Source organism: Porites lutea, chromosome 2 (genome assembly GCF_958299795.1).
Source record: "Porites lutea chromosome 2, jaPorLute2.1, whole genome shotgun sequence".
NCBI lineage: Eukaryota > Metazoa > Cnidaria > Anthozoa > Scleractinia > Poritidae > Porites > Porites lutea.
In genome coordinates, this window is record NC_133202.1 from 18,799,318 (window position 1) to 18,870,821 (window position 71,504).

At 39.8% G+C, this 71,504-nt stretch overlaps 6 protein-coding genes and 1 long non-coding RNA gene across 8 annotated transcripts in view; 2 read left to right on the forward strand and 5 right to left on the reverse strand.

The window, feature by feature from the left end:
• The window catches only part of LOC140927956 (craniofacial development protein 1-like), an 11,208-nt gene extending 11,103 nt beyond the window's left edge, over positions 1-105 (reverse strand). The window contains exon 1 of the mRNA XM_073377662.1: positions 1-105. This exon is cut by the window's left edge and continues 15 nt beyond it. Within this exon, the coding sequence (XP_073233763.1) occupies positions 1-34 (34 nt within the window). The 5' untranslated portion in view covers positions 35-105.
• Positions 106-3,006: 2,901 nt separating this feature from the next.
• On the forward strand, positions 3,007-14,037 carry LOC140927958 (uncharacterized). Its single transcript, XR_012164596.1, has 3 exons — positions 3,007-3,379; positions 12,351-12,466; positions 13,874-14,037. It is a non-coding gene; the product is annotated as an uncharacterized lncRNA (long non-coding RNA).
• A 3,889-nt stretch (positions 14,038-17,926) lies between these two features.
• On the forward strand, positions 17,927-39,805 carry LOC140927957 (cytochrome P450 4C1-like). 2 transcript variants are annotated; one of them, XM_073377663.1, is made up of 10 exons: positions 17,935-18,294; positions 20,481-20,550; positions 23,696-23,765; positions 24,962-25,088; positions 26,093-26,287; positions 26,596-26,698; positions 29,146-29,213; positions 36,184-36,250; positions 36,486-36,665; positions 39,181-39,805. In XM_073377663.1, exons 2-10 carry the CDS (start codon positions 20,511-20,513, stop codon positions 39,354-39,356), a joined length of 1,026 nt encoding a protein of 341 aa, XP_073233764.1. In that variant the 5' UTR covers positions 17,935-18,294; positions 20,481-20,510; the 3' UTR covers positions 39,357-39,805. The 2 variants fall into 2 exon arrangements, with proteins under 2 accessions (XP_073233765.1, XP_073233764.1); XM_073377664.1 differs by lacking the exon at positions 36,486-36,665 and having other exon boundaries at positions 17,927-18,294.
• A 4,752-nt stretch (positions 39,806-44,557) lies between these two features.
• LOC140925758 (uncharacterized) lies at positions 44,558-45,814 on the reverse strand. The gene has a single exon (XM_073375639.1). The coding sequence runs from the start codon at positions 45,812-45,814 to the stop codon at positions 44,558-44,560; it is 1,257 nt and encodes a 418-aa protein (XP_073231740.1).
• Positions 45,815-46,798: 984 nt separating this feature from the next.
• On the reverse strand, positions 46,799-47,544 carry LOC140925759 (uncharacterized). Its single transcript, XM_073375640.1, has 2 exons — positions 46,854-47,544; positions 46,799-46,806 (listed from the first exon to the last, which is right to left on the reverse strand). The coding sequence occupies exons 1-2, from the start codon at positions 47,542-47,544 to the stop codon at positions 46,799-46,801; spliced, it is 699 nt and encodes a 232-aa protein (XP_073231741.1).
• A 141-nt stretch (positions 47,545-47,685) lies between these two features.
• On the reverse strand, positions 47,686-50,148 carry LOC140925760 (uncharacterized). The gene has a single exon (XM_073375641.1). The coding sequence runs from the start codon at positions 50,146-50,148 to the stop codon at positions 47,686-47,688; it is 2,463 nt and encodes an 820-aa protein (XP_073231742.1).
• A 15,136-nt stretch (positions 50,149-65,284) lies between these two features.
• LOC140927959 (RNA cytosine-C(5)-methyltransferase NSUN2-like) overlaps positions 65,285-71,504 on the reverse strand; it is a 67,519-nt gene continuing 61,299 nt past the window's right edge. The window contains exons 21-22 of the mRNA XM_073377665.1: positions 69,004-69,140; positions 65,285-66,470 (exon numbers count right to left, since the gene is read on the reverse strand). Of these exons, the coding sequence (XP_073233766.1) occupies positions 66,298-66,470; positions 69,004-69,140 (310 nt within the window). The 3' untranslated portion in view covers positions 65,285-66,297. The remainder of the gene's footprint in view (positions 66,471-69,003; positions 69,141-71,504) is intronic.

The following is a 71,504-nucleotide window of genomic DNA, read 5'->3' on the forward strand; positions in this document are numbered from 1 at the left end:
CGTCATCTTCACTACTGTATTCTGATTCTGACATGTTAAAACGAGAATTATTACACTTTCCACCGAAAAAATCCTTGGTCCTGGCCTAGGCGGAACGTATACACGTACGTCGTGTAAACTCAATTGATGTGTCCTCTCTGAATCTTGTGCTAGGTGTCCTCTAATGATACGTCACTGCAAAGTTTTCTTCGTTTTTAGGCTGAGAAAATTTTCCAGAGGTACGCACAATTTTCCACATAATCCTAACACGTCTCTCAAATCGTTTCTATGCCGTGGTGACGTGGGAAGATTTTCAATCTTTCCTTTTTCTTGTCAGTTAGGCGACTGATCATCTCTTTGCTGGTTTTTTATACATGACGTCATCAAAAAATGAAACTAAATAAATTATTGATCTTCCCGAAATTTTACAATTTTAGAGCCGCTAAAAACTAATATTTATACAAGCTTTAAGCTTTTGCGTGAAAGGAAATCTTTGTGATGACCCGGCAGAGAGAGCTTTCTTTAGCTTTTTCAGAAAGTAGAGAAGTCGTGCTGTAAAATAAAGCATTTATTTTAACTTGAAATGATATACCAAAGAAAATTCCCTTGCCGCCGTGCACACGCTCTACTTCACGAGTTCACTCACTTCATGATCTAGGGTCTAGGTTCTGTAATTGGTAGCTACCCGTTACTCCTTTTTATCATTTATTAAATACACTAAAATTGCGTGCTGTCTTTCGGGGTATTTTTCGCTTGCAGTTCCTCATGATCAGTAAGACATACTGAGCCGCGCGGAAGTTAAAGTGAGGTTTTCTTGAATTGTTCTCCTAGCCTCCTCCTATATCTTTGACCTCAGTTCAGCTTTCGCGTTGCTACATACGTATCTACTCTATGAACTACAAACGAAAAACACACTAATTTTTCCTAATATCTCGTTCTGCTGCCAAAATTTCCCCTGAATTCACAAAAGTGAGCCTACTCGCAGGCTAAATATCCCGCGTATTAAAAGTTGCCCATGGAAAATTGCACTAACCTAAATGTTGGAGAGCGCCTTGACAGTAAAAACCAGGGGTGCTTATCATTTTTCGAGGCTCGAAGGAACTGCATAATTCTTCTTTAACTCAGTTACTGATTTCCCAGTAGTTTTTACGTCACTAACTTAACACTCAATCTACTAAAATGTTCGTGAGCAGAAATTTCTTCAAAGTACTAAATTTGTCTATAAACCTACTAGCTTCTGTTCAATACCTATCTTGTTCCGCACGTAGATCGGAACAAAGAATAAAAAGTAACAAGTCCCTAAGTTTTACTAGATTTAGGTATAAAAAGTGTGAACAATTTCTCCGCCTCAGGTAGACCATGTAAAAAGCATGAATGTTAAAATATAAAGAAACTGCAAATCCATGCGGATGAAACTCGACAAAATTATATTGCTTCATACAGTGGAACCTTGCCCCACCCCCACCCCCGGGCTACTGTGGGGCATTGCATTCGTCCGCCCCCACCCGTGGGTGGGGCATTTGCAAGTTTGCGCTGCCCAGGGGCCAGGCATCTGCTAACCCCGGGGCTATTCCCGAGCTTTTGACACGCACGCGATTTCCTATCAGAATGTAACTACACAGAGGATATTTATACTGGGAAAAAAGCAGATTGGCTCATCTGTCAGGGACAGGGGGTTGTAAAGGCATGTTCTCGATTAGACTACGAGCAGTCTCTCTTTTTTCTTGGTCCGTCGAGCAAAACGCCCGAGACACGCAAATGACCACGCGCCTGACTGAAGGCGCGGGACGGGAGAGTCAACGCTCGCGCGTGCGTGCACCCCCTTACTAAATCTGAAGAAAAAGAGAGACTGCTCGCAGTCTAGTTCTCGATTTTATGCACACATTTCTTCACTGCTTATCGAGCCATAATAACATAGCGAAACTCCGGAACTGTCGACATGAATCAACGTTTTTTGATCAGTGAATCAAATTTCTGTTGATATTATTTGAAGAACATCCTTTCATATTTATAACCTATTCCTAACATTTAACTTTACAGCGCTCTATTAATTTTAATGTCAATAATTTTTCTAAAACCATAAACTGGTGCATGTCGTCGCGGCGTGAAGTCTTAATTAGAATCCTAGCGCTATTACGAAGGAAGACGTTACTTGAAACAAAAAATCGCACATTAAAATGCTTAAAAACGCACTATTCGACTGTGCAATCAATGAAAAATGTTGCAGTGTTGACGGAGGACGAGGCATTTGCCCTCTTTTTTCGTCCTCACCTCAAGGGATTTGACAGCTCAAGAGTCTCCACCCCCGGGAATTTGCCATCCTAGGGAAAATAAATGCTAATGCCCGGGAGTTAGGCCGGGGAGGCTGCGCAGCTGGAATTGACTGATGCATGAACGTGAGAGAGCACAGGTCGCCCACGCTCGAAATATGGGCATCGGCGAGCATCGGCATTGTTGCGTAACATTCAAAATGTAAGAATTTTTTTGGGAGAAAAAACCTATCGTTTCTGTAACCAACGAAAATGAAAGGATTTCAATAGAAAACAGTTTGCATTAAAAAAAGCTTAAACCTTTACATATAGAGAAAACCGTTTACATAAAAACCCATAAAACGGCCATAAATCGGCCCGTGGACCACACAGGAGAGACGTAGGTTACAGAAACGATAGGTTTTTTTCCCATACAAATCCTTATATTTTGAATGTTATGCAACAATGCCGATGCTCGCCGATGCTCATATTTCGAGCTTGGGCTACCTGTGGAGAGAGTAAAACATTTATGTGTAAATAGCGTGAGCTGAGCCCGAGCTGAGTGACATTTGAATTGTAAATTGAGTGGGGCTCAATTGACAAACAAAAATATTGTAACACTCCGTGGATTCAGCGAATAAAACGTACTGTGATAATGACAAGTGTCCACTGTTTTTATGCAGACCGCTTCACTCTTTACACACTCGTCCGATCCGTTCTCACGCTATCCACAAGCCCAAATATGGCAGCCAGCATGCAGCACCCCACTACACTACGTTACGCAATGACCCGTTACAATATAAAGCATAATTGTCAGTTATTTGGATTCGCAACCATCAAATCGGTAGCCTTACGAGCCCAATCTTCTTGGTTCAAAACCAAGAACACGACCAAAAATAGGTCAAAATAGGTAACGTGGATTTTATCTCAGCAGCTCGAGTGAGGCGGGACAGCGAATTTGGAAGCTCTTTCGTGAAGCGAGATGATTGCAATTGTTGTCGTTTTGTTGATATTTTTGTCACTCTTCGTCTTTGCATTGGTTTCGTTCATTTCTAAACATTCATCTGTAGCTGTCTTAAGGTTACTACCAGTGGGACGCAAACCGAGCATTTTATTTGGAAACGCTCTGCACTTGAGAGGAGAAGCTGACGGTATGTACGATACATGTTGAATCAATCAACAATGTAAATAATTTAGACCTATGAAGTAAAAAGTGGGGACCAAAATGCGTTTCGTAGGCATCGATCAAAGAATGAACAAGTGATTTTCGGGTAGGAAGTAACTGCAGAATACCCTGCCACTTCGAAGCTGTATCCCTGAAAGAGCTGGATACGGTATATACATGCAAACTCTCCCGGATACGACAACAATCTCCCGGTCTGCCGTACGGGTCACCAAATCTCCCGGATAAAATCGAGTTATGAGCTTTTCTGTGCTTTAATTTGAAATTTATCCCATATTCTCCCAAAATTCGAATTTTTTTTTTATTCAAAGTTCGGTTTCTGGGGTAGTTTCGCACGTATTTCATCACTGACAAAGATCAGTTTCGCCATTACAATCGTAAAAGCTAATTGTGATGGTCTGTAACTCATGTAAGACTTCATATAATGTACTAAGCCGATTAGGGACTAGATCAAATTGTGCTTATTGGGGGGGTCGGGTACAGGGGGGTTGATGGTTGGTATTCGGGGGGGGGGGGGTAATGCAAAAGAAAGAGTCTCCAGATTTTCCAGAGGTTGGCATTCCTGGATACGTGGATACGCAGTTACCTCTTTTATGCGCTTTTCTACCTTCAGTGGCTTTAAAACCAACGCATAGACATATTGTATTCTTTTTATGCTGTCTGTGTATATTGAAGCGGATACGCGTATTTACCAAGTGGATACGCGGATACGTACTGGCATTAAGTGGATACGCGGATACGCGGATACGTAGTGACCCAGGGTAGTGACTGAGTATCTGCGTATCAGCGTATCCACCTTTTTTTGAGTGTTGCTTTAGGGTATTCTAAATTTTTAGCTGTTGAACGAATACCCTGCGAACAGAGTCTTCTTCGATCGTCCTAGATACAAGTCGGGAAGAGGAAGGAACCTCTGCCAACATCCTTCACAATTCATATTGAGCTAGCCTGTTCCAGGCGTTCGGATAGTGGAGTGTGGGGCGCAGGAAGAGAGCGAGAAAAACATAAGGAGGAAAAGAGGGAGAGGGAGATAGGAGAGAACGTTAAAAAGTCTTACAAACGTTCCCTCGCTCTCAGCCCTACCCCACCCCCTCGTTGTGTTTTTTTGTGCTCACATCTCTCACATCGCTGTCCCCACGTCCTGAATGCCTGGCTAATATTGAGCATGCTCCAAATTCAAAATTATGCAATTGTGCCTCTCAACCTCCCTTTCAAATAAACGACCACGCGACTTCTCGAAGTTTTTTTTCAGAAAAACTAAGGTGCAAATAAGCAGTAAAATTCTTTAATTTTTTATTTTTTATTTTAAAGCTAGACAACCACTAAAACATATTTGAATATATTAAAATCTCAAATAGTGCCAGAAGAAGTGACAGTCTCTGTTTCCCATGTAGTTTGATGTGGTGCATTTGGACATCTTGGTGACGATGGACAGTCTTTTGAGTTTTTATCTATTTTTCTTGTTTTATTTACCAGGCAACCATTTTTCAAAGGAAAAGGCCAGAACATTATACGTGTTTCCTTTTCATTCGTTTGCGTTGATGTTATTATTTATTTTATTGTTGTGTTTCCAAATTTCTCCTTAATTATAAATTGCTGCTGTTCTCGAACTGTTTTATGATGAATTTAAAATTACAAAATGCTGCACAAAGAGCACATCTTTGTTGACTTAAGGGACTGTACGTTATGTATGGCTAAGGGGGTGGTATTTAGAGAAAGGGGGCTAAAGTTTTCAATATTAGTGGAAATGGGGGGTCTGTTTTTCAAATGCAGTAGAATTTGAGGGGGTAGACTTTAAGATTGTTGTTTCAACCTTTGTGTTGCCATTTTGCACAGATGTATTTAAAAAATTGAACTAAGTTTTGAAATCTCTATTCTCTCCAAGTGCCAAACTGGTGCGGCAGTTAGCCTGTTTATAGACCCTCTATTTTTCTTAAGGATCTTGGAGCACCCTTATGCGGAAATAAAACCGCGTGGGATTTATTGATTGACGCTTTCACGCGTGAGCAAACACTGTTGAATTGAGAAAAAAGATCAAAAATTCTGTGGATAGGCCTAGGTCTTAGTTCGAAAGTGGAAAAACGCGTGAGGTGATGTGGCGTTATTTAAAATTTGTAATATGTGACCTATTAAATCCCGTTAACCGATGCAGTAGAAACCAGCACGGCCAGTTGCTCGCGTGAGGTCTCGGATTATACAATAGAGAATAAATCTAGTTAATTCTCTTTTGGTTTCTGTGTTTAAAAATTGTAGTGCGTGCGCATTTTGCCTTCAGAAAAAAGTTTCATTGTTGAGTGTATTCAATATACTGAGGATATTGCTGTATTCTATTTGAAAATAACCTTGATACTATTAGCTTTAGAACATTACATTATTTCTTTTTGATACCATTGGTCCTTTGAATCAATCGGGCTTTCGCTCTTTACACTCAACTGTAACTGCTCTCCTTGAAGATACTGATAACTGGGCCTTTAATATCGATCGTGTTGATGTTAATGTTGTGGTTTTTCTTGATTAAAAAAAGGCATTTGATACTGTTGATCATGATACCCGTTTATCTAAAATGAACCTTTACGGAATACAAGGAATTGCTCTCGATTGGTTTAGATCGTATTTGACAAATCGTGCACAACGATGTCTTGTTAATGGTTCCCTTTCTAGAATCTGTTCACTTAAATGCGGGGTACTTCGGGGAACAATTCTTGGTCCCCTTTTATTTCTTATTTACATCAACGATTTGCCAAACTGCCTAACTTCATGCCAGCCTAGGATGTATGCTGATGACACAAACATCAGTTATGCAGATGTTGATGTAAATTCAATACAGTTAAATTTGAATCACGGTTTAGGTAATCTAAACAAATGGCTTATTTCCAACAAACTTAGTTTGAACACTGCTAAAACTGAATTTATGCTAATTGGATCAAGACAAAAATTGAGTACTTTCTCCAGCCAACCCGAGCTCTCGATTGATAATGTTCCGATAGAAAAAGTTATCTCTGCAAACTCGCTTGGAGAATTTTTTTTGATGAAAATCTACGGTGGCAAACGCACATCGATAAATTATCTAAAAAGATCGCTTCCGGGATAGGAGCAATTAAAAGAATTAGAGATTTTGTTCCAACGCCTATTCTCCACTGTATATACAACGCTCTCATTTAATCTCAATTCGATTATTGCAATATTTTCTGGGTTAACTGTGGAAAAACTTTGTTTGACAGGCTACAGAAGCTTCAGAACCGGACTGCTCGTGTTCTAACCTTTTCTAGATATGATGCTGATGCCAACCGCTTATTTAGACAACTTAATTGGAACGACTTGAGCACTCAGTTTCAAATGCAAACGCCCTAATGCTTTACAAGTCTTTAAATGATCCTGTTCCAGGATATTTATCCTCTAAATTTGTTAAACGATTTGAAACGAGCTACTCCCTAAGGCACTCTGTTAACAAAGTAATTGTCCTGTTTCCTCGAACTGACTTCATGAAGAACGGCTTCAGTTATAGCGGAGCAGTTCTCTGGAACAGTCTGCCCTGTGATATGAGAGAGGCTAAATCTTTAAGTCAATTCAAACGATTGGTTCATCTAAATTTCTGATTTTTAAAGTACTGTGTATACGTCATTCATGAGAAATAGGTCTTAGTTAGGTTAGTTGTTTACAGTTATGCATATTGTTTAGGGTAGTTAGGTTTATTTAATTTTTTTAATACTCCTGTTGAATTTTACCGACTTTAAATAAAGAATAATGAATCATTCTATCTGAAAAATGTTATTTCCTTTTTTTATAACGTTTCTTTTCTTTCTCTCCTTAGTGTGTGTGTGTGGGGGGGGGGGGGGGGGGGAGGGGGTACATTTATTTTTTGGGCCATAAACAGGGGTTAAGTTTTGGATGTAGACGCTTTGTGGGGGGCACATTTCTTATATGCCTGAGTTGGTTAAAAATACCACCACTCCCCCCCCCCCACCCCCGCCATAAATAAGGCACAGTCACTTAACCTAATTTTACCCCAACATCAAACAAGAACATTTGCCTAATTTCATACTAAACATAATTGACTCCTTACCCATGCCTTGCACATCTTTAATCAGCATAAGAGACATGTTATGCTCTTTTTGAAGCCTGGCTGGGGTAAAAAAAAAAGAGTAGAAAACTCTTTTTTCACCTCTTTTATTGTTATTCCCCACCAGTAACCACATATAGTCTTAAAGGACTTCTATTTTTGTAAGAGTTATTGATATCTTGTAAGTCTGGGTCATGAAAGTGGACAAGACTGTATGACGGTGTTTAACATTATACAAAATTATGGCAAAGCATTTTCAACGTTTTAAAACAACACAGGGATACTTGTCGGCTAGCAAGAAGAAGGTTGTTTTTTGCCTAGAAACAAAGAAGTTTCTTCCTATAACTGGGGATAAATCTCGCAAAAGTGATTGGAATTGACGCGTTTGGCTACGGACGAGAGTTTGAGCAATTTTGTCCACTCTTGCTCAGATGTCGAGAGCCAAAGGAGATGTTAGCACTTGACAAATGCTTTTGGAATCGACTGAGCCATTATGATGACGATGCAACCATTTCTCACAATAATGAAAACCTAACAGCCTATGAGCAAGATCTCCACGCGCGAGTGGCACGCGAAAGGAGACGCGCGAGCAAGGTGCGGGGAAAGAACATGAGAGCTCTTTGTTTCCTACGCCCCTCACGGGTTCGCCGATCACTCGCGCGTTCGCTTGCCGCTCGAAATGGAAAGGTTGCTCCCAGTCCATAATATTTCTTGGTAATCGTGCGCGTTCGCTATTCGGTGAGCCAGTCTACGTTAGGAATTCTGGAGAAAAGTTCGTGCTATTTACATACTTAAAAAACGTCCACTTTGGCTCCACGTCTCCTCTTGCACCCATTTAAACCAACCCTTAACAATTAATAACATTGCGGCACTCACACTTGCTTGACACAAAAAGTATCTCATACGCGTAACACCACGACGCCCAAGTGTACGCGCCGATAGCGTTTTGTTTACCTTACTTCCGGCTATTTCAGCTTCGAGCTCCCGATCACTCGAACTTTTTTCGATTTCCCTTGCAGAGGGACGGAAGCAGACTAGCAGGACTGCTTCTCTCACCTAAATACCCTTCATCCCACTATTAAATTTATATTCTGCTACTCATGCATATTTTTCTTTTTTCTCGACGTCAAGGTGTCCCTCAATGATGGTATCATTGAGACCTGCTTTTTATACTAAAGCCATAGACAAACATCAGAACCATTTATCATATTACCGCTTACATAACCGACCTTTCCATTCAGCCTTGCCCTCTGTCCAACGAGCATTCTTCTCTCGCGGCGAGGGAATGGTAAATGCTGACTTCGTGTTAAATCCAGTCACCGGTAAGGAATCGAACACCCGGATACTGAACTGGATATACCCGAAAATTTTAATAACCACTTACAGTAGCCTTGGTTTTTTTTTTTTTTTTTGCAAAAACCTCTGAGTTATACACTCTACCAACTGCGCCTGCTACATTTTCTGCCGTGTATCCAAGGGCTTTACTTTCGTCTGGCTTGCGCCACCTTCATAATTAGCATTTGCTGTGCGACAGTGTGTGTGTTACGACTCTTTGGTCTCAACCAAACTGAGAAGATTGGAGTCTGTTATTCCATATTTGAAGTACCTGGTGACATAAGAACGACTGAATCAACGGACTGCACTTCACTGAATAACAAGAACATTTATTAGCGTTTGGTAAAAGAAAAACATATTGTCATACTGAGAATATTGAAACAATAGGGAATCTCGTATATGCATGCTAGCAAGGATAACGGGAAAAAAAGGGAGTATCGTAAAAAATCCGCGAAATGGGTCTTCCGTCGGTGCTCGCTACTCTATACACTGTTTTTGCAGCGACCGTGTTGGAGGATTAAAATAATTAAACAATTATTAGACGAGGTTGAGCAAAATATCGCGATTTGTTAGCGGCGAGGAGATCAATTATTTGCCGAAGGCGAAGGCTGAGCCAAATAATTGATCTGCGAGACACTGACAAATCATGATATTTTGCGATAACCGAGTTCAATGATTGTTTTGTCATTCAATTTTAATGAATATCTTCGGAGAGCGAAGCGATCTGCCATTTTTCACGCAACAGAAGAAAGGCGTGATTTCGTCTACGCATGAGCAGAATACTGTTTGCTTCCAAACCACAAAAGCCAAACACAGTTGGACGACATTAGCATGAGCAGGCCATTATTTGTACTAGGCAGTTATTTGCAAGTCACGTAGTGGACTTTCGGCCGATGAAAAGGAAAAACAAATTACATCGATTGATAATAAAAAATATTGCCAAAAAAATGACTTTTGCCATAAATTATTCAACGTCAAAAAAAAATTTAAAATACTCTAACAATCGACATGTGGTGGGTCATCACCATTAGCAAGTCAACAAAATGCCAGCGATTATTATTTCTCAGAGAGTGACTACTTCAGCAAGCACATTTTAACCTCTATTAATCGTATAAAAACAACAGCAACAAAGAATCTTAACAAAAATTATTCGTAAAAGCAGATATGATTAAACTTCACGCGAATAATGGAGTCTACCTCCGTTTGCGTTATGTCATGTTGTGCTGCTAAATCAACAGAAATCGTAGCTCATAAAGCCACGACACTTGTTTAAGGTCCGATTGAGGTCTAAAACGTTGTGGACAAGGTGTATTCGTTACTTAGCTCTCATAACCGGCAAGCTTTTTCTCTTCTTCTGTTTTCAAAATTAAAAACTTACTGTCTAAAAACGGCTTCCGGTCCAGGGCAGTCGGACCAAGTACGTGTTCGTTCGACAGCGTTTTATTTAGTCGCAAGATGGACCTTTTAATTTCTTTAAATTGACTGAATAGACAAATACAGAAAGCTGAAGCTGAGCTCGTCAATTTTTCATTACTCGCAACTCCACGACTCGCATTCTACGCACACCCAGGCGCCCTTTAACAAATAATGAAGCCTTGACTGTACTCTGTTTTAGCAATAGAAAACGTGTTCCTTGTTTTCATAGCCTGATATAAACACGAGAAGAGTTGGGAGAATTCGAGAAGGTTATGCAAACCAGATACGAAGTCGAGCGTTTGCATAACTGTCGAGAAAAGAAGAAAACATCGTTGAATTCCTCAAAGGACGAATTCGTAACCAAAAGCTTTCCTCAGTCCACGAAAAGAAACTGAGCATTCATTTGAACTTTCCCTTTCCATTTATATCTTTTAACGGTGTATTTTTAACCCTGAAATGCGAAAATTTGGTTTTGAAAACCACCACATGGTGTGATTCACAGTTGGCGTGACAGCTTTAGCTCCGTGTTTTATACTTTCATTAAACATGCTTTTTCAACCAATCAGATTGCACGTTATATCTGAACTTTATTATAAATTAAAACAGTTATTCACCATAGTGTCGCTTCCTGGTGGTGGATTTTTATCTCGCCGCTTCGCGGCTCGCTAAATACACCTCTGTCACCACTTCAAATCACTAGCCACCTCCACTTCAGTGACCTTCACTGACTTTCCGATGGTAGTCCCAGTGACGTCATCGATTGTGACGTTGAGGTGCTTGGTCCGTTGTTTTCAAAGTTTTTGCGGCCGTTTTGTCGATCAAGAAATTTTTGCTGCAGAAGTATTTTTCAGAAAACTTTGAAGCAATTTGAACCAGCAGTTTCAGAATTATTTGAAGAACATTTGCTTGTGCGTCTCACTTCTAGCCGCACCAGACGAGTTTGTTTAGGTCACGCGATATGTCTGTCGGAAGTGCGTCTCAGTTCGCGGCTTTTTACCGTTAAAACCTTGGTTTTTTTTCCCTGAAATCGAATTTGGAGTTCATTTCACACCATGGAAAACCTACATTAAGCTTGGCGTTTTCCTCGCCGATGGATCGAAGTTTCGGCTCCATACTTCGGTCGCAAGTTCAGCTTACTCGAACTGCCGTGTTTGGAGCGGAAACCTCCATTGCCATAGAAACTGGAAACCTACCGATGTGAGAAAATTTGTTTATAACTACAGCGTACGCCTGTCTGACGCTCATCCGCCTGCTCGTACAGACTGGCAGGGAGTAACTACAATCAGCAACAAAATTAGTTGAGACACTTCGCCCTAAAGGGGCTTTCTGACGTTTTACCTACTTCAAAAGGGGAAAATTAAGTTCTCCCTCACCCATCCCCTCCATGCAATGTTGTGCCGCTGTTCAAGCTACCTGTAGAAAACAACAAACACCCCAACTTTGAATCGACGAGACGGGGGAGGGTTGTGGATTCTTTTGTTCTCTGATGTTACCCTTTTGTGGTACAATGTCTCAACAATTTTGTTACCAATTGAAAAAAGACATGAATTCCTTCCCTCCTCCCCTGGAGAGTTTTTTGTCCCTGTGGTTTCAAAAGGCTTTAAAAATGAAAGGCTTGATCGAACTTGATGTATCTTGATGTTTTTGCTGTAAACATGCGACTTTTAACTTTTTGGGAGAGCTTTTTTCATTTCAGTTGTCTTTGCGTTTTATTAGAGCACTTACGCAAAAATGTCGGCGATGGCTACGAAAACGTCACATAAAAATTGAATATTCGCTGCTTCAAAGTTTATCGCGCTTTGTCCGTCTTGTTCAATTCGTATCGATAACTTCGCGTGATAAACCAACTCGTGTGAAGGGCCAACAATGATGGAAATTGTTGCGTCCGTTTGCACGTAGTGGGGCTACTAAAAAACCGTGTTTCGCGAGGGTTAGTGCGAGATACGCATTCTTTAATGAAACAACTGTTATAGTGATTTTCGGTTTTTAGTGAAAGCGAAATATAGTAATTTGCCTGGAAGGAGTCGCAAATTTTTGTTTTAATGACCCGTTTTCCTCGCTTTCCAACCCCAGTGGCAAACACTCCTTATTTCTGTTTATATACTAAAACATTTCTCGCACTTTATCACAGTTGTTCTTCAGCTTGTTTTTGGATGGATGCAGAGACATAACCACGAAGGTATTCTATGTCTTTGGTTTAGCCCGACATATCCTATGGTGTTAATATACAAACCGGAATTGGCTGAGGTAAGGACGGGGCGTAACTAGGTAACACTTCAAATTGAAGGCTAGGCTGATCGGACAGCCAAGGGTTAAAAAGTTATTGGCCCAGTATTTCGACTAGACAAACTTGGTAGCCCACTATAAACAAACTTGAGTTCGACGGTGCGCTCCTTCTACCGCTCTCTACATCAGTGCTCCAAGCCGGTTTTACGGTTGGTTGAAGCCTCTGTTCAGTCTGTTAATGTGGCTGTTTGACGGTTGTCCAGTTTATTTTCTTAATAACGCCAATTACCCTGTTCCCCGGCTGTTGTGGTAGGGGGTCTACTGTATTAACGTTGAAAAAATGCCGTTGTTTTCTTGGAGAATTGCGACGGAACGTCACTTCTGATTGTCCCATGTAAGCTCTATATAGTGTGTTCATAAACTGTGTTCACATTCTTCATTTTATGAGTAGTTCCAGAAAATACCCATACTCTCCCCAAGGAGGCCAACGGAAATTCTGAGGGGATGGAGATTCGAAAGGAGGCAATTTACGAAGGTGTAAGGGGGGGAGGGGCTTTTCGAGGTATGTTTTTCGGGGGGCTCTGTGCAAGAATGGTGAGTTATTAAAACTAATAGCTGCTCTGTTGAGCAAGCTATCAGTTATTTTTACTGTAACTGGTGTTTCAAAACAAGAATGATTGTTTCCATTGATGATTGATGACCTTTTAATGGCGGTCGGCTGAATGCTTTTTTCGTTGCTCTAATACGCGATAGTTTTTTAAACACACTACACCTTGTTTACCCCCCAAAATTTTGTATAACCGTTGTTTCCAATTTCTCCTGGGTATTACAGTCGTCCCAAGAGAAATCCAAGACATTATGAAAAATTTGGGACGGGGGAGGGGAAGGGGGCTAAACAGGGTGCATTATGGTCTATGTGAAAATAGTGGGCCCGATCCATTCAACCAAAATTCCAACCGGTCCGACCGGGAAAAGAGGACCACCTCAAAAGGTGGACCCGTTTTTTCGAAACTTTTCCGGTTGGACCGAGCCGATCCATTGAGTTTTGGACCGAATTTCCGGAAAGTTTGGTTGAATGGATCGCGCCCAGTGAATACAATTGTCATCGGTAAATCACATGGAAAGGAAATAGTCGGACGCCTTACTGACGATAATACTAGCTTATTAGGGAGCTTGACTAAGCAAAAGGTGTTTTTGAGCGACGCTCGTCGACCATATCAACTGGGAGGTCCTTTCCCTTTTAATATGCCTTGAGGCTGCCAATTTCGTATTGCCAAGAAACTTTACTCTTATAGTGACGATTTTTCCTAAAATGTGGGTCAAACCACTATCCACTTTCATTTGACGTGCGTCGCTCAAAAATGTCTTTACTAAAGCTCCGTAATGTGAGATGCGCTTAATGTAGGTTTTATTGTAACTTTGTTTCAGCTTTTGCTCAACAGTTAAAAACACACGACTAAGTCTGTGGATTACGACCTACTACATCCTTGGCTAGGTACAGGTACGCTGACGTAAAAGAAATGATAGATTCCTTACTTCCTCGACAACGTGAATCAACTAATGAATACTTTTCTTAGTCTTAGTCAAACAATCAAAAAACCAAGCTCCAAGTGTAGTCCAAGTGTTATTACTAAAACCACAATTATAGACCGCACCTCAGGCACCAAAACTTTGGAACAGGTCGCCCGTTAATATTCGTAATGAGGAAAATTTTAATCTTTTTAAAATATTGCTTAAGACATTTTTTTTAACTAGCTTTGTATTAGATCCAATAGATATTTTATAAATACTTATTTATGTAGTTTTAACCTTTATAGTTTTCGTTAGTTACGGTTTTAGGGACTGTGCAATAATTATCAGGAGGGGGGGGGCTGAAAAACTAGAGTTATCTAGTAAAAACTTAGACAGTACCCCCCTCCAAAACAAAACAAAATAGTTCTAACCCCCCCCCCCCCCACTGTTATGTTAAAAATAACGTCGCACCCCCCCCCCTCCCCCACCACACTGGTAAACTCAAAACTGGACTGAGCTGCCATCACAGCTTCAATAATGACAAACGTTATTATTTAACATCTAGTATCGAGAAGGATGTTGATCGCTTGATTGAAGATTTAGACAAAGCATTTTCTAAGTACCGGGGTGCTTACCACATTGGCTCAAAATCTAAAATTTCTGAAGCCAGAAAGAGAAAGGAGCAGAGAAAAAAATCAAAGAACAGGAGATTGAACGCTTCAAACAGCAGACGAAAAAGAGCTTGCATTATATTTAGATCCTTGGGAGGAGAGGCTGTTGAACTTTGTTATGAGCCTCATATATATGGAATTCAGCAAACCGATTCAGTCGATGAAGAAACATTACTTTTATTCACATCAAAAACCGACAAAGCTTGTCTACGAGATCTGTTTGATTCCCATTGTTTTATGGGGGAAGCTGAAAAACGAGTTCATGATTTTTGCTTTACATAGGATCAGCTCAATTAATTAGAAGACGGGTTAAAATTGATCAGTTGTGAATTTACTTTTCATTTTGATGGAATATTTTCAATAATCGTTTAACAGCTGTTCGTGTTGATATTTGTTACAGTCTATCATGATGCCTGTATTGAGAATCTTTTATTGCGTTTAATTTTATTTACATTTCAAATAAAACTTAAGGCCCCCCCTCCGTCAAATGAGTGATTTTACTTTGAGCCCCCCTATCTTGGCAGCAATTTTATGTAATGCCCCTCCTCTAGTTTTTCAGCCCTCCCCCCCCTCCTGATAATTATTGCACAGTCCCTTATATGTAATGCGCATTTGATCATATGCACATGTAATTTGCGCAAAAAAAAAGATTTTGTTACTATTTATTAAATCAAAAAATTCACTGATCTACAATTAACTAATTAAATCGGTTAAGCCACTTGAAAATAGCACATGACCTTATCTTTTACAATAAGATTCCACAGCATTGTTTTATGAGGTTAAGACAAACTGCTAAAACGTCAGCGGCGTTAACGTATTCCTTCGCAAGTTACTGATGTTTCTACGCAAAAAAAGAGTAACCGGTGCGCCCTATCGACTCTTATTCTGTTTTGACCAATCACAGCAAAGATCAGGACAAGCTTACTAGCCACAAACCCAAAGACTTAGGGTCTGTTTCACAGAGACTTTGTTCTGTCAACAATAAAACACAAACAGCGATGATAAACATTGTGAGTTTTCGCATTTTTATAAACTTGACGTTTCGTATGCTGTTCAAGATACATTTTCAAAAGTGATCTTAAGTGACCGTCAAAAAAAATGACGAGACTATATATTCAAAAATTACAATATGGTCTGGAAATGTGATTAAGAATTTAAAAAATTGTTAACAGTAATTAATACAAAAGACAACAGCTAATAAAGCATCAGCTTTTCACTGCTGATGTTGGCATTAAAAGCTGGCCTAAGGTCTTGAATAAACAATGTTTCTTTTATCTTACAATGATAATCTGTTTTGCCAGATCTAAAATTTCAAAGTGATACCATTTAATGTTATGTCCGGTGGCAGAGATATGGTCAGCAATAGATGAAGGGTGATCATTTTTTTGTTGGGGACTTGAAAGGTTCAGTCTTCCTATCATGGCATGGATCCGTCGCTTGGTTTCACCAATGAAAAAATCATTACAATCCTAACAAGCTTTGTAAATGACTTGGGATTTTTGAGAGCGATTAAGGCGGTCCTAGTATGGAAAGGAAGATTTAATACAACAGGCGTTTTGAAAAATTATCTTTAAATTAACACAAGAGTAAAACTAGTAATTACAGGATTTTAGGCGTTTAGAAATTTGGTTGCTTTGAAGACCTAATTAATAAGGTAACAAAATAATAACATCCTTCTTAGGAACTATAGGAAAGGAACATCTCGCTTGTTTCGGTTTCGTTCGAACACATCGTTGACGTGGAAGTTGATTATTTCTCGGGGGTAACCATTCTGAAGAAGAAGTTTTCTTAGATCATCCAGGGCAGACTGTAGCAGAGAAGAGGAGGAGCAAATTTGGTAGCAACGATAAGTCACTTAAGATCACTTTTGAAAATTTATGTTGAATAGCATACGAAACGTCAAGTTCATAAAACTGCGAAAACTCACAATGTTTGTGTTTCACTGTTTGTGTTTTATTTTAGGGTCTTGTTACATGGAGACGGGGAACCCAAGGTAGGTGAAGTAAACAGGTAGCCCACTTAGGTTGGGGTAACCCGCCTGTCCATATAATCTCTCATTTTGATTTGATCACGTTAACATGATAGGTGGGGTGACCCGCCGAGGCGGGTTGCCTGGTCTGCTAGACCGGATAACACTTTTATCCAGGGTCACATTTTGCCATGTAAACGTTTCAAAGTGGTGTAACGTGCGCGCCGGGGTGGGTTTCGGGTTCCATCAAATTCGCGTCATATTCGAACCACAACCATATGGCATAATTAAAAGTGGCAAAACATAGCCAAAAGAAGAGCATTAACCGCCAAAACACGTCGTTTGCTTGCCATAATTGTTGTTTACACCAAATTTTATTTAGTTAAACGTTATCATTCAAAAATGCAAAAGACAAAAGAGTCACTGTAAAAATGTTTTATTTTTCATTCTTTCGTCAGACCAGATCCCTGATAGTAGTAAGCCGTGATCGTGCCAAATTTGTTCCTATTAAGATGTTTTAATTCTCCTTTTTTCATTTTCCTATGAAAACGTTATTGCAATTAGATGAACATGCTTAGCGGCCTGGGCGTGTTACCGCACTTATCTAGGGTCCCCCACCCTCATGTAAACAGGCCATAATTTTTACGTTGTTGCTTGAGGTGTAGTTTTCCAACGCCTGATTGGCCTTGTTTCTTGGCTTTTCTGGTTTCATAATGAAGTGATGCGTTTCCTCATTTTCGGATTTTAAAATATTAAATTTGATCATTTGCTGCTTTGCTTCGACGTCAAGTAAATGTCTCCGCATTTTGTCATTAAAACAAGTCGTGAGGAAAATGAATAGACACTTGCGAGAAGAGTTTCGGAAACAAAATCGTAAAAGCAAGAGATAAGCCTTTGACGTGTCGTAACCGTGAATCACTTTGTTTGGTCAGGTAGTTTTTTTTATCTTAATCAATTTTTTTCTCTTTTTTTCTGTCCATAACAATGTTCCTTACATTTGTGACAAACTAAGGATTACTGACAAGGTACGTGAAGATGGGTAGATGTATAGGTAGGAGTTTATTTGGATCCTAATGGAGACAATATAAGCTAATATATTTTGCTGATCAGCATTAGGCTGCAGGGTTGAGGTAATGTGCGGCGTTTGATCTTGGGGCCTAAGGGATAAATGGTGGGGAGAGGTCTTCGCTCAAATTCGTTTGGAGAAACATCAAGAATATCCTTTCCTTCTTGTACGCCTTAGGGTAAGTGTAAGATGGTGATGCCGTAAATAGTAAGGTTTGCTGGATTGCTTGCTTCTTTTGTTGTTGCTCTCTTGTTTTCTCCGAGTAGCCTCAAAAGATTCCCATAAGTCATAGTAGCCTCAAAACAAACGATTTTTTTCTTCCAGCTTTTGTGATAACAGTCACTCTGTACCTTAAGGACGAAGTAAAAACAGTTGTATAAGCATTTGACGAAAAAAATGAGAACAAGCGGCAATTTATCACCAGTACGTTACACTATTGCTAGGAATTAAATAATTTTGTCTTGTCTGAGATGAAGAATCCTAGTTTACGGCACTTGTCTTCTTTGGTAGCAAGGGCGAGAAATGGAGGAGTCGACGGAAGCTAATAACGCCAACATTCCACTTCAGCATACTGAACGACTTTATTCAAGTCTGCGAGGAACAGACCGCTATTTTGATTTCGCACCTACAGGTAACGGTCTGTTTCGTCCTTGAAAAGAAATTACTTTTGCTTAACAGTCACTATACGGCATTGAGAGGTTGTACGCGAGCATGCGCAGGCTCGGTATTATGGTGAATTGCACTTAGGGGCTGTTTAAGGACGCCATCGCTTCTTTTTTTTACAATAACTGAGCGAATCCTCGCGCGCTGATTGGTCGAGAGCTATGGTCTCTGAGAGCATAGACCATGGAAATGACGTAACATTTTCTGAGAAACTTCGCAGGAAGCTAAACATAAATGTTATTGTAAAAAACAAATCGACCACAATTTTCCATGGTCTACACTCTTATAGACCATAGAAATGACGCCATAAAATGTCCAAAACTTTGCAGTGAAACCACTCGCCTGCGGCTCGTGGTTCCACTTGAGTTTTAAACATTTTATGACGTCATTTCTATGGTCTATAAGAGTGCAGACCATGGAAAATTGTGGTCGATTTGTTTTTTACAATAACATTTATACCTGGATTTTTGAAAACCGGGTCAGCAAAAACATCAACTCATTCTACTACTTGGCAATTAAAAACCATAAAACTCATTTAAAGGCCGATTAAAAGCCTTTATCTGACGCCGGGCAGTAAGTTAATGGTCCCGAGAAGCATTCCAACAACTCTAAATTTAAAATGACGCAAATTTTAGAACATTTATTTAGTAAACTGACTTCGCGAAGTTTCAAACCGGTGTCATTTCAGTCTAGAAATTTTTAAGGTGAGTGAACTGCAGCGAAAGAGTGCCTGGTTAAGGCTTACATAACAACTTCAATAGTTAGCAAAACACTACTTTTTTCGCGGTTCGATAAACAACAGGATTCCGCGTGGAATAGACGACAAACTGAATGAAACGTAGTGCACAAATTATCACTTTCTTATCTGCAAAAATCGGCCTATGGTTCAACGCCATTAGAGCCCGCTGAAACTAGACCTAGATCTTTTTTTTTGGAGTCGAGAGTCGCTTTTCCAAGGTACAATCAGCTAAGCTAAACACCGACGAAACAATATTCATGGCTAGCACAGAATATTTTGGCCAAAGCGCGGTTCAACCACGCGATCACATACCTGTCAACACCATGCGGAAATCACACAATCACACACTTTCCCGGCACTGATAGGACTATCCACAACCACGCATAATCTTCCCACGTTTAACATGAGCGAAATATCATCGAATAACTCGGAAAAACTCAGCCTATTGCCAGATAAATACCTCTGGACTTTTCTCTTACACTCGTCTCATTCAAGTTCCCGGATGTAGAGTCACACGGTCGGCGGATCACCTTAGCCTTGTTTTCACACCAGAAAAAAGTCTTGGCCCTGGTCAAAGTTCACCTGCAATTTTGCTCTCACCTAATTCATTTGACTCTTAAGAGCCTGTTCCCGAGGCCAAAGACTTAGTGGTCACCTTAGAAAAGCGAACAATATCGTACCTTTCTGTCTCAGCCCGGATCAGGGTGATTGATCTCGTTTTTTGAAACGAGAATATAATACGATATTGGACGATGCAGACTCTACGAATCGTAATAACTTTGTCCCATCTCAGAGTTTTACATGATGCTCTCCGGGAAACTTTTCTCAAGGTGACCTATATCTAAAACTAAACTGCTAAACGGCACCGAAACCAGCTTTAGGCGCGCACTGATTTCAAATAACTGTCACTTGTGTTAAACAAAGAATTGTGGGTAAGGAAAAAAAACAGGGAGCGGGGAAGGGGGGCTTAAGATAGTAATTCTGTCTACATCCACATCTACACAAATCCCTAACCACAAAACAAGCAAAAAAAAATGAAAAAAAACGACGTAAGCAAACAACACAGTAAACAAGCTATTAGACAGGGGGAGTTGAGAAAAATTACAAAATGTTTGCTAACCCGGTTTCATAACTCTAGTTATATTTATTTTTAGATAGGTTTGGTAGGAGTCTGGGTCAAAGTTCGTCCCCCAAACAGTCCAATAGTGCAGTTCGATACGACACCGATTCAGTGTCAAGCACAACCTCAAAATGGACAGAATGTTCATGTTTTTATTGTTATTATTTCTTGAATTCTTCATTTATTTGCGTGACATGTGGTGATGTAAGATCGCTTCAAATGCTCAATCATTCAAATTAGTGTTAAATATAAATTAAAATTCGGGCTTTGTTGCTTTTACTTTGTTTTTTCCCAGGAGAAGGTAAACAAAGGTGCTTTCGACATTATGCCTTACATCGCCCTTTTGACTCTGGACATAATATGTGGTAATTATATTGACGTATTAAAGGCTAATAACTGCATCGCCTACTTCCTGTTTCTAGAAGCGCAGTGAATCTCTACCAGATTTTCGAAGAAGTTTGCCAATCTTTAAAAGCACTGGGTGTTAACAACTCGGTTTTATAGTTTTGTGATTAAATTTTTTGTTTGTTTCTTTGTTTTCAAAAGTCAGAAAAAAATGAATCGATCAATCAGTTTAAGGCTATGTTCACACTACACCTGATGGCTTTGAACGGTTGTGGCGGCGCGATTTCTGTGACGGAGCAAAGCTGCACCGTCGTTCAGTCAATCTAGGCATTTTTGAGGCTCAACATCAAACTAATTGCAACAGAATTGTTTTTTAAGTAAGGGTGGCCTATCTAGCAACATACTAAAAATCCGCCAAAATCCGTTAGGTGGAACATGTCAAAATTAAGCGTTAAACATTTTGAGCTTTTAACACAGGGCGCCCACGTTAGTTGAAATTATACGTTCAAATAAAAAATGCGCAAAAAGTGTTTGTTACTTTTATGGAAAAGCGAAAGAAGAAGGAATAACTGCTACCTAGTTTTCGGTGATAAAAACTACGTGTTTCTTTTTTTCAAAAATGATAAATATTTTACACGGTTGGCTTTTGCACAGGAAGCCCATCTTTTGCTAAAGGAACGCCAGGAGGCTTGCAGAGTAATAGAGTGAACTTTTGGCTGTAAAACTACAACAAATTTAGTCGGAAGGCTTTAAATCTGAAAAATGAAAGCCGTTACTTAATCACCAGATTTTAAAATATATCCTTTTTAAATCAGGTTTCTGTGAGGCACAAGGACGATTAAACTCAACCTGCTTTTGAAATGACTCCTGGGTTCAAACCTTTCATAAAAATGTATATCAGAGCTGGATTTTTAAATAACGTTACAGCCAAAATAGGACTCTTCCCTCAAACACAAGTCAAAAAAAAAACTAGCAGTGTAACCATTGTTTTTGTTTTTCTTCTCCTCCTTTCTTTCTCTTCGCTCACTCTATTTTCCCTTTCCTTGTTCTTTTCTAGGAGGATTTTCGGGCTCATTTTGCCTTCGGCTTTTGGTCTTTTTCTCAGTATGTCGTTAAATAGCCATCCAACAATTAAATGGCGTTGAAAAAAATTCTGTTGCAATTACTTTGATGCTAAAACACAACTTGACTGGACTACCACGCCGATCTCGAAAATGGAGGTCACGTAACGGATAGGTTTTCTGCATTACTTTGCTGTAGTGTGAACACCTATTCGGACCTTCCCGGAAGTAAATAAGTAGGAGGAGGACTGAAACCCATTGAGAAGTAAGTAAATATTCAGGAGTGAGGGCTGGAAATTACTGCACCAAACCGTCTCGACCAACTGCGTCGGCACGATGTTGGATGTGTGTGAACGACATGTGCCACCCCGGACTGTTGCTGTTCACACTATCCCGGATAGTCTTTCGTGGGGCCAAGAAAAGCTATTCTGTATAGTGTGAACATAGCCTTAAATTCGACTCGGGATCAGAACAATAGGAAGCTTTAGCATCGACGATTCAAACATCGTCGCGTTTATTCCAGTTCGCTGAAAATGAGTTGAAAACAAGAGAGGATAAAGGGGACAGAGAAGGCATCCCCCATACACACCCTATTCCATAGGTAATCGTCTCGAGTTATTTTTAGAATCGAGATAAAGTTACCTCACGCGCTTCGTGGATGTTTCGTGGAGGTTTCGTATGACTAAACGCCATGCAAAACGCAATGAAAGCGTAAAGAGATCAAGAGCATTTCTGAATATTGAAGCGAAATGAGTCGGCGCTCACCTGGGAAAAGCGGGGGCGGATCTAGGGGGAGGGTGCAGGGGGTGCGCACCCCCCCCCCCCCCTGAGATGACCTGCGATTTTCTAATACAACTGGTATTCTGCAAAAAAAAACTATGTGGTTTATTGGTGTTGAAGTAGAGCAAGAGACGAGTGCACCCCCTCCTAAAAAAAGTCCTGGATCCGCCCCTGAAAAGGGAATCGCTTGACTCTTTGACAACCCGTGAAATCAAGGTTACAAAGTTATCGTAACCTCAGTGCTTTAATAAAATGAGAAATTTCGCCGGTCTATTGAAACCGGTCGTTTGCACAATAAAGCAAGTAGCAAGTAATATTCATGTACATGTAATTAGTTTTACAAATTTGAATTTTATTGTAGTTTTTTAAGTTGTTAAGCGCTGTTGATCAGTGAATGTAAATAGCGCTCTAGAAGTTATTAAATTACTATTATTATTATTATTATTATTATTATTATTGTTATAGGACGTTGTTGAATAATAAAAGACTAATAAAAGAATAAATATCAAACCAGAAATTGCTCTCTTCAAACTGTAAATTATAAATGATCCTGAGAGAATGTTCACTGTGTTAAGGATTTCCCTGCTGTACTGTCACTTCTATACAAGAGAGGAAGGGCGATTCTTTTTTAATTTCCGTTTCGCTGACACAGCTTTAGCAGAAATTTCTCTTTAGTCGTTTTCGTCGACTAAACGAATAGCAATATTGCTCTCCGCGTCTTCCGCCATTTTTTTCTGCGTCAATTCGTGAAGGACGCGTGGCTCTGAGCGTGGGTCATCCACGCGGAACACATTCGCACTATGTGATTGGCTGTCGTCTAATCCCCCTTGGGATCTGTGGTCTTAAAAATAACTCGAGACGAATTACCTGTGGAATAGGGTGTGTATGGAGGATGCCTTCTCTGTCCCCTTTATCCTCTCTTGGTTGAAAAGCTATGTTGCACGTTTTACCACCCACATTCAAATTGTCTTGCAACCAATCTGTTGCACGACAGGTTATAACGTATATGTTAAAACGAGCAACATTGCATTTCTACTCGTTTTGTTATCAAAAATTTTGTTCACGTTAGGGATACTGTATGTAATTCTAGAAAACTCAATACAAACTAGGAAAATAAATTAATATAAGAACATTCCAAGCGTACATAAATCTTTTCAAAAGAGAACACAAATAAGACATACTAAAATCGTTTCCAAAGTTTAGACTATTCGACAACGCAAATGCATTGTTAGTAACATTAACTGTTGTTTACGCAGTATAATGCTTCCATAGTTATCCGATTTGTTCTGTGTAGGGATACCTGATTTGACTTTTTTTTTTAAAGTAACATCTATGGGCCCATCAGCAAATGCACAGGAGAAAAGCAACTCACCGTATGTCCAAGCAGTAGTCAAGTAGGCTTTCGTTTCTTTTTTTTTTGTAGTTAATGGGCCGTTTTCAGCTCAACACCTTGCTAAAACACAAATTACGCAGTGGGACTTTGAAAAGATAGAAAATTAGAATTTGATGTGATGTTATATCTTTGTCGTTTTCTTGCCCCGTTGCGTCATTTGCAGACCAGCAAGTTGTTTCTGTATCATGTGACTGTGCAAGTAGCGTATTAAAGTGAAACCTGTATTACCTCGACACTGACGGGGCTGTAGCCTATCTGTCCGTTTAAAAGAGGCACGTGTGCAAGTGTATCAGGTTCGTTTCACAGAATGCTTGGGAAGAAAAGCTTGGAACCCACTGACACCCATCACGTCCCGGCGCTTATTGCAAGAGGGAGTCCGCTCAATTTGGAGTCCGTTTTATCCAGTTTTCACTGTTTCGTGACTCTATTTTTGAAAACTGGTATAATTTTTTCCTCTTTTTTGGTATGGTAATATAGGTTTACAAAAGATGAAGCTTCTGTTGGAGGAAAGAAAACAAACAATGAAAAAAAATTAAATAAATAATGCCATTTAGATAAAATAGACCAAAAATATGAATAAATTAAAGAAGCTTTGGACCATTTTGAGAAAATTTTCATCCCAAGTTACATTATAAAAACTATAATGGAGTATAAACCGATGTGAATTTACACTGTTTCATAATGAAAAAGTAGTCAGAAAAAGTGCTCTTGTCAAGTTGTTGATTTCTGCGCTGCGGTCGTCAAGGGCCCAGTTTACACATATCCGGATGTTTTTAACGACATGCTGAGATCTTTTTCTAACGGCGGTATAGGGCACCAAAAACGCAGGTGTTTGAGGAGGTTTCAGAGGAGATTTCAGAGGAGGTTTAAGAGGAGTCTTCTGAAAATTCCGGCTTATTGTATCGTTTACGCGTGAACAGGTGAATACACACACACACACACACACACACACACACACACACACATACACACACACACACACACACACACACACACACACACAATGAGGTCATGCATTTACTACCACCGCACATGCTCTTTAAGGGATGCTATCTTAGTACCATCGTGTGGACGCTTATTTTTTGAAAACGGAGAAAAAAACTCCGTTTTCAACTATATCCGGATATGTATGGACGTGCCATAGTTTTATCGAGTTATTTATGTACTTATTTAATACTATTAACCTTCCTTTTCTAGGCTGAGCGAGCTATTAGAAATGCGTTCCCGATCACCTTGGTTTTGGCCAGATGCCATTTTTAACCTGTGTCCTCCAGGAAGGGAGTTTAACAATTGTTTAAAGATCCTTCACGGCTTTACAGACAAGGTGTCTCCTCGTGTTTATCACTCCTTTCGGGGTCAGTGAGACGGCCTTTGCAATCATCTATATGTACATCCGTATTTAGAGAAGACTTTTTGTTATCGCTGAACTAGTGACGGGGGATGGTTCATCACTTCATGATCACCACCTATTCATATTATACCTGGTCATAAACTTTTTATCTCTTGGCCCCAGTTTTTCAAATGTTTGGTAGTGCTGTCCACAGAACAAATCATAGTGGATAGGTATTAGATGGGTATAAGGAAAACAAACTGATAGAGATCTATCCGTTGGGTTCCTCTTTTCAATCTCTCAACAACTAGGGCCTGGTCATACCTAATCACCTTATAATATCTAAGCATTACTTTATCATTACCTTATCGTTTCAAAACATCACCACAGGTTAATCCCATTGAAAAAATCCAAGAGAAAGTGGCCGGAAAATAAAGTCAAAATCTTTGTTAAGGTTATGTATGCCGTTGACACAGTTCCGCAAAACTTCACCAAACATCATTTTTCGGTGCATTTAGATAATTCAGTTAAGGAAAGAAAAAACGTTCTGACACAAAATCATTGGCTAAATGTTTAAAGAAAATCCAAGATTGCTACCACCAAAATGAACAAAATCTTTCTCGGGGTTTTTAAAATAGTCTTGATATTGTTCCAAAACACCGACCAAACATTAGTTCTTGTTCTATTTCAAATATACTTTACACAGAAAAAAGAAATCAATTCATCTGTGGCATAAAGTCATAGGCTTAACTCTGGCCGCTTTGTAAAATGTAAATCATTTTTAATGCTTTAGATGCAGTGGACACTTTTCCATAACAGCACCAAGCACAATTTCGGTCCATTCTTACCATACACAGAAAATGAAAAAAATCAAACGCATTACCTTGGATCGAAATATATTTGTTATAATTAATTGATGGTCTAGATGTACTTGAAACCGTGGCAAGTCATAACCCTTACTTTTGTGACACGAATTTAAGCTCTGTATTTAATTCTAGGTCATTGACGAGCAAATTGCCGAGCGAGCAGCTAAAAAATTATCTAACGGAGGAAAGAAGAACGAAGACGATGATCAGTCTGAGTTAACAAGTAAAAGGCGGCTTGCCTTTCTCGATGCGCTGCTCGAGGCGTATGAAAATGGCGAAATATCGCGAGAAGGAGTCAGAGAAGAAGTGGACACATTTATGTTTGAGGTGTAAAGTTATCACTTTCATAAGAATATTTTTATGAATTTCATCTACTTGCAAGATGAGGGAACTATAGCATAAAAATAAACCTCGTGGTTTCTTAATAAATTGGTTTCACCAGGTATGAACACAGCGGAACGATAGCCGTCAAACGTAGCTAAATCTTGTGTAAGGAGTAAACAAAAAGCTTGTGATGACAAATATCAAATATCATTATCGTTTTCGAAGAAAACTCTTACGTTTGCAGTGATACCCTTATACGCACTCCTCACCCAACGTCTAAGGATAAGCTGGCTTTTTTCACTATTATTTAGGGCCATGACACGACATCAGCTGGTATCACGTGGGCTTTGTATCTTCTTGGTCGTCATCCAGTCATACAGCAGAGAGTATACGAGGAGGTGGAATCCTTTTTTGGTAACGTAACCGAAACGTACCTTTTGTAATATGGTTGCTGAATACGATATATAGACAGTACAAGTATACTTAATTGACGCTTTCCAGTGAGGATTTCCTAGTAAGAAAAAAAACCAAGGAGAGCTTTTAATAAGTACATGTTTAAATGAAAAATATCATTTATACAATAACTAAGCTGCAAAGATGAGGGATTTCTTAAGTCCTTGGAGATTCAAGAAACTAATAGTCTTTACCCATAAATTCTTCCCCTGTCGTGCGAAGCTATGTCCAGACTCGTCTACATAAAGATACTTTTAAAAATGTCAAAAAGTTTCGATACATTTGCTTCCTTACAGTACCTCGCAATAGAAAAGTGCGTTCGCACCATTCATAGTTGCGCATGACCTAAAAGAAGATTCTAGCAATGGCTGTTGTAACCCATTTTCGACCCCAGTTAGACTACGAGTAGTCCCCCATTTTTCCTCAGGAAAAATGGGGGACTTCTCGTAGTCTAGACCACAGTACTTAATTACGGGTTTTGGGAATGCGCGCGTAAACTCTGGGAAACTCTGCGCCGGCGTAGCCAAAATCTGGCCATTTGGTCCTCACAGCGCATGCTCTTTTATCCAACCAAAACTTTTTGCTTCTTTTATATCTACTTAATCGCGAAATTTTTGTGCTGCTTCGGAATTAGAGCCAAAGAAATTAACGGGGCCCTTGAAGAATCTTCAGGTATCCAAAGCTCTTGTGGTCGCTGCTGAGAAAATACCGTTAAACGGTCACAGATTTGACAGTTGAAATTTGCATATGCTTGACAGTTGATTAAATATTTCCGTGGACTACTTTAACAGTCGGTAAGTGAAACCCGAATGGCTTGTTGAAATAAACGTATGGATATTCCAATAAGACTTTCCAAAATATGAATTTAGCTTCCTTTTATTTAAGTTTCTTCATGAGTCATAGTATAAAACGCTTCGGTAAAGCTACTTTGAAATGCGATATCTTGGGAAAAGAAGACAACTATAGATATCTAGTCTCATTGTACACTCATCACTTTAGGGAACGATTTACTTTTTCTGTTTACTTCTCTCTTGCAAGTCTGTTTTTGGGAAATTTACGACATGAAGCTAAAGTTTTTATTCATACTCGGCTACTTAATGTGACTACGATAACGTGGAAGTCGAAGAAAAATCAGTGATGAGTCATGCTTCTTAAATTATAGCTGGCAAAGATGTCGGTGTACCTTATTACAGGAAATTAAACCTCCATGAAATTAACGCGAATCGTTAAAATTCGCTTCAATTTAAGTCGCGTTAATTTTGTTGAGCGTTAATTTCCGCGACGTTAATTAAGTGCAGCGTTAATTTCCGCGCTCTTCATTTCCAGTATTTTAACCCCAATTTTGGAACCTGTCCAGACATTCTTGACACCTAAAAAACATTAAATACAAGCTTTCTTTCTTTCCATTTACCCATTTACCCTTTCACAAAAGCTAAGGCGAAGATTTACAATATTTCGAGTTCATCTTCATCGTTGTCGCTGTCAGAAGTGACGTCAATATCTTCTCCTTTGATTTCGGCCAAGATAATCGCGTTAATTTCCTTTTTATGAAATTCTACCTCCTCTTTCGCGTTAATTTTCTTTATTCGAAAGTCGTTTCCCATTAAATTTGCGTTAATTTAAGTCGCGTTAATTTCCTACAATAAGGTATTTTTATTTCATTTTTCACATTCAAATCTTTTCCTTGCTCAATTTTCGATATATAGCTAAGGTATTTTATTTGGAAATTGGGAAATTGAGGAATCAGTTATTTTGCCTAGTTAAGCAAACGTTGTTTTGGAATCGCTGAAATCTAGAATTGGCCGGGCGTGTTTACTTCAACATTTCTTCTGAAAAACCAGTTCACACGCCAGAAACGCTACACGTTCACCCGCTCCCGTGCGAACTTGAATGGACCAATCAGACGCACTTTTATTGTTTTTTGCTGAAACCAATCAGAGACAATCTGGTTCCAGGGTTCCCCAGAGCTCTTTCTCCCTGGCCGTCATGCGCAGAAGAGCTCTGAGGTCGAGATTGCTGTTGTAAGCCAGACGTTTTCAGGAGCTACAATTGTAATTTTAAAAAATGTAATTTAATGTTATACATTTTGCTTGACGTTTTAGCTTTCTTTTCTTTGCTATAGAAGCAACGGTCTTGCTGTGGTTATACTATATATCATTTTAGTTCCTTTTACAATAGCAAATTAGGGAGCTCAAGCAAAGACGTTTTTAACCGATGTACGTCAATTAGAAGTGTTATTTGTTTGTTTGTTTTTTGCCATTCTTGGACAGTGGTTTTGTACAAATTCTGGGGCAAATCGTCTCAATAAGAGTAAATACAAATTTTTGTAGCTTCAAGGCATATTGTAAGGGAAAGGGCTTCACTTCCGGTTGACTGTGTCAACCCTTAAGCTCTCTGTTGTTTTCTAGAGCGTCGTTCAAACGTGTTAACAGTAGATGACTTAAAGGAGTTTCGTTTTCTGGAGTGCGTATTGAAGGTAAGCTACCCCCGTTTACTTCAAAATTTTTGGAAGATTTAAAAAGCCTTCCTGTGAATTCTCTCTCTACCCGGTGTGTATTAGCCTTAATTCACTGAAAGATCTTTCACCCTTAAGCGGCGACATTTACTAATGAAATAGTAGGTGAAATGAGGGAACGAGGACGACGTACAGTCTTTTGTCTCAAGAGTCAAAAACAAATAAGCGTAAATTACTGATCAAGGTTTGGGAAACTAAGAAGGTGTATGTTGATATGAGTACCATTACCAGTTCCTACCTGAACTCCTTATTCTGTTAAACTGTTTTCCTTCCTCATTTCTATGGGTGCTACCTTTAATCTATTTTTTAATTATTTCATTTTATTTTTGCTTTCTCTTTACTTACGTTCTTTTCCCGACTTTATAGGAGACAATTATTGTATTGTTACCCAACTAGAATAGGTCCGCTAATTGTGGGTAACATAGACTTAAATTATTTGATAATTGAATAAACTTGTTGTTATTAAACACGCAATTAATAAACTCTTCCAATTGGCAGTGTTTTCGCATAAATGCTATATGTCGGGTACCACACAGAAAACACACAAAGGGTAAAGGGCAAAGTTCTTTTGGCAGGGAAGCGCTTAAATCTAGGGGTAAGGGGACCAGGCGAGAAGCCCTCCTGGGGGGAGACAAGATCGAGTGGTACCGGGGGTAGCCACCCTGGACAGGAGTCCTGATCAGTCTCCGGGGGTGAGGCCCATATCCCCCAGTACAAGAACTAAGGGGAACCAGGAGGGGTGGAGTACAGATCAGGTGGGACCGGGGGTCCACACCCTGGAGTGGATATTTTTCCGGACCTGTCTCCAAGGGCTAAGCCTTACTGTGGGGTAAAGTGCAGCCAGGGGTTGCACTTCCCTGCCACTCCTTTTATTTGGAAGCAAGACAGCAATTTCACATCCCCGGAACCTAATGTAGGAATGAGACGTAGTCAAGTATAACACCATAATATAAATGATTAATCTTAAGGATAGATATAGATATAGGGGAATAAAATAATGATCTCCTTAAAATACATTCTGGTCATGCTAAATACTGCTACTCTGCTACTCTACCAGCAAATATTGGAATATGCTTCCAGAGGTACTTAGAAGCTGAATCATTACATGTTTTCAAATCCAAAAATTAAGAGCATTAATAAAAATAATAAATGCTGCGCCTTTGTAATTAGTTTTCATTATCACTAGTTGCAGAAGGCACAATGTATATAATAATTTTCTTGTTTCTACATTATCTTAAACTTGTATATAATATATAGTATTACTTTATTCTAATTACCTTTGTCAGTAGTGGATAAGGCACCGGTTACGCCGGTTTTTTGCGGGGGAATTTCATTAACTTGGAGGAAATACATTAACGCCGGTGACGTCGTACATCTCATTAAGATAGGATGATGTCATAGTTTAAATTAATGGCGATGGCGTCATGCATTTCACTAAGATAGGATGATGTCATAGCTTGAATTAATGCCGATGGCGTCATGCATTCCATTAAGATAGGATGATGTCATAGTTTATTTGTAGCTGGCAAGGAGCAAGTGACATCAGAATTTCCTGGAGTTTGAAGTCATCAAAAAAATGTTGAGATCATAATCTATAAACAGAAAAGTTATTTTTATATAATTAGCTATTTGCTATAATCTTCTGGTTAGATATTGTGTGCTATAGTCTTCTGATTGGATATTGTAGAAAGAGTTATGTGTTCAAAATAAAAACGGGCAAATTTTGAACGTGTTATCTTTGCAGATTATACTAAATAAAAAATCTTTAATCATTACATTATTTTTACTAAAAATCGGCTATGAACAAAACCAAGCACGGAGGTTAACTGAAAAATCTTTACTTCAAAAAAAGGAAAAAGGAGGTTGAGCGAAAGCGAAATCGTACTAATTTTTCGGGCAAAACATGAAAACGAGGTTGAAGCTCAGCGAAGCGAAAAACTGCTTATCAAGCACAAATGTCAATCTTTCTTTACTTGACTCTGTAGAAAGTATTGCACAGGGTATAAAAATTCTAGAAAACAACAGGTGGTTCTAAAGTAAACCCTAACTCTTTTGGTTTTTGAATAAACTCCATTCTAGTAACGAATAAGTGGAACGTCTATTTAAAAAAAAGATAGGAATAAGGGGTGCGATCGCCTAGCAACACATGTCTTCTTATTTAGCGCTAAAAGTGGGATATATAAACAAAACACACACACACATACAAAGTGGAGCTGAAAACTCTCTATTTCAATTTTGACTCACCATTACAAAAGCGTTTTCTCCGTTCTATCTCGAGGAAACTCAGCGCTTGATGAGCTTATGGTCTTGTCAATTCACGCGCCGTTAGCGTTAGTCAGTTAATTATGCGGGTTAACAAGCCCAAAGTTGAATACAAATTAATTTATCTCTACAGCTAGACCCAAGGGAGCACCTTAATGTATTATTATATAACTTTACAAGGCTCAATTAAAACACGCGACTAATAATGGCTAGCAATAAAACCACAAGACAGATACCGTTTTAAAAACTTTATTAAAACCCAATAACAAAAAAAGAGTCAAATACACAACGATTTGAAAGGAAAAGGAATGAAAATTAATCCCTTGACTGACTATTACAAATCCGTTTTACTGTTCTATTTCGAGGAATAATAAATAATCCTTCCGTGTCTACACAATCTTCCTATGGCCTCTTAGCCAAGAGTTCGACTTTCTTTGTTTCTTGCGACTGCAAGATCTCTTGTAAACCCTGTTGACAGTTCGATGGATGAACAAAAATGACATCTTTTTCGCAAATAGTCAGGTTATATAGAGTGTCAGAAAGGCCAAACACGGGCCAGAAAGGCCATAACCAGGCCTGAAAGGCCAAAACCAGGCCAAAAGGGACAAAAGGAGACAAACGGGCCATTTCTAGTCATGTGTCTTTATTTTCTCAAACACACGCGTGGGTGTCGCGCGTCGCTAGTCACGCAACAGCTCTCAACATTGGAATCATCATCTTTAATCAGTGTAATCACAGTTCGAGATTCCATACATCACTTCTAAATACGCAGGTTGTATTTCGGGCACGAAAAGACCCACCAGTCTGAGATTACATACATTTCTTCTAGAAATGTGGTGGCGGTGGTGGAGGAAAAACAATAGAAATGTGGCGGTGGTGGTGGTGATGGTGGAGGGAAAACAATAGAAATGTGGCGGTTTTGGTGGTGGTGGGGGGAAAACAATAGAAATGTGGTGGCGGTGGTGGAGGTGGTGGTGGAGGGAAAACAATAAAAATGTGGTGGCGGTGATGGTGTTGGTGGTGGTGGAGGGAAAACAATAGAAATGTGGTGGCGGTGTGTATAGTTTCATAATGAAAATAAGGCCATCACATTTCTATTGTTTTCCCTCCACCACCACCAACACCGCCGCCACCACATTTTTATTGTTTTCCCGCCACCACCACCACCACCACCGCCACCACATTACTATTTTTTTTCCTCCACCACCACCACCACCACCACCACCACCGTCACCGCATTTTATTATTTTTCCGCCGCCACCACATTTCTATTATTTTCCCTCCACCACCACCACGACCACCACCACCACCGCCACCACATTTCTATTGTTTTTCCTCCACCACCACCACCACCACCACCACCACATTTCTAGAAGAAATGTATGTAATCTCAGACTGGTGGGTTTTTTGTGCCCGAAATACAACCTGCTATTTAGAAGTGATGTATGGAATCTTGAACTGTGATTACACTGATTAAAGATGATGATTCCAATGTTAAGAGCTATTGCGTGACTAGCGACGCGCGACACCCACGCGTGTGTTTGAGAAAATAAAGACACATGACTAGAAATGGCCCGTTTGTCTCCTTTTGTCCCTTTTGGCCTGGTTTTGGCCTTTCAGGCCTGGTTATGGCCTTTCTGGCCCGTGTTTGGCCTTTCTGACACTCTATATAACCTGACTATTTGCGAAAAAGATGTCATTTTTGTTCATCCATCGAACTGTCAACAGGGTTTACAAGAGATCTTGCAGTCGCAAGAAACAAAGAAAGTCGAACTCTTGGCTAAGAGGCCATTGGAAGATTGTGTGGACACGGAAGGATTATTTATTATTCCCCGAAATAGAACGGAGAAAACGGATTTGCAATAGTCAGTCAAAGGATTAATTTTCATTCCTTTTCCTTTCAAGTCGTTGTTATTTGACTCTTTTTTTGTTATTGGGTTTTAATAAAGTTTTTAAAACGGTATCTGTCTTGTGGTTTTATTGCTAGCCATTATTAGTCGCGAGTTTTAATTGAGCCTTGTTAAGTTATATAATAATACATCAAGGTGCTTCCTTGGGTCTAGCTGTAGAGATAAACTAATTTGTATTCAACTTTGGGCTTGTTAACCCGCATAATTAACTGACTAACGCTAACGGCGCGTGAATTGACAAGACCATAAGCTCATCAAGCGCTGAGTTTCCTCGAGATAGAACGGAGAAAACGCTTTTGTAATGGTGAGTCAAAATTGAAATAGGGAGTTTTCAACTCCACTTTGTGTATGTGTGTGTGTTTTGTTTATGTATCTGATTTTTAACGCTAAATAAGAAGACATGTGTTGCTAAGCGATCGCACCCCTTATTCCTGTCTTTTTTTTAAATAGCCGTTCCACTTATTCTTTACTAGAATGGAGTTTATTCAAAAACCAAGAGAGTTAGGGTTTACTTTAGAACCACCTGTTGTTTTTTATAGAATTTTTATACCCTGTGCAATACTTTCTACAGAGTCAAGTAAACAAAGATTGCCTTTTTTGCTTGATAAGCAGTTTCTCGCTTCGCTGAGCTTCGACCTCGTTTTCATGTTTTGCCCGAAAAATTAGTACCATTTCGCTTTCGCTTAACCTCCTTTTTCCTTTTTTTGAAGTAAAGATTTTTCAGTTAACCTCCGTGCCTTGGTTTTGTTTATAACCGATTTTTAGTGAAAATAATTTAATGATTAAAGATTTTTCATTTAGTATAATCTGCAAAGATAACACGTTCAAAATTTGCCCGTTTTTATTTTGAACATATAACACTTTCTACAATATCCAATCAGAAGACTATAGCAAACAATATCTAATCAGAAGACTATAGCAAATAGCTAATTATATAAAAATAACTTTTCTGTTTATAGATTATGATCTCAACATTTTTTGATGACGTCAGCTCCAGGAAATTCTGGTGTCACTTGCTCCTTGCCAGCTACAAATAAACTATTACATCATCCTATCTTAATGGGATGCAAAACGTCATCGGCATTAATTTAAGCTATGACATCATCCTATCTTAATGAAATGCATGACGCCATCGGCATTAATTTAAACTATGACATCATCCTATCTTAATGAGATGTACGACGTCACCGGTGTTAATGTATTCCCTTGCAAGTTAATGAAATTCCCCCGCAAAAAACCGGCGTAACCGGTGCCTTATCCACTACTTTTGTCATTTATATTTTACTTGTGTTTGCTATACCTTTGGAGATATGAGCATCAGTTGATGCTAGCTTTTGGAATTCGAAGTGAAATAAAGTTTTTTGATTTGATCTGAAATATATAGGGAACATAAGAAATAATCGAAGAACTAAACAAAGGTTCCAGTCAGAGCAAAGGGTGGGTGGGAGAGAAAAAAACGCTGTTGTGAATGAACCGAAGCCCTAAGAAAACTGACTGGGAAAGGACAGTGTACGGCAAAACGAGGAGCACATGTGCATGATAAGCATGTGATAATATGAATGGAACCTTTCTGGAGTCTTGTGATATATCATGCTAAGTTACAGTGGACTTTGCCAAAGAAGAAGCATACATTGTAATCAAACAACTAGTTACTGTTCATTGTTCTTTCTTGTACTTTGAACTAGTATCTACCATTAGTTAATACAAAAGCTTATCCATATGTTGCACGTTGTGTGACATAAGAACAGAGAAATGATTGTTGCTAGTATGTCCTAAGTGTACTTTCATAGGGCAGCATTGAAAAAAAAAACAAAACAAAAACAAATGCACTTTATTTGAGTGTCATTGTATTTAGCACGAAAGTGCTAATTGGGGACACTATATTTTTACGTCTCCTAATAGAGACGGGACCGCCATTTTACGTGGTCATCCGAGCTAAGCGAAGGTCCAGCCGCCTGCAGTGCAAAGGGAGTACCTTCATTTCTCAGTTATTTTAAGACCCTGAGTATTGGTCCGGCCCCGGGAATAGAACCCGCGACCTCCCGCTCTGCAGTCAAGCGCCCTACCGACTGAGCTAATCCTGCCGCGGTTAGGGTTTATTAACAACAGTTTATGCTACCATAAACTTTAACAAAAACACATTATACATGTAGCAGTTCAAGTATGTCCAAACCAAATCGTGTACAAGAAAAGGTCTTAAATGTCAATTTGTTCGAATAAACTACAAAAAATTCAAAGTAAACAGAAAAGAGAAAGAAATGGACGATGGGGATTATCGCGGAGCTTTGATACAGAAAGCAACGTTACACTTTTCCTCTCACTTACGTAATCATCCTTAGTGGTGTAGTGGTAAAGTCGCGAAGTCTCGCCTAACCGAGCTACGTCCCACTTCTTTTCTTTCTTTTTTTTTCGTTGTTTTTTTGGTTTTGTTTGTGTGTTTGTTTGTTTTAATATATATTTTCTTTTCCCTATTGGCTTCTTTCACTTTCTCCCTACTTCTGGCCTTTAGTCTCTGCTTCACGAGGCTATGCGATTCACATATTTCTAGTTTAGTCATTGCAATGGCAGGTCATTTCAGAGCTCGTATATCAGATTAATGAATTGCCAAGACCACAGGAGGCTGACAAATTTCTAATACAATCATCCCATCATCATTCAGACATTCTCTGATTTTGCAGTCATTTTTAAGCATGTCTTAAGCATGTCATTTTTTTCTGGCTTGCCTTTCTACAACTTCGCTAATTACCTGTTTAATTTAGGAATCTCAGCGACTATTCCCTTCCGTTCCATTCTTTTCAAGATCTACTAGTGAGGACTGCCAACTAGGTAAGTTCGTAGGTTGTAGTACGTCTTAAAAATGGAAAACCGCAGCAGCAAATCATTGAAGATTATCAGTGTGTAGACCTGAATCATTCAAACTCTTGAATGACACAGGGCTATTTTAAGAGTGAAGACTGTTAATGTTTACTTTTGTTTCATTGAATTATTTGATCAGGCAAAATGTCTTTTTTCCGTGACAGTTGAAATTATTTCCTCTCTTGGGTGACATCATATTTTTTAGGTGGATACTTTATTCCAAAGGGAACAACAATTGGAGTATCTACCTTCGCACTCCACAGAAACCCAGAGGTGTGGCCAGCACCTTTGGTTTTCGATCCAGATCGTTTTCTACCGGGGAACATTCAGGGACGCCATCCGTTTGCGTTTCTTCCATTTTCTGCAGGACCAAGGAACTGTATTGGTTAGTAATTGGTAGCTTTTTAGTCTTTCTGGCAAATTTACGAGTGTCATTCAGTTCATGTCCTTAGTTTTCGAATTGCATATAAAATGGGACCCGGATATCACTAAGTACAAAAAATATTTCGTAACAACACAGGCAGCCCATTACAAAGAGTGAGAAAAGAGGATTTGAGCTAGAGTCGACTATATTCGACTGAAGAGGAGTCAAAAATATATTTATTAGTTCCAAAGAAATGTTGTTTTACCGTTACATCATTGTCTATTTAGTTGTTCTGGTCTATTTTCTATTGAAAACGTCTGCGCTGTCTGTGGTTATATTGTAAGTTTGTTACATCCATACATTTTGCTATTTATCAAGAAGGAGTTCGTCGCGTCTGAGTTCCACTTCATCCCAGACAACTGTTTCTCCTCCTTGAAGTCTCTTTTTACTTCAGCCTGGTTTCCATATGATGGTCCCAATCGTCCCAGTCATCTCAAATAATGTTCAGATTATCGGGACGATCATATGGAAACACTACCCGGATGATCGCAAACGACCCGGACGACTGAATACGACCTCGATCGCTTTAAAATACCAAGTGTATATCTCTTTTAGAACCTCGCATGACTAGCAATGGGAAAAATACAAATGGGTCTACTTTGCCTGCCCCACTAGACTGACACTTCATCCGTCTCTTCGCCCCACCCCTCAACGGGCGGCAAGGCGAGAGAGAGACTCTTTCACCCTATCTCTCGTTGAGGGTACGGCGAAGAAACGGGGGACACTTTAGACTTCCTCCTCCACACGCATCACTGTCCCGTTTTAGAGGACGGGTGGGAGAATGGGTAGTTGTAAAGTCGGCGTTTATGGCGTTCCATTTCCGCCAAAATTCAATGTTCCATTTTACATTGTACTTTGCACAATCTATCGTGCATTTTATGTTTGTCATTTGAGTTTAAACTCGCGATTCAACTTTTTTGCTTTCAACATTCAACTTTGATTTATGCAACATTCAAGTTTTCGCTTTCGACATTCAGCAGCTTTTCATAAGCAACAGTCAAGTTTTCTAATTCGATCTTCAAGTTCAGTGGAATGTACATTCATTTTTTCGCATCCAACATTTAGCACTTGTCCTTTAAATTTTCTCTTCCGAAATCCGACTTTGGACATTGTACTTGCAAGTTTCCACATTCGACATTCAACTTTTCGAATTCAACTTTAACCCGCTGGTCAGCGACCGATGGAGATCGTGGGCTCAATTGACCTTACCCACCCCCGCTCAAATGATGGTCGAGAGTCGGTCGAGAGACTTCCCAGTGGAGTGGACTAAGGAGACCTTCTCCACTCCCGACAACCCAGACGTCGACACACGTCGACAACAGATAGAACATGGCCGATCGCCAGGATGCCGCTGCACAGTCTTCGAAGGAGGTGGGTGCTGTCCAACCGACTGTCTCATCTGGAAAGGTGTATTTCATGAAAAAATCCCTGAAATACTTAACCTGAATTCCCATACAAATCCTTTATGTTCGCTGCCATTTCATCAAGGACTGTGCAATTTGAGACCGCCCATATTAATGATTAGGGGTCGACCGTTTGTCCTTTAAGGGGGGAGGGGGGGGGGGTTGGGTGATTGACTTTAGGTAAAAATCTGTTTCCCAAACCTGTAACATATTCTTCTCCAGCATTACATGCCACAAGAGATTTTTTTTTCAGTGTTGGATAGTTTTTTCTGAAATCACTTACACACAAGAGCTTGGGTAGCCTCCCACGCAGACGTCCTATGGGGTATTCGAGAGGAATGCTTAACGAATGCCGGACGAATCCCCTTAATATCCCCTTAACGTCTGAGTAGGAGGCTAGACTAGGCTTGGGCCGCCTGTGGGGTTTTTATGCAGACCGATTTTTGATTGCAGGTGTGCAACAAATCAAAGTTCATTCCTTTTCAAAAAATAAAGAAACGAGTAAAATACACAACGATAAGAGTGTTGCAAGCAAAAGCTTTCGGAAATATTTCATTCTACGATCGATGCCGTCCAGTACACAGCGCGCGTGAAGTGATCAAAATCAAGTCGGCGCTGTTTATGGCTCAGTCAATTCCAAGCGTGCCCATCCTTCCCCCGGCTTTTGTCGGGCATTTCTGGTGGGGTCGAAATTCGGATGTCGGAAGCGAAAACTTAAAGGACAAGTGCTAAATGTTGGATGCGAAAAAAAGAATGTAGTGGGTTGTACATTCTACTGAACTTGAAGATCGAATTAGAAAACTTGACTGTTGCATATGAAAAGTTGAATGTCGAAAGCGAAAACTTTAATGTTGCATAAATCAAAGTTGAATGTTGAAAGCAAAAAAGTTGAATCGCGAGTTTAAACTCAAATGACAAACACAAAATGCACGATAGATTGTGCAAAGTACAATGTAAAATGGAACATTGAATTTTGGGGGAAATGGAACGCCATAGGCGTTGGTGTAACCGTTTCAGAAGGAGTTGTCGGCGAAGGTGGTTATAGTCTACTAACTAATACTGTTCTCTTACAGGTCAGCGGTTGGCTTTTCTTGAAGAGAAGCTTGTCCTAGCCCATGTGTTACGTCATTTTGAAATACAGTCAACCCAGGCTGTCGACGACATCCATCTGTGTGTCAAGTTTGTTCTTAGATCTAAAGAAGGAGTATTTGTAACTTTGGTTCATCGACAAAAGGGTAAAGTAGCGTGAATTCAAAAATGTTAGAATTTGGGAAATAAAACTCCGCGTGTTCATACAATTAAGTCGTGAGATATGACTTCATGGTCTAAGCCAAAGTTACGAGAATTAACTTTGAGTCACCACGGCGAAACGGTGCTAAAACTTCACACCCTATAGGACAGAGACACTCTTACTTCCAGTAATAATAGACACATATTAAAAACTGTGGATAAGAATACTCCTTGATGGTACTTATTTTAAATACACTGCCAAGAGAAGGAAAAGAGCGAATTTTCAAGAATTCGAAAATTACTTTAATTTGCAGTTATCAGCCCATCACTTATTAAGTCTGGGAGTTGACGGGGTGTCAAGAGTGCCTTACTGCTACTGTAGCTACCTTAGTCTAGTCGTGAAATACCTTGAAGACCATGTGACATCTGATGTGTATTTTTATCCGATGAATAAAGACTTAAAAGGAGTGATGATGTTCTCCTCCTTTATTGCACATAATTTGTGTTGATTTTCCACAGATGCAATGGTTACTTTCTTGAAAATGTAAAGATTGCTTTTCGCATAATTTCTTTTCTTCTGCAAGATTTTTATTACGGCAGGGGTATTTGGCAGAATGCAGAATGCCCCCCGAACGCCGCATGACTCTGAATTTTAGAGACTAGGGTTAGGAAACTGAGTGAATCGGGTTCCCTTTAGGGTCGTTGTTCTAAATTTCAGAGTCATTCGACGTTTGGGGGCCGTTTGGCGTTCTGCAAAAATACTCCTGCCGTCTTTTTTATGACCCAGCCCTCAACATGCCTCACTTCCTTTTTTCTACTTGTATCCATCTCCTCCACATTAAACAGTTCAACTCAACGTTTACCTCGATATTCCTCCTTACTACCTCTCGCAAATGCCCAAGGAACATGTTGTAAACAGTGGAAACTGTGTTTTAAAATTGCAACTTTGAGATCTCGTTAACCAGGCCACAGAAAAAATGTCGATGGTGACTATTCCACATTATTGGGAGGTCTTCTTTGTGAATTTCTCTCAGCTTATGTCTAAAAGCATTTCATCGCCATTCTCCTCTACGTATCTTTCGATGCATGGAAACGAATTATACCAAATGATGTTGAAAATCACGCTAACACTAGCAAACATGCGTTCTGAAAATAGGCAGGTCCACCGCTTTAATTATATGTTCTTGTACCAAGAGCTTCTGGTCGGACTTTATTACTTGGAGTAATCAATTAAACATATCCTTAAGAGACCTTTCAGACAGCGATATACTTTTTGGTTTTTGGCAAAGGAAAGAAGACTACTTGTTTATCAATCACATGTTAGTCTTAGCTAAGCAACATATTTATGATTGCCGTAACGAATGTACTTGTCCTTCCTTTACAGTTTTTTTAAATAAAGTCAGTTATGTTCATCAGTTAGAAAAGAAACTTATGAATTCAAATAACAAAGTTGCCGATCAGGAAAGTAAATGGGAAAAGTTTCAGCTATTCTGCCGTGGTAGTGAGAATTAGAATGCAAAAAAGACTTATGTCCTATTTTATAGTAGTAATTGTACCTAAACAGTCTTTGTATCAGCCATTATTTATGTATAGTAGGAAGTGTATTTTGTGTACTTGTAGTAGTATTTTATTGGTATAGATGTAGTAGTGCTTGTGCAAAAAATGAAGAAAAAAAAAAAAAAAAAGGTCCACCGCTTTATTTACAACAGAAGTAAGCACCTCGTCCACCTTGGCCTTGCTGATCATTTCTGCAGGTGGTTTCGCTACTTGAGACTCATATCGTAGGCTGAATTTGATGAGCATATTCATATAAAACTTGAGAGCTCTGAGGCTTATTTGCTAAAGTTAGGGAATAATCTGTCGTAAGATTTCCAATGTTATTTACATTTTATGTTAAATGCAGTTTTAAATATATGCCGATATCTCAAAGGTGTTTACACCTACAACGAAATAAATAGCATTTTATTTAAGTTCCACTATTCTTTATTCATGATGCCAAAAATCATACAAATCGGTTAAATCATCACTGCTGAAAAACGCGTTTTAAAAACATAACCAACACGTATCAACATAGATTTAGCCAGGGCTAAAGGCGAAGCTCTCCTTATTGTACAGTATGTGGTCCTTGACCGGGCGAAAAAGACTTAAATGAGTATTTCTTATCTTAGAAGAAGAGTAGTGAGCTAAAATTTGTCCTGTAAGGGCCTGTTTACATGAAGGTGGGGGACCCTAGGTAGGTCAGATAACTCGCTTAGATGGGGTAACCCGCCTGTCCATATAATCTCTCATTTTAATTTGATCACGTCTACATGATAGGTGGGGTGACCCGCCAAGGCGGGTAGCCCGGTCTACCAGACCAGGTTACCCTCTTAGCCGGGGTCAAATTTTGCCATGTAAACGTTTCAGGGTGGGGTAACCCACCTGGCCGTGGTCGAATTCGTGATACATCAAATTCGCGCAAAATTCACTTTGGCGCTGGCTTTGCATCATTATTAAAGTTAACAATAGAAAGCCATCACACTGAAGGTTGCAGAAAGAGCAACCAAGGAGTGTAGAAGTGCCTTAATCGCGCAAACACGTCGTTTGCAAGCATTTTTCTTGTTTACGTGCTTAGTGACCATTCAATAATCTTGAGAAAGTGCACCCCGGGATGGCGGGGTTGTAAGATTGCATGTAAAGGAGGGTTATTTTTTTACCCCACCTAAGCGGGTTACGTCACCTACCTGGGGTTCCCCCCCTCCATGTAAACAGGCCCTAAGTTGCCGTAACATTTTACTAACTTGTGACAAATCGGCAGCTCCTGAGCTTTCAGAAAATCCAGGATCATAGAAAATGACCGCCTCTTTGAAGGCCCCTGGTCGGGCTAGTGGTTCTTTGGTCCGGCCACTTTGGCCACTTGTAAGCCGGCATGCAAACTGTGCGCAAAAAGTAACGGTAAAAGTAAGGTTTCTATTTTCAATAATTAAAATTTGCAAAATCTTCCCCATTTAAATTGAAAAACACTTAGGAATGTTTGATATGTTTAATGGTTTGCAGCCGGTTCTAGTATTAAGCACAACAAAAAATTACCTAAACTAACTTACCTCGACTGGCTTTTTTCGTGGTTTGATAGTAAAATCAGGATGACTCGAGAACTGTCTATTACCTCGTGCTTTGCAGTGATAACACCAGCGTGTGCCCGGGCGATATGCTGTCGTTCGAGAGCCAATCTCGTCAAATATTGGGTAAAATCTGCGAGGAATTGGCTTTGAATCCAGGCGAGAAGGGGTTTTCCTGTCGTGTGTTGGACAGGAGCAGCGCACATCCTTTCTTCGCAACTCATCCCAATGTCGCCGGTAAACATGGGAGTTTACCGGCAAACCAACAACACGGCTGAGAGCTTCAGACAGCTGGTAAAGTCGTCCAGTACAATGTTTTTCCGTCCTTGTTTTTCCACTTAGCATGCATTGGTCGTTTTCGTTGTTCGCATTGACCGAGCTCAGCGACATGATGACCAAAACAGCAACAATGGCTACGGCGAAGTGCTGCCAGAGCGAGCGTGGACTTTCAAACATAATTTTCGCCTTTGGTGCAAGGAGGAAAGTATGTGGTGCAAAAGAGAGAAACTAAAGCAATTAATAAACTTTGTGTTCGTGAAATTCTAAGCTTATCTTTTGTGTGTGGAGCTTACTTTTTTGAATTTCGCGGCCGGAATCTAGTTTGTTTTGGTATCGCGTATAATTTCGATGGGGGAGGCACTGGCAAATTCGCGCCGGAAGCTGGGAAGGCACGCATGCGCACTGCGTTTTTCACGCGTGCAGTCATTCTCATGCAATTCAAGGCTGAATCATCCAGCGAATTTCAAACGTGCTCGAATTACAAAGCACATCGGATAACTACCAAAGAAATAATGGCTCCATTTTTTTTCAATAAATATAGCCTGAGGTAAATTCCAGGAACTCAACGCGTGTTTTAGATTAGTGCTAAATAGAAAAGCCAGGCTGCGTTATGGTTTGCAGGGCACAACACCATCTGATCACAATTTTCAAGCAACAAATCAGGGGCGTAGGCAGGACTTTTTATCGCAGAGAGGGTAAGGGGGTCCTCCGCCAGTTCCTCACCTGAGCCACAAACCAAGCTTCGTTTGTCTGGACATAATAGATTGGCGACTGAACGTGCGACAACTGAGACATAACATTGCTCGCACCAATTTACCTTTTCCTTTCTCGAATTGTGCGACTTCTTTTGATGGAGAATGTTGGCTCTAAAATGACTATGGCGCCTGTCTATCTTACAGCGCGGAATTACAGAATTATCTCTTTCTATTGTGAATGAATTCTTAAATAATACTTTTTTAAAATACGCAAATGTAAATCACAAAGCTAATTTATTCCTATTTGGCTTTTTTGCTTTTTGTTTTTTTCTATGACAACGTTATTGCAATTAGGTGTATATCTTAATTTACTAAGAACTAAATGCAAAGAAAACTGAGCTTTCTAAGGCTGTCCCTTTTCAATCACTATTTGGCTGGTTTATGATATCGTCCGATGGCCGTGCCAAGGACCTAGTATGCAAAATTTACCTTGGAATATTATCTAAAACTTTGGTTTTAAAATTCAACCTGTCAACCGAAGTTTTTTGCAGACGAAAAATAGAGATTACTTCATGAGCAGGGGGCTTGTACGGGATCTTGACACTCGTTGTTTGGGGTGTTACTGAACAGAGTAACGCAGTAACGAGTAACGAGTAACGGAGTAACGAGAAAACGAGTAACGGAATAAATATTCAAGAGGTTAAAAAATATACATGTAACAGCCGTCAATTCGATGTCAATTCCACGTTTTATTCGATCCGATCAACTACGCTCAGCACACCGTTCGAATACAATACCGTACAAGAAATCCTTACAAACAAGCAAGTGTCTCTATCCGTAACCTTGAAAACTGCTGAAATATCCGTAATGCTTCCGTAATGTTCTATTCCTTCGATGTGAGTCTAGTTAAACGATCCTTATCCGAGAAATAAAGGCGAAAATAACAAGCGATAAAAGCACATGTATGCCGAGGTTTGACCTAGTGTCGAATGACAACACCTCGGCGCAGACTGGGCCTAGTGCACAGGACACCTAGCATTTACATGGCTCCCCTAAAATGTTTGTCATTTTAACCAAAACAAATCTTACTCTAACTCGTTTAGAATACTAGAGTTGCTAAGCGTTCTAGATATCCTGTTTCTGTAACATCACAGTTCCTCAGGCTCCTCGTCGGGGATTCCCGGTCTATCCTTAGGTGACTCTAGCAACAGCACAAGTTTATTGACTGGTCGATCCAATACTGATCCAGTTCCGATTTGAACAGTCACCGATCTGACTTGGCCTTCATCATCACGACGTGTGGTAAGCACTTTAGCCATAGGCCACTTATTCCTACAAGAATTGTTGTCCTTTAATAGAACAATGTCGCCTTCCGTGAAGTTTCTTCTCTTGTGTGTCCACTTTTGTCTCAACTGTAGGATCTGAAGATATTCTTTACTCCATCTATTCCAGAATTCGTTAGCAATATGCTGTACGCGCCTCCAGCGACGTTTGCAGTAAGTATCTTCTCGTTGAAACCTTCCTGGAGGGGGGAGAATGAGCTTGGTTTTACCAGTGAGAAGGGTACTTGGCGATAGTGGCAACGGTGAGAGCGGATCACTTAAGGTCTCGGTAGTCAGAGGACGACTGTTGACAACAGCTTCAGCTTCACATAACAAAGTTCGCAACGATTCGTCGTTTAAGCTGTGACCATGCTGTTTCATAAGTGCTGCCATGATGTTCCGCACGGACCGAATTTGTCGTTCCCAAACGCCTCCGAAATTACTTGCAGTAGCAGGATTTCTGATCCAATCAATGTTCTCCTTAAGCAACTCTGCCTTAATTTTCTCATCATCCATTTCTTGAAGTGCTGCCTTTAACTCGTTTTCGGCCCCAACAAAATTAGTCCCTTGGTCACTGCGAAGTTCTCTTATGGGTCCTCTACGACAGGTAAAGCGCCGTAATGCTTGTAAGAATGAATCTGTTTCCATGGAGTGGGCTACTTCGATATGTACCGCACGACTGGCCAAACAAGTTAATAGGGCTCCGTACCTTTTAACTTCTTTCCTGCCTTCTTTGACATACCACGGACCAAAGTAGTCCACTGCACAGTATGAAAACTGTGGCGCGGGTTCAACACGGGAACTTGGGGGGTTGGCCATTTTCTGTTCTCCAAAAGTACCACGGAAATGTCGACACGTGACGCACCTTGATATGAAGTGTCTGACCGCAGCATTTCCATTGATAATCCAGTAACCACTCGAACGAAGTTCGTTTAAGGTGAGACCTCTTCCGCTGTGGTGAGTTTTCTCATGGGCGTGACGGAGGACCAGCTCTGTAATATGACCAGTCTTCGGTAAGATGACAGGGTTCTTAAGACTGTCTGAGAGGTTAGCCTTCTTTATCCGTCCTCCGACTCTCAACATTCCGCTGGTATCCAGGTATGGGTCAAGGGCGTTAAGGCTGCTACCTTTCTTCAAAACTGCTTTCCTTTCCTTATCATGATGACGATCTTTAGGCACACTTCCGGTCTGGGTTTGGAAATCTTTCAGAATCTTGATTTCTTTATCGAAATAATTCGCTTGCACCAGCTTGAGAATTTCTGTTTCTGCTTGTTCAAGGTCTCTGACCATAAAGGAAGTAGCCGGGCAACCTTCACATTCACGGCTTCGTCCATTAACTCGAGGACCTCAACACTTAGAGGTCTCTTGTCTGCTTTACTGGCTCTCATCTTGAGACGTCGTTTGTATTCCATACAAAGCGCAACTGCGCCCTTTAGGACTTGCCACTTGGAGAATCTTTTGAATCTGCTTAACATGTTTTCATGTTCTTCAATCACTGTCGCGTTAGCGGTAACCCTTTTAACGTCAGGAGAATTGTGGTCGACCTCGTTTTCGTATGAGTCTTGTTGAGGCCAGTGATCTTCCGTCTGCCACAAGAAGTCTGGGCCCTTAATCCACTGCGACCTTTGTATAAACTCCTTAGCGTTCATCCCCCTCGATGCTTCATCTGCTGGGTTGGATCCAGACTCCACGTAGCGCCACTGGTCTGGTGAAGTGTGGTCACGGATGAATTGCACTCTATTTGCAACATACACTTGGAATCTTCGAGATTCATTGTTGATGAACCCGAGGACAACCTTACTATCGGTCCAGTACAAGTCTTGGAGCCCGTCATAGTCTAACTCTTCTTTTAGCATGCTTGCAACCCTTACTGAAACGGTAGCGGCAGTTAGTTCAAGTCTTGGAATAGTGACTGTCTTCAACGGTGCATCACGAGCTTTCCCCATAACAAGAGAACAATGCATTCTTCCGTTTTCATCAACCAGTCTGAGATAAGAACATTGTCCGTACCCGACTTGAGACGCATCTGACATATTATGTAGCTGAGCAGTGGCAATGCTTCCAAAATCAGGAGGCTGAAAGTTTATTGGGATGTTCAGCTGCTCTAATAGCGGTAACTGACTTCTCCATCTTCCCCATTTGGCAAGAACTTCTCCCTCGATTGGCTCGTCCCAGTCTTTTCCGTGACAGATCTCTTGAAGTATCTGCTTTCCAACAAGGACGACGGGCGCAATCAGCCCCAGAGGATCAAAGATCGAGCTTATAGTTGCCAGTATACCCCTACGGGTGCACGGCTTGTCCTTCAACTCTATCCTGAATTTGAATGCGTCCGATTCAATGCACCATTCTACATCCAATGCTCTCTCTATTGGTAACTTGTCACTGCCTAGGTCTAGGCCCTTGATCTCCTTTGCTCTGTCTCCAGCAGGTACTGACATCATCACCTTTGTACTGTTGTTGACAAATTTCGTTAGTTTGAACCCTCCCTTTGCACACATCTCTTTAACAGCTTGTACTAGTTCTACAGCGTCCTTCTCTGTCGGTACCGAACTCAGAGCATCATCGACGTAAAAGTTCTTCCTTAATGTTTCGGCAGCTCTTGCACCAAACTCTCTTTCACCGTCTTCGGCTGTACGTTTCAACGCGAAGTTAGAACACCCTGGAGATGAACCAGCTCCAAAGAGGTGCACTGTCATGCAGTACTCTTGAGGTTCTTGAGTTAAATCTCCATTTGGCCACCATAAGAAGCGAAGGAAGTTCTGATCTTCCCTTGGAACCTTGACTTGAAACAACATTTTCTCTATGTCAGCCATGAAGGCTACCTTCTCCTCTCTGAATCTTGTGAGCACCCCAGTGAGCTTGTTTGTGAGATCGGGCCCTTGCAATAGCTGGCCATTCAGCGCTTCACCCTGGTAACGAGCTGAACAGTCAAATACTACGCGTATGCTGCCTGGTTATTTGGGGGGGTAAACCCCGTGGTGAGGTAAGTACCAGGCCTTTCCTTCTTGATGGGGTAGCTCTTCAACCTTGACTTTTCGAGCATATCCCTTCTCTATGATTTCAGTCATGAATCTGACGTAGTCAGCACGATACCTTGCGTCGCCTTGGAGTCTCTTCTTAAGGCCGTGCAGGGGTTGCTCTGCTTGAGGACGGTTATTGGGTAGCTGTACATTCTTTTCTCTAAAGGGCAGAGGCATCTCGTAATGCATGTCATCTCTATGATGGATTCCATCTTCTACAATCTTCAGGAACTGACGGTCTTCTCTTGATAATGCGACTCCGTGCTCCCTTTCAGCAAAGTCCACCTCAAACATTCGAGAAACCACTTGAGAGGTTAACCGCTCCTTAATCTCTGTCTTAGCAATGATGTACCCATTCACGTTATCCTCTGTGTTGCTCTTAAGAATCTGAATACGGTTACAGTGTACTTTTTTACTGCTCTTTTGGTTAACAGGACCGTTTACGTGCCATCCCAGTAGTGATCTTACTGCATAGGGTTCATTCTCATTCCCGCAAACAATGTCTCTTGGTCGCACTACACTAGGGCAATTTAGTTCGATCAGGAGTCCTATTTCTACGTCTTCCATGTAAGGAGGTACGTGTTTCCTAACCATCTGCGAATGTGACCATCCTTGCAGCTCTTCGGGACGAGGAATCTCATCACGATCTGCTGGAATCCTTTGTCTGACGTAGGTTCTCGGTAGGGGTACGATAACGTCGTTTTCTTGAAAGTGGGAAGCCATTAGCCCATCTACCGCTTTAGTATCGACTTTTTGGGTACCATGCATAGTAGTGAGCAAAAGTTTGGTTTCACTTCCTTTAACACCAAGCCTTCTTAACGAGTCTTCCTTAATGAATGTTCCACCACTGGCATTATCAAGGAGGGCGTAAACACATATCTTATTGTTTGGATTGTCCTTGTGGTACAACCATACTGGGATAATACCCATAGCAACTGGTACATCACCGGCATCTGTCACATTGCAAATTGCAGTACACACGTTAACGACTCGCTCTTCCGTTTTCCTTTTACTGGCTTCCGGTTTCTCATGTTGGCCGTTTCCACTTTCCATTTTCACCTCTTCTGATTTCCAACTGTAATCATGGAGTGACGTTGGGTGTTTCTTATTGCAGATCTGACAGGTTCTTTTACTTTTGCAAAGCTTGGCAATGTGTTCACAACTATAGCAACCAAAGCATAAGCCTTTCTGTTTGATAAAGTTTCTCCGCTCCACTAGCGGTTTTTTAAGAAACTCAGCACATTCGTCCAGATGATGCGCCTTAGAGCACAATGTACAGCTGATGGGGTGAGAATTTCCTCCACCTGCATTCTTTCCTGCCAAGCCTGTTGCAAAGTTGGTACCCCTTCCTCTCTTGGGTTTGCGTTCGTTCTGTTTATGGTACTTGTCAACTGCGTTCATCGGTTTACTTATGCCTTCCTCGGAATAGATTGGGTCTGTCGCTAAGTCGGCTTGCTCTGATTCAAATTGGCAAAAGTCATTAAAGCTAGCTGTCTGTCCCTTGACACTCCTAATCCTGCTAACTCTTTCAGTCCACTTACTACGTAGATATCGCGGCTGCCTTTCCCATAACTGGCGCATAACATTGGCCGTGTTCAAGTCGTTCATGTATTGCATGCCTGTCATGGCGTTCCTTGCTTGCTCAAGGACAATAGAAAATTCTTGTAACCCTGTTCCGTCGTTAGGCTTAACAGCGGGCCAGCTCGACAGCTTGGCGATGTATGCACTTGCAATCTTGTATGGGTCACCAAAATGTTTCTTCAAAAGCCGTCTAGCCTCCTTGTACGAATCTTCGCCTTTCATTTGTAAACAACCCTTTATCAGTTCCTTGGCCTTTCCACTAGTGTATTGATCCAAGAAGTACAAGCGCTCATTAGAATCATCTACCTTAGATTCTATGAGAGTTTCAAAGGCTATTATGAATGCCGGGTATGACATAACATCTCCCGAAAACGTAGGTGGCTTGTGACTAGGTAGGAGACTCCTAGCCTGTTGGGTAACAATCATTTCTGAAAGTTCAGCCTGCTTCCTTTGAATGTCAAGATAGTTTTGATCTAACCCTGTACCTTCCACAGAGCTTGAATCCTTTCCGAAACTGCACGTACATTCCCTTTTAACATGCGGTAGCTTATAATCAGTGGGGGTTTCGTACTTGTCCTTATACTCTTCTTCCTTAATGGGAACACTCTTTGGAACAAAGGGTCGGGCAGTTGGGTTCATACTAGCAGCACTGACTAAAGCTGGGGTGGTTACAGGAGTGGTCGTTGAACCAACAATAGCTGAACTTTGGAACTTCACAGAAGGCACCCTTAGTGTAGCCTGATCGTTAGATTGTACCCCAGGTGAGATGGTAGTAGAAGTGAGTTTAACCTCAACATCTTCCAAGGTTTCATTCATTCCGTCAATAGTTTGTTCCTCCTCGAATTTCTCATAAGTTTTTTCTTCTGCCTTTGCCTCTGCGATTTGCTACCTAAGTTCAAGCTCTTCAGTAGCCATTTTTAATGCTTGTTTCTCGTTTAGAAATGATGCCTTAACCTCTAACGCTGCAGCTTTAGCTTTCGCTTCAATTAACTTTAACCTAGCAGATGTTACCGAGGAAAGGGAGTGCCTTGAGCGACGAGATGACTTAGATTTCACTGAGTGTGTATCACGTAAACCGCCACGTAGCTTATCTGCATCATCCAAAAAGCCAATAATCCTTTGCTTTAGCTGGAGCACATTCTTATCACGAGTGCCAAACCATTCAAGAGCTAATTTAATTTCATCATCATCATCTAAGGCCTTGAGATATACGTCATGTGCTTCTTGCACCTTAACAAATAGCTGATCTAAATGAACAACTTCCGTACGCACTTGTTTTTCGTTCTCAAAATCCGTTAACAAAGGTGAGACTAAGTTCATCTGCTTAGTTAAATTAGCAAGTACAGTTTTCCGATTTTCCTTCAACTTTTGAATCTCAAATTGCCTACCCCTTTCTGTAGGAATCCGTTTTCGCACGTCAATGTGAGTTTCTTGAGCCAATAAACCGGTCAGCGGCGATATCGCACGAGGTGACGAGCAGATTGTATCGAGATCCATATCAACTTCGCGCCAAGTGCAAAGCTTCTCTTCATCAGGGAACTCCGTTTTCCCTTGTAAATCTTCTTCCTTGTCTCCTTCCATGTGATTCGTTTGTAGGTCAAACTGTAACAGACGTCAATTCCACGTTTTATTCGATCCGATCAACTACGCTCAGCACACCGTTCGAATACAATACCGTACAAGAAATCCTTACAAACAAGCAAGTGTCTCTATCCGTAACCTTGAAAACTGCTGAAATATCCGTAATGCTTCCGTAATGTTCTATTCCTTCGATGTGAGTCTAGTTAAACGATCCTTATCCGAGAAATAAAGGCGAAAATAACAAGCGATAAAAGCACATGTATGCCGAGGTTTGACCTAGTGTCGAATGACAACACCTCGGCGCAGACTGGGCCTAGTGCACAGGACACTTAGCATTTACAATATAAATAAATCCTAATGATAGAAAAAACATGAAAATGGTTGTAATATTCCAATAATGACTTTTACCGATCTCGAAAAATATGTGTATTCCAAAACAACGTTGCCACCCCCCTTACCCCTCCCTCTAACAAAGTCGTAGGTCAGGAGCCAACGAAGGTATTTTCGCGCCGAAAAAGTCACCTGGCCACAAATGTTATAACAGGTTTGAATGGGTTATTTTCTCACAGCCACGAGGGGATCGAGGAACAACAATGGAGGAAGGTAAGGTACAGATTTTAGAAATAGCTCTGCCAGGTAAATCAAAATAATAGAAATTTGTTGGTTCCTTATTACCGTTATCAACTAACCAAGTACTCGATTGCCAACTTGAAGGCTTAGAAACAGTTTGCTCGCTTATTACCCCTGGGGTTATTAACTTTCCTGTTCAACTTTCAATGTCTTTTAACTCTTCTCGCAAATACGGGATTTGACTTAATACTGCCTTCCAAAACGTAATTATAGTGAACGTTTCTACCGGTTTAAAAGGATTTATAAATAAAAACTCTGAAATTTGAATATTGGCGGCAAAATAGGATTGCAGAGCGATACTAGTTTTTAGATCGATTTTCAACTAAAGTAAAGTAAAAAAAAAGGAACATTCATATGGATTGGTTTGCTCGAAGTTGCGATTAACAATCAATGCAGAATAAACCGAAACATAGGTACTGCCAGGGTACGAAATTAACTCTTTTTTTGTAGGATCTAGTTGGCTACTTAATATTTCAAAGTGGTAGCCAATTCCATTAAGTCGAATAAGTCCTGGGTGTCCAGAAAAAAAACTGAATATAAACGAAACAGAACAAACAAGGAGAAAACGGCCGGTTTACTAGATGTTATTTTAGAGCTGAGATCCTCCAAATTGAGAAGTCTTGAACCCAAATAATTCTAGCAGGTAATCAAAGTAAGCAAAGAGGACCCCTACATATCTACTTGGGAAACTAAGATGGCGTTCGTCAGCGACAGAGTTTCCTAGTGACATATGTGTCATCAGTTTTTGCATGATCGTCACAGCCCTCCCTGATGATATGCAATTACATGAACTCATTTTGACCCAAATTTTAATTTTTTAAGCCCGGGCTTTACGGCTTAAAGACAGCTACACCCCTGTCAGCGCTGAATTCAGTCACGGACTTTTTCCTCTTCTAGTCACGTTTGCGGCAAAATTTAAAAAGATATTGGTGTGTTATATGAAACGCCTGAGCTAAGATAACAACAACTAATAGTATTTTGAAATCGTAGAAGAGCCGTTGTTCCCACTTCTTCTTCCACTTATGATTCCTTCGGGAAAGGAATAATCGTGTCTTCTAAACTTGCTTTGACGATCAATCTCTTATGTTAAGACCTACTTGGGGCTAAAGTGGCACTTGCAGACGCTTTTTACCATCGTGCAACTACGAAGAGGGACCTGCATTTGGTATAAGAAGTACTTTCCTTAATCTTATCACAATCGTTTCACGCTGAAACCTTGAAACTTAGGGTAATCCCATATCTTGTTTAAAAAAGAATGCGTCACAAAATAAACTTTCTGTTTCTTTTCTCAATGATCTCAATTAGCACAACCTATACCGCGGGATCAAACTAACAATACGGAAATCAATTTTATTTATGCAGATGTCGATGTTGGTAGTAATGCTACTACTCGGGTACTACTCAAGGACAGTGACGTAAGACCAGTATATATGCAGTTTTGTTGAGTTGTACATATTCAGTGATTCGTGACAATTGTTCAGAAACTCGGCAGTTTTAAAATAGCCGGTCTTCCTGATCCTGGGCTGTAGGAAATAACCTTTTAGGATAAACGATAAACGGAACGTTTTGTTACTCTATCTGCTGGATTCTCATATTCAGTTGCAAATAACAGCCGTAGCCAGGTGACTTTTTCGGCGCGAAAATACCTTCGACTTTGCTGGAGGGACTGGTAGGGGGGTTGACGTCGTTGTTTTAAGCAATTTTTGGAATGCACATATTTTTCGAGATTAGTAAAGGTCATTATTAGGATATTACAACCATTTTTATGTTTTTTCTGTCATTAAGATTTATTTATTCATATTTTTAAGCTCTCGAATTTTTATCCCGTTACTCGTTTTCTCGTTACTCGTTACTGCGTTACTCTGTTTAGTAACACCCCGTTGTTTGTATCAGAAATCTTACTCGCTCCCTGCGATCGCTCGTTCGATTTCTGATATATCACTTTGTGCGAAAATCCCGTAAGCGCGCCCTGCCCATGAAGTAAATAGAGATTTTATCTTGTACACCATGTACACCAAAAATTAGCTTTCTTATCCCATTCAATACCGCAACGGCTTCGAAACGTGATAACAAATAAAGGAGGGCATGCCGGATATTGACTTTTCGAATATATGTACTCAGTAAAGCAATAAACGTCGTTAAAAAATTTCATGCAGAAGTGTAGTTTCGATCAAAAGTTATGTCGCCTGTAATGAGAGGAACGAACTTTTGGGACACCCTGTAAACACTAGGAAAGTTTCGTTTGTATTGTAACCTTACTTTCTTCCCGAAACTTTCATCACAAAGTAGAACCAGCTGGACCAAGGACCACATACTGTACTTTTAAGAAACAAAAAAATACTATCGTGTAATGGTAAACGGCGAAGGCAACGGGAACAAAATCAATAGATCTAATTAGCAAAAACACTTAATTGCACGTGCAGCACACTTTTTGTACACTTCTTTGCCGTTGTTTTGCACGATTAGTATTTTGATGGAGTAATTTTCATATGTGATCACCAAAAATTTTGTTGCTTGTGTTCCTGTTCGCGTTTATTTTTTTCACTGCCGCTCATTTTCACCTGGCAGGCCGCTGCTGGCTGGCCGCTAGCATTTTTCATATTCTCACCGCCTCTATGAAATTTTCATGTTTTTCTTCCAACGAAATTTTTAATCACTCGCTCTAGCCCTTTCTCTGTCATCCACGTGAGTGTAGACATCAAAAGATAACGTCGAAAATACTCGACTTTGTTCTTGTTTTGGGGCTTTGACCTTTAGAGCTTAGCTTCAACAAGTAGGTCTTTCAGCGATTTTTCTCTTCTATAGGTGGTTTTCATACAATCTCGGGAGACACAAATAACAATAGTGAAATGAACAAATGCTGATGGACGAACAAAGCGAGCTAATGAGCGATCTTTTGTTTACCGTCCACCAGCATGGCGGCGATGACGTAACGTGAAAATCACCTATAGGAGATGAGAGATAGTTCTCTGTATATTTCTTTCATAATCGATAAAATGACACTTATTCAAAAGGATCCTTTTAGGACTAGTCGCTGGTGGGTTGTACTGTGTTACAAAAGGGGTTAATTTGCTCTTCTCTTTTAGTAGTATACCTTCAGTATTTTACGCCGTTTAAGTGTATAGGTATAGGTATAGGTAAATCATTAACATTCACATACCTTCCTGCATACTAATTCGGTATAGGGTTACTAATGAGCGTCTCTCAATAGGAACAATAGGCTTGCCTAGAATTGCCCGTTAAGTAACTTTAGTCTGGTTTGCCAGATCGTCTATTTAAAAAAATATGAAAAAGAGGCGCGATCGACTAGCAACGCGAGAAACGGCTTATGTCTTCTATTTAGCGCTAAAAAAATCGGATATATAAACAAAACACACACACATACAGAAAGTGGGGCAGAAAACTCTTTATTTCAATTTTGACTCACTCTTATTAAATACTATTAAATAAAATAAAGTAAAATAAAATAAAATAATAATAGTAATAATAATAATAATAATAATAATAATAAGTGAAAAAAAGGTAAATAAATAATAGTTATGGATGAAAGGGAAAATTATTTACAAGCCAAATCTTAAAATAGATATCTACATTATAAAACTACCATTTACAAGATTGTATCTACGCTAAATTCAATATCATAATAACCTAATCATTCAACTTATGGTGGGCATGATACCATCAATGAAGGAAAAAAATATCATATCAGTGGTTACAGGTTACTTATTCCAGGCTTCTGTTGAACTTGGGTAGAACGAATATCTATATGCGTTGTTGTGCAAAAGCTGATAGCGCTATCCACCGGATAAATCACTATCCAACGGATAAGTATTTGGGATACCAATTGCGCTATGCAGTGGATTTAACAATTATTCCTCGAGCCCGAATGGGCTCTGAGTCAATAGCCCATGAGGCCGAAGGCCGGATGGGCTATTGACTCAGAGGTCATGAGGGCGAGAGGAATAATTGTTTTGGTAAAATCCAACTAGTTGATCAAAAATATCGAGAATAAAAGAGTTTTAGCTAGCTAAAGCTAGACTTCAATCCTTTTTTGCCGCCAAAAAGCCCGCGCTTTTGGCTACTAGTGGGCTATAACATATAGCCTTGTAGTAGCTCAACCAATCAGAACGCAGCATTGATAATAGACCACTAGTTGGATTTTACCAGAAACCCATAAGGGATTGAAACGTGTAACTCGCGTTCAATGCTCGTGAATATTCGTTTTGACCATATTTGGAAACCTTAGTGACGGATATCCATTTTCAACAAAATGGCTGCTGCACGATCACCATGCAGATGTTTTAAGACAAGAGTTCTGCATTTCAAGGTTAAAAATACACCGTTAAAAGACAAAAAATGAAAAGAGAAAGTTCAAAAGAATGCTCAGCTTTCTTTTTTGAGGAGAAAGGGAAGCTTTTCATCAAGAAGTCGTCCTTCGAGGTTTTCTTCACGGCGGCGGAGCCCATGGTCTGTTTTGAAATGCAACCAAGTCAGCGAACTTTTTGCTGAATTGTCAGGTACATTTTGCACTCTATGGCCAAGACAATTACGTTTTTGAAAGGGAATTTATGTATTTTTAAATGTTTCATAGACGTTTTATAAATTTTTCTCTTCGGCGCCAAAGAAAAATTACAAAATGTGCCCTGATTTGAGATGGATTTTGTGTTGAATTTTGCCATGTGCTTAGCCGATTTCACTTGCGTGAACGGATCCACGATCCAGATAGTGTTTTCCGAATTGCTTTAAAGGATTAACTTTTTAGACTTTGAATAAAAATTTTCAAGAAACGGCTTCTCTGTCTATTGTTTTGAGTCTGTTCATTCATTCATAAAATTAGCTCAAACCACGATCGTGACTACAACTTCTAAGTTTAATTTAAGCTTTTAAAATGCTTCGCACATTCATTACACGCATCACTTTTTGCGAAGATGTCAGGTTCAGGTTCTGGACACTTTTCGATACGCAGCTAATGAATTTTATTCGAAAGTATTTTTTACTGTTTATCCTAGACTTTTGATATAAGAATTTTAAAAGCCTATTTGCAGTATAAGTTTTCTGTGCAGAGGGTCAACGAGGCATCGTTGTTTGAAGTGACAACTTGAAGAAGTTGCGAGGACGTCAGTGGGTTTGGTAATGTTATGTTTGGCCCGGGTGGTGAGGCAATAATATCCTGCTCAGTGTTTCGGTAAGATTCCTGGTTTCAACCTTTGAAAGCTTTCTCTGCTTTCGGGAGTTTTTCCCCCGTTTGTCGGCCATCTTTTTCAAGCGGGCGCGGGAAGCTGAAGTAAAATTACGTCACGTTGTTTACGAAGTTTGATTGGTTAGTTGTCTCTTCTTCTCGTTCCAAATATGGTACTTTTGAAAATGAATAATCACGAGCATCGGACAAAGCAAACATATGAGAGTTACACGTTTCAACCCCTTATGAGTTTCTGATTTTACTAAATTGATTTATCCAATGGATAGTGTTATCCACCTTTTGAACAACTGGGGCCTGATCTGAATATGACGAAAGGGGAATGCATTGGGGGCTCGAGAAGCTCTTGAAAGTGAACATACTTCAGATGGAAGGGAGATACTAACTAAACCTTGTTGGATTTTATAAAACATTGACAATTGATACGAAAGTCTGCGTTGTTAAAGACTTTGCCAACCAAGCTGTTTTAACATGGGAATACATGACTATAATATATGAGTAGTCTCTAAAAACGAACCTTGCTGGTCGATGTTGAACTACTTCGATTTGGTGAATATTCTGTTTAGTATATGGGTTCCATACAGAGCAAGCATACTCTAGTTGAGGACCCAGAAGGGTAGTGTAAAACTTAGATTTGACATCCATGGAACAATCCAACAAGCTCAAATATTTCAAAACCCCTTCAAAAACAAGAAAGGTGCTAACGTGAAATAACCGGGTTTTGTTCTATATAAGTAACGATCCGGGTAAGGTGGATAGCAGTTTCTTTTGTTTTGCGGCAACGGTGCTTTCCCCACATAGGAATGTTCTCATTTTACACAGAGAATGCATTAACCTACATGAAGGCCGTTTACGCAATAAAATGCATTTACACTCCACTTTGAAAGGGTGTGTTTTTTGTGTGTTAAAAGATTTTGACCAATCACAAGAGTTGAAAACAATAGCCAAGAAACGTTTACAATTTTACATGTTCCCCACATAGGATTTCTTTGTTATTCAAACTGAGACCAGATTTTGTTATATGGAAGATGGTTGGAAAGTAAGGATGAATATATATGTACTGCCAAGAGACTATAAAGGGGACAGAGAGGGCATCCCCCATATACACCCTATTCCATAGGTAATTCGTCTCGAGTTATTTTTAACACCACAGATCTCAAGGGAGATTAGACAACAGCCAATCACATAGCGCGAATGTGTTCCGCGTGGATAACCCACGCTGAGAGCCACGCGTCCTTCACGAAATGACGCATAACAAAATGGGGGAAGACGCGGAGAGCGATTTTGCTATTCCTTTTGTCGACGAAAACGACTACAGCGAGATTTCTGCGAAAGCTGTGTCAGCGAAACCGAAATTAAAAAAGAATCGCCCTTCCTCTCTTGTATAGAGCTAACAGTAGAGCAGGGAAATCCTTAACACACTGAATATTCTCTCAGGATCATTTATAATTTACAGTTTGAAGAGAGCAATTTCTGGTTTGATGTTTATTTTTTTTCAGTCTTTATAGCGACTATTCTTACCCACTCACTTTGTCAATTGTAAGCGAACCCTCCTAAAGCTGAATTTCAAGGGACCATATTCAAGCTCCGAAAGAGAAATAAAATTTCGTCGTTGCTTATTTACGTCCTCCATAAAATGCGAAATTAGGCATTTTCACGTCGTAGTCGTGCAAAAACGGGAAAGAAATGAACAAAAAAGTGTGTTGCACGTGCGAAGTTGTTGTTTTGCTAATTAAACCTATTGTTTTTTTTTTGACGTTCTAGTTGTCGTCCGCGTCGTTGGATCTTAAACTCCCTAAATTGTACAAAGGACCGGTTTCAATAGACCGGCGAAATTTCTCATTTTATTAAAGCACTGAGGTTACGACAACTTCGAGTTAAACTGATTTCACGGGTTGTCAAAGAGTCCAGCGATTCCTTTTTCCCAGGTGAGCGCCGACTCATTTCGCTTCAATATTCAGGAATGCTCTCGATCTTTTTACGCTTTCATTGCCTCTCGCCCGACATGTTTTGCACGGCGTTTGGTCATGCGAAACCTCCTCGAAACATCCACGCCTCGCGCGAGGTAACTTTATCCCGATTCTAAAAATAACTCGAGACGAATTACCTATGGAATAGGGTGTATATGGGGGATGCCCTCTCTGTCCCCTTTATAGTCTCTTGGTACTGCTTTATGAAGTTTTTTTAACTTTTGCTGTTTAAGCCAATCAGAAGTAAGTACAGACAATAAAAAAGTTAGCACCTTTTTTGCATTCAAACATGTTCGTTGCCGTTCAGTGCTATCGTTCTTATCTGGTATAAGGTATTCAGGATTTAATAAAGAAGAGAAAATGATCAGAAAAAGTGAACTGGGAAATATCTCAAAGGTGAGAAACTTGAAACATTGGTCCATGTTTTTGCAGGGTTAGTTTACTGCGAGAAACTTGAAACAGTGGTCCATGTGTTTGTAGGGTTAGTTTATTGCGAAATTCCGATTATTTTATTTGATACAAGGATCAGAAAAAGTGAACTGTGAAATATCTCAAAGGTGAGAAACTTGAAACGGTGGTCCATGTTTTTGTAAGGGTTAATTTATTGCGAAATTATTTGTATCAGTTGCGTTCAAACAAAACAAAACAAACGAATTGCACTCAGAAACTCTAATACGAACACTGCATTTCAAAGGTTCATGGCAAATACATGGACAACCACATGGAGTCTTAATTCGGTTTATAAAAGGTCAGGGGCAGATTTAGTGACAGCTATGACTAGTAATTATAAATAACGCACCCAATTGCCTGAAAAGGCTCTTAAAACCAACACAAAGGTATGACAGAGTAGAGAACAGAGTCTATGTTCTAAGAACATCAATCTGAGCGTTCTTTTTAGAAAGTGAAAGCAGAAATTCGATGAAAATGTGCTATCAAACCAATATCCTGGAAAAGGTACATAGACAAGGGGTGTAGCCAGGATTTTTCAAAGGGGGGGGGGGGGGTCACAGCAGGGACACCATCAGGGGATCGCCGACTATATATGGTTTATACCGCTGCTCTCCCTCGTGTATCAGCGGGCTCAGTCGTATTATCGCGGCATGAAGGCCCATATTAACTAAAGACAAGAGCCGTTGACGAAAATACTTTACAAAAAAACAAATTTAAAAAAAGTGGGCTTTTCAACAATGGCTTTTACGGCCAAGATATTGTCATGGCGTTTTCGCCACCTGAATATTGTAGGTTGTTTGCTCAAAAGAGGGCCTACCAAGGGGGGCTTACGGGCCATGACCCCCCCTAGCTACGCCCCTGTAGACGACATTTCTCTCCCTTGGACACCCGTACAAAGGAAGTAACACAGTTCATTGTGCGAACGAATAATCACCACCTTACTGTATCATATCTACAGCGACATATACGAAAACAAAATGTCATTTTCTGAAACAATTCTTAGTAAAGTTATCAATACGGGTTGTATAAAAACACCTTAAGGAAAAAATCTTCGCTAATACCTTTCTACGGTATTCTCACACTTGTTTCATCATCGTTTCTTTTTGCCCTTTGTGAACAATTTGTGGTATAAATCGACGCCTTGTTTCGGCCGCACTTCGGTCAAGTTTAAGCCTACAGAAACATCTCAATACACACTTTCGTACATACTGACCACCAGCGGAGCTCCACGCTCGCTTCGGCAGCGTAGCCCCATAGCTAAGAAAATCAATTCATTCTAATCACGTGACCATACACCGACCGTCCGTCCGCACCACAGGGAAACCAATGTTTTATCTCCTACTTACTAGCTAGTTTGGGAGCCCAGGTGATTTTGGACATCCATGTTGTGATCAATTGACAGCTGTCAAAATAGGGTATCCGCTGACCAGAATCACCTGACCGTATCGCAGGCTCAGGTTTCGACCAATCCATCGAGCTCGAGTATTTTTTGAAGTTATCCACTGACAACTTAGTTTTTAAATGATCGTAGGCTCAAGTTCAATTTTTTAAATGCGTAAGAAATAAGTTGTGTTTATGAGCCGCACTTTTCAAACTAGCCTCGGACGCGAAAATTCAGCCACCTATTCGACAGGCAGGGAAGGCAGTTACCTTTGTACAGTGTCAAGCGCTTTAGGGGTGCAAAAATATAGGAATGTAGGACTAAGCGACCTGAAAATATAGGACAAAACCCAACAAAACTGCAAAAATATAGGACTAATCCGGTAGTAACTTACATCCCAACGCAAGGTTCTTTATTTTATATAGACTCTCTAGGTAATTATACTTATTCATTTAATATGTTGCCAAGATTATGGGGCCAACAAAAGAAAGACTCTTTTTCGGTTTCAGAGATATCTTTCAAACTTATAGTAAGTTTATCATTTACTTCAGAAAGTCAAAATAGCGTTGTTTTTTTCTGGGATCATAACATCATCTCAGTGAAAAATGAACTCCTCGGCACGCAAGATTAATAACAATAGCAATCTTACATTGTTTTCAAATCAACAATCATGGTTGACAATATCAACAAGTTCGAGTCCAAAACTCAATACTGACAGTTACTTCTGTGTAAACAGAAATGGAAATACTGACAATAACGCTTAGAATTACAGAAACTATGCAAAATACAGGTTAATGTGAACAGAAGTGACCACTCATATTCTATCAGATCAGGTAAAGCATCCATAAATTACACCCTTCATGGTTAACTCCATCACCACTGCTGTTAGGTTGTTGTTCCTAACGTTGGATTTCTTTCTCTTTTCCGCTGCCTGCTTTGGTAGCGAGGCAGTCAATCTTGGCATTTTCTTGGTAAGTGGAACTTCTGCTAAGCTTTTTTCAATTAACTTCCGTTTCAGACACTCGACACCTTTCTGCTTCTCTCTCCGCTCAAGATAACTCTGTTTTAAGGTGGCTAGACTGGATTTTTTGTGGGGGATACCTCCCAAATTTGAATATTAACTACGTCGCCATAAGTAAAGATATGGAAAAAAGGTTTCCACAACTGTATTATATAAAGATGAAAATTTCTTATGATTTAAGTTTTATTGCAATCGGAGTCGCCATGGCAACGTAACGACGCCATTACGTTTTTTATTTATCTTTGTGTTTCTCTGTACCAGGAGTTTTTTTAAGAAATCGCTTAAGGGAGTTTGTAAAGTTTGAACAAATTCTATGAGGGCGTTTTTGAAATATTTTGCAACGAAGTTTTAAGCATCATAAAAACAGTGAAATAGCATGCTATCCACACAATTAGCTAATTTTTTAAGAAAATGATAAGCTTTGAAAACGCGGCTTCATTTCATAGTGGTTTGATTCCATTGTAAACTGTGTACAAAAAAAGAGGGGAATCGCTCTGGGCGATCTCGAATAAGAAGAATTTTATTAACCTGCATTCAGCTGCTTTTGTTACAGTTTTTGCACGTAATTTGGTCCACGTCTACAAATTTCGCATTTTTCAAAAAACTGCTGGATAAATTTTTTTTATAAATTTGAAAATCCCGAGATCAATCGTTAATAAATATACCCTGCAAGTTTCAAGAACATTGAAAACAGGAAAAGCTTTTAAACAGGGCCTCAAATATGACCAATTTTTCCCCCAGATTTTGTGTTTACAAGTGAGCGTCCTCATTATTCACTGGCATTGTTTTCAAGTTTCATATGCACGTGCATTGATCTCGGAATTTTCAAATTTATAAAAAAATTTATCGGGCGGTTTTTTGAAAAATGCGAAATTTGTAGGCACGGACCAAATAACGTGCAAAAACTGTAACAAAAGCAGCTGAATGCAAGTTAATAAAATTCTTCTTACTCGCGATCGCCCAGAGCAATTCCCCTCTTTTTTGGTACACAGTTTTCAATGGAATCAAACCACTATGAGATGAAGCCGCGTTTCCAAAGCTTATCATTTTCTTAAAAAATAAGCTAATTGTGTGGATAGCATGCTATTTCACTGTTTTTATGATGCTTAAAACTTCGTTGCAAAATATTTCGAAAACGCTCACATAGAATTTGTTCAAACTTTGCCATAATTGAGGCAATTATGGCAGGTACAAACTCCCTTAAGCGATTTCTTAAAAAAACTCCTGGTACAGAGAAACACAAAGATAAATAAATAAAGGAATGGCGTCGTTACGTTGCCATGGCGACTCCGATTGCAATAAAACTTAAATCATAAGAAATTTTCATCTTTATATAATACAGTTGTGGAAACCTTTTTTCCATATCTTTACCCATGGCGACGTAATTAATGCTCAAACTTGGGAGGTATCCCCCCAAAAAAATCCAGTCGAGCCACCTTAAGTTTCTGTGATAGCCCTATAGCGGTTTCTATCATTACCTCTGCTTCGCTTATGCCAACTCTATCACGCTCTATCTATCACGTGAAAGATGGACCGCCCACAGTCGACCCAAAATCCACTACACACAATTAAACGTTAAGAGGAAGACAGCGCAACGTTTTTTGCATTTTGGGGTCTAGAAAACACAACCTTTGCGACATCAAAGTTTCGCGGATTGTCGATTTTTAACTACCAATCAAACATTTATTTCAAATTTTTAAATGTTTCTTGAATTTTACATGAAAAAGGCCTAAAATGTAGGCAAAAAATTGCTCAATTTATAGGACTTAATAGGAGAGATAGGAAAAAATAGGATTTTATAGGAAAATAAGACTCGCTTGACAACCTGCTTTTGACTTTTCGTACCATGGTCACGCTCTACGTCCAATTTTTATGCTCTGATTGGTCAAAATTTGCCAGGTGAGTTCATGAGGAAAATTAATGCAGCATCTGGAAAGTTGTTTACTGATAGCTGAAGCCAACAGAGTTTTTGTCATCTTGTGATGTTTTTAACTGCCTTTTTCACTGGATGTACAAAATGAAATACAGTTATTATCTAGATTCTTGTCATTCATGGCTGGTTTGTTAATTGGAATTTTGCTTGAGAAATGCGCCGCTTGTCAAAGTCATCGGAAATCCGATTTCGGAATGGTATCGTTTTCGTTTTTCACCGTGCTTGATGCGTAAGAGGCTTGAAAAGTCTCAAGCGATTCTGCCCTTACTTGATGGTTTTCAGGAGCTGCATCTCCTCTGGTTAGCTTAAGTAATTATTGTATTTGATGTTTGTTTGTTTGCTTTTCTGGTTCAAGAAGTCGAACGTAGTTTATGCGACTAGTTTATGCACGTTTGTAAGATTTGAGACAATAATCTGACTTAGTAAGCTTATCAGGTTTCATATAAGCTTAAGCTTGCAGAACTTTAAAAAGCCTTTTAGACATTTTCTGACCGCAGATAGAAAGAAAACGTCCCGAAGAAGATTAAGGTATAATTGTGACTGTAAAAAGAAAGCTTTGAGCGATATTCTCGCCTCGCGTTCATCTTGGGAAAAAAAAAAAACACCGGGAAGCCGGCCAGCTTAAAACATAAGCTTATTAAATTATAATGCTTACACCACTCAAGATTTTTAGAGACACTTTAATCTCAATACTTGTCTTAATAAATTTCACCGAATCGTATTTGTTTTGTTGATCGTTAGTAGTCTCTTTCGCAATTTTAATCGCTGTGCCGGTTGTTTTCAGTTGTACATGAACATCGCTTGCAGGAGTACTCAATCGGAACTCAAAAAATGCCGCGCGTATCGAACGCTTTTAAAGATTACACATAACAAAACCATTAAATAAACATAAAAAATTCTTTATTATGTTGAAGCATAACTCTTAGAATATCAATGACCATTCAAACGCGCAACAGCTCGCACTGCAAATTTTTCGCTTGTCAAAGGTGAGAACCGGCTGGCCGTAACTATATAGATGACTTTGGAAATTTTGTGAACTTTTTCGCTTAAAGGTCATTATTATGCAGAATACCACATAGGAGAAGATTGTTCTGACCGAACAGTCCCGACATTATGGAGCTCTCTTTATGAAAACGTTTTATAACGTGGTCAATTCTATAATTTTTTGTGGAAGGAAGCGCGTGCTTCGATCGTCCTGAATATTGAGTGAGTGCAATTTGTCCTGCAAAATTGGGAAAAACTGCATTCTGTTCAAGCTCTGTATGACCAAAAAAAAAACAGCACCTCCATGTTTACCTCAAATGTGATGTATAAAAAGTATAAAAGGGAGCCTTACACGCCACCAGATTTGTTGGCAAGATTTTATTATTAAAATAAACGAGTCGAACACAAAAAATTCGTCCTGATTATTTATTCTGGCCTTCTTTTTTAGACAAAGTAATGCAACCTGTAAATTGGCTACCACCGAGGGCTATCGTGTCTTATAACCGGCCTTTGTAGCATAAAATTTAATTTCGGTGCTGTCCAATTAACCTCATAAATAAAGTTGGTGTAGGTGGGCGACTGGGTTATTTTGCTTCGGAAGAATTTGTTTTCCAGGCCTAATCTACTGTGATCAAAAGCCATTATGGCTCTTGACTGTGATCAAAGATGATTGCTATTATCTAGGTGTACATATAAGACTATAAACTCGATGTAAGATTTGTTTCACTCTTAGATTGAATGCAAATTATTTTTCTCTAAAATCACTTAGCCTTTCCCTCAAAAGTCAAATGAATGTACCCTAAAGTTAACTGATTTGTGGATCACAAGTTTATTGTTTGATTTTAAATATATTAATGGGAGCGTCGCTTTTAGTCTAGGCTAAATCTATATATTAGACACTTAACAACGCGTCACTGACACCCATCTCGCCTCTTAATACTGCATCCCTCACGTCACGTGACACTATACACTTACCCGGACAGATTTTATGATGGAAACAACAGCGAGACCTTGCAAAAAATTAAGTCAGCGTTGCTAAGTGGTCCGACATTAATTAAAAACAGATTTTTTGTTCCCGCCCAACAACTATTCATACGCAATCAAAACCCAATAATTCCCGAAATCCTTTTTTCCCCTATTTTTGCTACATTAATTCAATCTAACTATGAGTTGGCTCACAAGAGCTTTGAGTTTCCTTTAATTTTGGATTTCTCTCTCTTCCTTCACTAAATATCTCTTATACTGTCAATGTAAGTTTGATAATCTAGAATATTAATGGCTAGGGATGTTTTTGTTTCGCATCGAAGCCAACTTTGAACGATGTTACGTTTGATAAATCTCGTTCCCCGAGGCCGCGATCCTTTTGTACAGCGACTGGGATCACTAACCTCTAGAAGAATCCGAAAAAACCATCTCCGATTGCCCGATAAAATCGTGTTCATCACATGCAAATTTCTGCTATGGAAGGAGAGAATTGTAACAATGTGTGAGCAAGGAAAATTTCCCTTGAAAACTTCTCGCAATTTCACGCAGGCGCAATCAAACCGGAACCACGATTTTGTGGTTCTGGTTTTGGATTCTTCCAGAGCGCCCGTTAACCCATCCGTTGGACGAAAGTAACGGAGGCTCTGGGGACGAGATTGATGTTGGATCAAAAATCAAACTATCGCACATGCGTGGAAAAGTACATCAGGCCCTTAAACCACAGTCTGTATTACACCTATGATTTTATTCACAACAACGTTTTTCATATTCTCTACTATGTTAAAAGCTGTATCGGCGGACTGTTTTAGCAAAGAGAGCAAAAAAGCACGTCCTTCAGATAAATCCTACGTCTAATGACCCTTCAGGAGCGTCCACATTAAGAACGTCACCAATAAAACCTGCATGTTGTTTTTCTTCATCATCGCTTGGTTGAGCTTCTTCTACCTCCCCACAGTCTGTTTCAGTGGTTTCATTTACTTGTTCTTGTTTTTGGGTAATTTTCGTTCCTGTCCGTAAGCAAATGCAATAGTAACTTAGACCAGTATCACTCGTCAGACCTGGAACAGTAGGGTTTGAACTATGATCACACTATACCGGATAGCTTTTTGTGCCGACACGAAAAGCTATCCGGTTTAATGTAAACAGTAGCGGCACAGAACTGGAACAAGTCGTTCACACACATCAAGCATCGTGCCGCCCGAGCGGTTGGCCCAGGGGGGTTTGGTTCTTTAAAGGGGCTATGTCAGCTAGAGAGCATACGCGTTGAGGTTACTCAAATTACTTTCAACTGTCAAAATTCTCAAATCAAATGAAGAATGATCCTCGCAGTTGTGAACGCAATTTATGCAATTGCTTAAGAAGCCATGAAAAAAGATGTTCCCTTAATTTGACTTCATTTTCGCAGTTCTTATATGATTCATTTCATATACATCTGTCACATTCATCTTTTTCACGCGAATATATGAACACTTAATTAACCAGCTCCCACCATCAGTGGCTTCATAGCTCAGTTGCTTAGAGCATCGCACTAGGTCGTGGGTTCAAACCCCGTTGAAGTACTGATTTTTTCCCCAGGCTTCTTACACAATTACATAAATTGCGTTCACAACTGCGAGGATCATACTTCATTGCTCGAGGTTGCGTAGCACCGAGAGTCATAATCTACAAGCCGTTTTTCTTCTTCGTATTTAGGACACAAAAGGGAGGTCGGTTTCCCAGGCGTTCCTAGCGGAGACCGTTTATTCTCGGTAATGATTGAGGTGATGCGCGTAATTGATCTCGTTCTGACTTTTTAGCAATGATGTAATTTCCCCCGATTTTCGTGTATTCATACACGCGTATTAAAAAGCAAATACCCTGAAGAATACTCAACCGTCGATAAAGTAGGACATGAAAATATCATAGCGGAGGAAATCCTGCTTCGTGGTGTATTGAGGCATTACGTGTCTCAGAATATTGACGCAATTACTGGAACTCTACGGTTAAATAGATTCGATATTGCAGATTCATTTTCTTGCATGTATTTATAGTGATTTTACTCAACCTGTGAAATAGGTAGTAGAATACCACGCACTATTATCCACTTATTCTATTGTCTTCTTTTGTTTACTTGTAGCTATTTTGCACTAGTTGTTATTAACTGTTTCACGGCTCAAGTAAAATCACGCTAATTGATAGATTTTCGCAGTTGTTAAGATGTGAAGTCGCGTTGCGCTGTATAAATACTTGAGATATCAATGATTTAAACTTTAACTACTAGAAGCAACTTCAATTACTCGTCTGAGGTTACGTATATGCCATGGATATGTTTGCACTTGACTGTCACGCACTCTACGTGCAGCACTTCATCGGCCAATGGAAACTACTAGTCTACAAATTGAACTAGTCTACCTATTTTCGAAGTTCTCTAGTTTGGGAAATGTGTATTTATTTTTCATACTGACGTGTTCATTGATGTTTCCTTGATGTCCTCACACCTGAATATTTTCTTCCGTCTCAGTGGGTTTCAGTTTTCTTTCCTAGTTATTCACTTCCGCTACGGTCCAAATAGCTGTTCACACTACACAAACGTGTAGCACTGAACCTACCCGATGTGTGACGCTCCAATTCTTGAGACCGGCGCGGCGCAGCTTCGCTTGGTCAAAGAAATCGCGCCAAAGTCACCATTCTTGTGTTTTAACAGAGGCTCTATCCGCTATGATTTCCGTACCGGCGCAAAAGAAATCCGTTATATTGTGAAGAAAGCCTTAGATGGGGTGGGGAGAGGGATAAAACCGGTCGGGTATACTTACGTTACAAAATACTGTATCGTTAGGGATTGACAGGTCGAAAAACACGGTTGAAATTCCATGGTTTCAAGAAAGCCAATAAGTCAGTAAAAAAATTCTGATACTAAAACATTCCTGTCAGCGGTAAAAAATATTTCTTTAGTTCGCGCGTCCAAAGTTAATCACTTTCCTAGTTTGTTCTCTATGCATATTATTTGACTTTATTCAAGGAGAGTATCGGCCATATTAATGCGCTGGGAAGATCACGTAATCGACAACGGGAATCAGCATGCAATGTACGAAAATACGGAAGCAGCGTGGCCGAGAGTTTAGAGCACTGGACTTGCAATTCGGAAGCCCCGAGTTTAAGTACCGCCTTGACCACTAGGTGGATTTGTTCGACTCCTCGGTCATGCTTGCTTGTAAATAGCCAACTGCTTTGCCTCCGACCAGTTGGGATTCTTAACCCTGAATTTGAATTATAATTTGATTTGAATTATTTATTTCAGGCATTTGCCCAACCCAACAAGCATAAGTGCTATAAATATTGCCGAAGGTAAACAAAGGTCATTATTATTAATTATGTTGTCATTTAACAGCCCATTAAATGGGGTCTGCTAAGAAATCGAAACATTGCTAGAAATGGCACTGACTGTTTATCACGACTCGAGGATGATACATATTTCATAGAGCAGAAAATCTAACAATTGGGTTTACAAAAAGGTTCCAATATAGTAAACAATGCAATGGAAAAAGTAAAAAATTCATTTACCTTTGCGTTCTTCAGTAGGTGCCCCACACAGTACTTGGTAGTGTGCCTTGTCAAACTTGCTAATTTGAAGTCGAGTTGATACCTTAGCTTTCCAGCCACAAAATATAAGTCTGCATCCAATGGTGTCTTCTGGTTTACTGAAACAAACAAACAAACAGACAAAAAAGACAGAAGAAAAATGTGCCGGAGAGAAGTAACTGTGATCTCTGCTGCAGTGGATAAGGCTTCTCAAAAACTAGTCCACACAAAAGATGTATCCCCTTACTTGTGACTATTGAGCATTCGGACTTGTTAACTGGTATAATAGAAACTAGCAGTAATCGGGGATTAGTGAGTACGTTCAAATGTTTACCATTGGAATGGACGTTGAAGATAATTGTCACCAAAGTGTAGTCGTTTGAACAAATCAGTGAATTATGAAGACGAATTTAATCAGGGAGATGGGTTTTACAGAGACTACAATGCTCGTCAAAAATCTTGAAACACTTGTGTGCGTTTCCCCTTCCCCAATGTTGATTGCACAGTCGTCTTAGTGCTTCAAAATACGCGTGGCTCAACATTGGGAAAGGAGTGGGGCTTATTTGAGTGAGAAAAAAATTGCGAAGATTGAATGTAAGAAAGTTTCGAGAAAATTTACGAGAAACGGTGTCTGTTTCAATGATTTGTGAAGGGTATTGTAGCTTTCTTTAATGTAAAGACCAAAGTATCAACATTGTCTTTAAAGCTTATGAAGATTTTCTGAATAAATATAACTCGAGTGTAATATAACGACGTTGTTAGTATTAAAAGCACAAGAAAGGGCTATACTAATTTTATTCTCCTAATGAACTAAACACAAAACATTCTGACATTTAAAATACTTGTAGCTCCAACGAGTGCGCAAAACGGTTACTCAGAATGATGAAAGTTTTCTTCTAACAAAAAAGGGAGCGATACTGATATTTCCCACAGATGCTTTCCAAAAAGTAATTTGCCGAAATGAATTCTTAATGTTGGATCACTTGTCGATTACTTGCCTTAGTTCTCCAAACCAACAGTATGACCAGCTGGTTTTTTCTTGTCGTTTTAAATGTATACCAACCCAGTTGAGCATTCTGGATGTCCCCTTTAACATTTCTAAACATGTTTTTCGCCAAAGCGCTTGTTTCAAAGACCACGCAACCGAGAGAAACGAAGGGCTCTGGGAACGAGGAGGCTGACGTATTTTCGTATCCTGTACCTTGCCTTACCTTGCCCAACCCACTCAAAATCGAGTTTCTTTCTACTAAATGCTCATGCCCTGGCTAACGTCGAACGCCATTACAATTACAAAGATCACGGAAGTACAAGCCTAGTTAACCCTTTGCTATAATAGAATGGAGACTAGGAGATTTTTGCTAGTCTGATAGCAACGCTGCATACACACAGGAAAACTAAACAGGTGAAGAGCATATGGGTAACCTCTAAACCGCGATGGCACAACACTGTTTGTTCCAATTAATTCCTGAATAAACTTTTATTTCCTTTTGCTTCAAAATCATTGCACATAACACAAAAAATAAAGAGAGAACCAAAGATCATATTGAACTTCAACATATGTATGAAAGACCTCACAAATATAACCAAAAAACATCGTAAAAAAGTAATGATCATTATTTATTCTCAGCACTATTAACAGCGCAATCGTTTTTGGGAACAAGCAAATAATAGTCAAATTCAACATAAAAATATTAAGAATTCCAAATGGAAGGGAGGTAAACAATTTGGATTTTTGCAGCATTTTGAGAACGAAAAACGTTTGAAACGGCATTTAGTTTAAACCTATCTTAGCATCTCAAAGTTACGTTCAGAGGGGGTCAAACGTTCTCTTAATATTAAAATATATAGGGAGCGCAGAGATAGTACTCAGACCGTTTCACCAAGATAGATCAAGAGAGTGACAATTAACAACGAAATGATCTTAAGGAAGACAAAGGAAAAGAGTGAAACCAGATGAAGCAAGTGTACCCACTGAAACACATGTTCAGAGGAAGTTCAAAACTTCAGAGTAATCAAGGCCAACGGCTTGCAAAAGATTTAACATCGTAATAAAGTACGGCGTCACCTATACAAATCTGACGCGAAAAACTGTTGTCAACAAGCTAGGCGATGAGTGAAAGAATGTAAATTGTGATGGCACTAAAACGAGAGGTACCATATTTCAAAAGCTGGCAGTAAATTCGACTTCAGTATGTTGGTAACAGGGTTCAAAAAGGTCTTTCAATTTTCATTTGCTGTTTCCAACAAAACCAATATTGTGTAGTTCCAAAAAAATATCCATACCCTCCTCACGCAGGACAAGGGAAATTCTGACGGGAGGGGGGGGGGGAGGATTTAAAAGGAGGCAATTTCCAAGGGGGTGGGGAGTGGCTTTATGAGGTCGTTTTCCGGGGGCTTCGAGTATGCTTGGCTTGTTATTAAAAACTAACTGCTGCTCTGTTAAGCAAGCCATTAGTTATTTACTGTTAACGGGTGAGTAGTAA

What these genes read in the sequence shown, in the direction of transcription:
- LOC140927957 (XM_073377663.1), top strand. Translation starts at nt 20,511, where the DNA reads ATGCCTTACATCGCCCTTTTGACTCTGGACATAATATGTG. An exon ending in TTCACGGCTTTACAGACAAG is followed by an intron (nt 25,089 to 26,092) that starts GTGTCTCCTCGT and finishes ATTTAATTCTAG; the next exon opens with GTCATTGACGAGCAAATTGC. An exon ending in TAGTGAGGACTGCCAACTAG is followed by an intron (nt 36,251 to 36,485) that starts GTAAGTTCGTAG and finishes CATATTTTTTAG; the next exon opens with GTGGATACTTTATTCCAAAG.
- LOC140925758 (XM_073375639.1), bottom strand. Translation starts at nt 45,814, where the DNA reads ATGTTGAGAGTCGGAGGACGGATAAAGAAGGCTAACCTCTCAGACAGT.
- LOC140925759 (XM_073375640.1), bottom strand. Translation starts at nt 47,544, where the DNA reads ATGGCTGACATAGAGAAAATGTTGTTTCAAGTCAAGGTTCCAAGGGAA.
- LOC140925760 (XM_073375641.1), bottom strand. Translation starts at nt 50,148, where the DNA reads ATGAATGAAACCTTGGAAGATGTTGAGGTTAAACTCACTTCTACTACC.